The sequence below is a fragment of the Camelina sativa genome, chromosome 12 (assembly GCF_030686135.1).
Source record: "Camelina sativa cultivar CO46 ecotype springtype chromosome 12, ASM3068613v1".
Classification (NCBI taxonomy): Eukaryota; Viridiplantae; Streptophyta; class Magnoliopsida; order Brassicales; family Brassicaceae; genus Camelina; species Camelina sativa.
Window position 1 is genome coordinate 16,647,544 of NC_141891.1, and position 67,684 is coordinate 16,715,227.

General features: G+C 37.9%; 8 protein-coding genes, 1 long non-coding RNA gene and 1 pseudogene across 29 annotated transcripts in view; 6 read left to right on the forward strand and 4 right to left on the reverse strand.

Moving 5' to 3' along the window:
• The first annotated feature begins 13,618 nt into the window (after window positions 1-13,618).
• LOC104731985 (guanine nucleotide exchange factor SPIKE 1) lies at window positions 13,619-26,226 on the forward strand. Of its 5 annotated transcripts, none has more exons than XM_087477522.1 (30): window positions 13,619-14,183; window positions 14,287-14,449; window positions 14,539-14,630; window positions 14,718-14,830; window positions 14,928-14,983; window positions 15,080-15,177; window positions 15,324-15,461; window positions 15,724-16,035; window positions 16,670-16,957; window positions 17,182-17,343; window positions 17,429-17,620; window positions 17,699-17,742; window positions 18,022-18,091; window positions 18,758-18,919; window positions 18,993-19,100; window positions 19,222-19,259; window positions 19,592-19,736; window positions 19,921-20,047; window positions 20,537-20,730; window positions 21,012-21,142; window positions 21,366-21,441; window positions 21,534-21,644; window positions 21,941-22,123; window positions 22,451-22,591; window positions 22,799-22,972; window positions 23,054-23,401; window positions 23,479-23,808; window positions 24,436-24,621; window positions 24,759-25,733; window positions 25,820-26,226. In XM_087477522.1, the coding sequence occupies exons 1-30, from the start codon at window positions 14,106-14,108 to the stop codon at window positions 26,072-26,074; spliced, it is 5,490 nt and encodes a 1,829-aa protein (XP_087333648.1). In that variant the 5' UTR covers window positions 13,619-14,105; the 3' UTR covers window positions 26,075-26,226. The 5 variants fall into 5 exon arrangements, 4 of the variants coding, with proteins under 4 accessions (XP_087333648.1, XP_087333649.1, XP_087333650.1 ...); XM_087477523.1 differs by having other exon boundaries at window positions 13,743-14,183; window positions 19,004-19,100; XR_015573822.1 differs by lacking the exons at window positions 23,479-23,808; window positions 24,436-24,621; window positions 24,759-25,733; window positions 25,820-26,226 and having other exon boundaries at window positions 13,738-14,183; window positions 20,537-20,825.
• Window positions 26,227-26,447: 221 nt separating this feature from the next.
• LOC104733587 (putative F-box/FBD/LRR-repeat protein At3g49480 pseudogene) lies at window positions 26,448-27,566 on the reverse strand (annotated as a pseudogene).
• LOC104731986 (jasmonate-induced oxygenase 4) lies at window positions 27,354-29,165 on the forward strand. The gene is made up of 3 exons (XM_010451506.3): window positions 27,354-28,219; window positions 28,352-28,673; window positions 28,754-29,165. The coding sequence occupies exons 1-3, from the start codon at window positions 27,747-27,749 to the stop codon at window positions 28,982-28,984; spliced, it is 1,026 nt and encodes a 341-aa protein (XP_010449808.2). The 5' UTR covers window positions 27,354-27,746; the 3' UTR covers window positions 28,985-29,165.
• A 247-nt stretch (window positions 29,166-29,412) lies between these two features.
• LOC147930622 (uncharacterized) lies at window positions 29,413-29,754 on the forward strand. The gene has a single exon (XM_087476956.1). The coding sequence runs from the start codon at window positions 29,413-29,415 to the stop codon at window positions 29,752-29,754; it is 342 nt and encodes a 113-aa protein (XP_087333082.1).
• A 649-nt stretch (window positions 29,755-30,403) lies between these two features.
• LOC147930623 (uncharacterized) lies at window positions 30,404-31,211 on the forward strand. The gene is made up of 5 exons (XR_015573679.1): window positions 30,404-30,577; window positions 30,693-30,766; window positions 30,849-30,899; window positions 30,981-31,022; window positions 31,140-31,211. It is a non-coding gene; the product is annotated as an uncharacterized LOC147930623 (long non-coding RNA).
• An 87-nt stretch (window positions 31,212-31,298) lies between these two features.
• Window positions 31,299-34,817, forward strand: LOC104733588 (serine/arginine (SR)-type shuttling mRNA binding protein HRB1-like). The gene is made up of 17 exons (XM_087477538.1): window positions 31,299-31,410; window positions 31,501-31,592; window positions 31,686-31,715; window positions 31,804-31,891; window positions 32,011-32,060; window positions 32,146-32,260; window positions 32,391-32,477; window positions 32,580-32,647; window positions 32,735-32,852; window positions 32,934-33,016; window positions 33,134-33,157; window positions 33,270-33,360; window positions 33,548-33,615; window positions 33,700-33,817; window positions 33,953-34,053; window positions 34,160-34,183; window positions 34,302-34,817. The coding sequence occupies exons 1-17, from the start codon at window positions 31,408-31,410 to the stop codon at window positions 34,414-34,416; spliced, it is 1,275 nt and encodes a 424-aa protein (XP_087333664.1). The 5' UTR covers window positions 31,299-31,407; the 3' UTR covers window positions 34,417-34,817.
• Window positions 34,818-35,178: 361 nt separating this feature from the next.
• Window positions 35,179-43,696, reverse strand: LOC104731987 (lysine-specific histone demethylase 1 homolog 3). 12 transcript variants are annotated; one of them, XM_087477528.1, is made up of 15 exons: window positions 43,587-43,696; window positions 43,299-43,356; window positions 43,124-43,190; window positions 42,796-42,876; window positions 41,205-42,698; window positions 40,772-40,913; window positions 38,419-40,614; window positions 38,198-38,291; window positions 37,711-38,048; window positions 36,866-37,579; window positions 36,677-36,751; window positions 36,071-36,454; window positions 35,868-35,993; window positions 35,653-35,778; window positions 35,179-35,505 (listed from the first exon to the last, which is right to left on the reverse strand). In XM_087477528.1, exons 5-12 carry the CDS (start codon window positions 42,587-42,589, stop codon window positions 36,389-36,391), a joined length of 5,010 nt encoding a protein of 1,669 aa, XP_087333654.1. In that variant the 5' UTR covers window positions 42,590-42,698; window positions 42,796-42,876; window positions 43,124-43,190; window positions 43,299-43,356; window positions 43,587-43,696; the 3' UTR covers window positions 35,179-35,505; window positions 35,653-35,778; window positions 35,868-35,993; window positions 36,071-36,388. The 12 variants fall into 12 exon arrangements, with proteins under 12 accessions (XP_087333654.1, XP_087333659.1, XP_087333657.1 ...); XM_087477533.1 differs by having other exon boundaries at window positions 35,653-35,781; window positions 35,868-36,454; XM_087477531.1 differs by lacking the exon at window positions 43,587-43,696 and having other exon boundaries at window positions 35,653-35,781; window positions 43,299-43,572.
• A 9,793-nt stretch (window positions 43,697-53,489) lies between these two features.
• Window positions 53,490-58,621, reverse strand: LOC104731988 (uncharacterized). 4 transcript variants are annotated; one of them, XM_087477540.1, is made up of 21 exons: window positions 58,482-58,621; window positions 58,033-58,139; window positions 57,800-57,880; window positions 57,344-57,691; window positions 56,759-56,814; window positions 56,555-56,628; window positions 56,420-56,470; window positions 56,292-56,327; window positions 56,122-56,189; window positions 55,926-56,043; window positions 55,740-55,831; window positions 55,619-55,642; window positions 55,446-55,512; window positions 55,218-55,267; window positions 55,023-55,137; window positions 54,763-54,849; window positions 54,514-54,581; window positions 54,318-54,435; window positions 54,156-54,235; window positions 54,019-54,086; window positions 53,490-53,930 (listed from the first exon to the last, which is right to left on the reverse strand). In XM_087477540.1, exons 5-20 carry the CDS (start codon window positions 56,802-56,804, stop codon window positions 54,074-54,076), a joined length of 1,107 nt encoding a protein of 368 aa, XP_087333666.1. In that variant the 5' UTR covers window positions 56,805-56,814; window positions 57,344-57,691; window positions 57,800-57,880; window positions 58,033-58,139; window positions 58,482-58,621; the 3' UTR covers window positions 53,490-53,930; window positions 54,019-54,073. The 4 variants fall into 4 exon arrangements, with proteins under 4 accessions (XP_087333666.1, XP_010449814.2, XP_087333668.1 ...); XM_010451512.2 differs by having other exon boundaries at window positions 56,759-57,641; XM_087477542.1 differs by having other exon boundaries at window positions 56,759-57,641; window positions 57,800-57,910.
• A 63-nt stretch (window positions 58,622-58,684) lies between these two features.
• LOC104731990 (flowering time control protein FCA) lies at window positions 58,685-66,876 on the forward strand. 3 transcript variants are annotated; one of them, XR_015573823.1, is made up of 21 exons: window positions 58,685-59,560; window positions 59,723-59,793; window positions 59,931-60,009; window positions 62,034-62,116; window positions 62,197-62,248; window positions 62,454-62,521; window positions 62,906-62,972; window positions 63,060-63,139; window positions 63,228-63,292; window positions 63,421-63,480; window positions 63,566-63,728; window positions 63,955-64,038; window positions 64,117-64,509; window positions 64,806-64,899; window positions 65,042-65,443; window positions 65,534-65,566; window positions 65,737-65,769; window positions 65,848-65,880; window positions 66,054-66,119; window positions 66,212-66,257; window positions 66,381-66,876. XR_015573823.1 is itself a non-coding variant. In XM_010451513.3 (21 exons), the coding sequence occupies exons 1-20, from the start codon at window positions 59,203-59,205 to the stop codon at window positions 66,254-66,256; spliced, it is 2,484 nt and encodes an 827-aa protein (XP_010449815.2). In that variant the 5' UTR covers window positions 58,685-59,202; the 3' UTR covers window position 66,257; window positions 66,381-66,876. The 3 variants fall into 3 exon arrangements, 2 of the variants coding, with proteins under 2 accessions (XP_010449815.2, XP_087333665.1); XM_010451513.3 differs by having other exon boundaries at window positions 64,117-64,578; window positions 64,720-64,899; XM_087477539.1 differs by having other exon boundaries at window positions 58,821-59,560; window positions 63,408-63,480; window positions 64,117-64,578; window positions 64,720-64,899.
• The window catches only part of LOC104731991 (peroxidase 40), a 1,589-nt gene continuing 708 nt past the window's right edge, over window positions 66,804-67,684 (reverse strand). The window contains exons 2-4 of the mRNA XM_010451514.3: window positions 67,670-67,684; window positions 67,403-67,568; window positions 66,804-67,304 (exon numbers count right to left, since the gene is read on the reverse strand). The exon at window positions 67,670-67,684 is cut by the window's right edge and continues 177 nt beyond it. Of these exons, the coding sequence (XP_010449816.1) occupies window positions 66,901-67,304; window positions 67,403-67,568; window positions 67,670-67,684 (585 nt within the window). The 3' untranslated portion in view covers window positions 66,804-66,900. The remainder of the gene's footprint in view (window positions 67,305-67,402; window positions 67,569-67,669) is intronic.

A 67,684-nucleotide genomic window follows, 5' to 3' on the forward strand; every position in this document is an offset into this window, starting at 1 on the left:
TGTTAACCTAGTTCCTCTTGTAACTCACTATATATATCGTTCACTCACATATGTAAATCATTAAGCATTCAATCATATAAGTAGGTGGTGGTTTGATTCACAGGAAGAGACGAACGAAGCTAAAGGTTCATCGGTGGAGAAGGTGGCTGGTGATAGACGGAGATTTTTGGCTTACTGTCGCCGGAGTTGATCGAGGAGTTTATCTCTGTTTGGTTGTGGACTGTTTTTTTTTCCTCTGAAATCCTTTAAAATTCTACCTCAATAGCTATGATTTTGTGACTCATATTTTTCAACTAAAAAACAAAACAAAGTCTTGTAGAATCATTCAAAATAGCATTTTTTTAAAAAGTTGTGATATTTTGAATAACAGTAGATTTCAAGTGAGTTTTATAAATTATTGATTGAATAACAAGAGATTTTAGAATATTTTAAATGATTTTACATAAATTCTAAGTTGAATAACATAGAATTTTAAAAGATTTTTTAAAATCATCAATTGAATAACAAGTTATTTTAAAAATCCTTTAAAATCTTCTAAGATATAAGTTCAATATCCCCCTCTAAATTGATTTCAAATATTTGCATCATTTTTTAAAACTAATGTAAAATATTTATATCATTTAAAAACTGATGTTAAAATTGATATTATAATAAATAATTTTGTCTGTAGTAATATTTAATTATTTATAACTTTTAATTGTTTTTAATATATTCATTTATTTACAATTAATATTTAAGAGATAAATCTAGGAGTTTTATTTTAGTTTAAGGTGAGGTTGACAAAAAAAAAAAAAAAAAAATCTAACTAAACGGTAACTAGAATCTTTAAAATAAATTAACTTGATAAAAAACTCAATTAATTACCTGATTTTAAGGCTTAATAAATAGAACCAGTTAACTTAAAAATAGGCAAACTAATTTGGAATTTATAGAAGAGATGTTCTCATCACAACTTAAGAAGTATCAGATGTGGGATACCAGAACTTCTTCTTTACAAACAAAAAAATGTTTTTACTTTAGCAATAACTAGCAACTCCACTTTAGTTTCCTTTCTCTCGCATTAATTATCAAATGGATTATTCCAACCAAAATAAATAATACGGCTAATGATAAATTCATCTACAATTTACTTGATGATAATGAATAAAAATATCTTTAATAATCCAAAGAAAATAAAAATACAGCTAGGTTTGCTTTTTTTTTAGCTGATGATCTGCTATAGTTTTTGATCGATCAACTTTTTCAAAATTTATCTTTTAATCACGTTTATTTTTTAAAAATATATGTATATGTAATTTTTAAAAGATATTAATATAATTTATTTAACATCAGTTTTAATTGATGTAAATTTTGTATCGTTTTAAAAAAATGATTTTATACCAAACATGAATAGATACATCAATTATCTAAATGATGTAAATTTACATTTTAAATCGATTTTTCAAAAGTGATACAATATAATAGAAACTGAATCAATTTTATCTAATTGATGTTAAATTAGATAATTATAATATCATTTAAATTAATTGGTGCTAAGTTGTATATATTTACTTCACTTATCAATAAGTAATTTAAAATTGCATTATTTAGTTTTGTGATACAATATAAGTGATACAACACACTCATTTTTTTGTAGTGTGTAAATACAAGCCGACATATAATTTCGATTTAATTGTAAAATCTAAACCCTAACCACTTCATTTGTAAACCCAAACCGACATATAATTTCGTTCTAATTGTAAAATCTAAACCCTAACTATTTTATTTGTAAACTCAAACCGACATATAATTTCGTTCTAATTGTAAAATCTAAACCCTAACCACCTCATTTGTAAACCAAACCGACATATAATTTCGTTTTAATTGTAAAATCTAAACCCTAACCACTTCATTTGTAAACTCAAACCAACAAATAATTTTGTTTTAATTGTAAAATCTAAACTCTAATCACCTTATTTGTAAATCCAAACCGACACATAATTTTGTACAAATTTTAAAAATCTAAACCAAGCCAATATTTAATTTTACTTAATTAAAAGTATACATAATTTGTTTCCTTAATTTATTTTGCATTTTAATTTAATTTTGATTTATTTTTAAATGAAATAATATATAAAAGATTCTCACTAGTTGAAAAAGAAGAGGTTAACATAAAGGTTCATCTTAGGGGTGAACCTAAGTATTTTTCAATGCTTTATATCTTTGTTATATGGTTTATTATACTGGTTGTTCACTTCATAATTGCCTAGTTTCCTCTCACAGTTACAACAAAGAACATATGACTGAATACAAAGAAGCATTTTAGCCTATCCCTTTCAATGAAATTGCTTTTTAATCTAATCACATTAAAATCTAAGTGTGATTATATTTCTCGGACATCTGTTAATGTAGCTCTTCGTTTTACTTGATTTCGCAGGAGATGTAGAGCTCAAAAAATATGCAACCAAAACCAGAAGCACTTAATGCTTTGAAATTACCTGTGAGGGTTTGTACTTTGTATTGAGTAGATATGATTTGAACTAGTCAACTTAACTTAGTATAGAATAAACATAGACTAGTTGGTAACTATGTTTAATGAGATTTGCATGTTCCTTGCTTATTTGATCATCTCATTGTTTACACTTTAATTTACAGGGTACGTAGAATAAGTTAATTCTAGTTGGTCTTCTTGAGATAATGCGTGCCTAGAGTTTTGATGGCCTAAGGTCAAACAATTTTTATATATATATTTTTTTTTGTAATAAACTAAAGATAACTAACACTATGTTTAATTACAATCTATGAAAATAACATTTTGTATAATACTGTATACTATAAATAAATAATATTATACAATTTTCGTAATCTATTTTCCTAGTAATACTTTTTATATATGAAAATAGCAAAATTCAAAACATTATATTGTAAAATGTTGGAGATAAATAACAATATTAGTTAATATCAATGTTTTAAAAACTGGATCGGAAGGTGAACCGGAAGTATTTCGGATCACTGGGTCAACCGGTCGGACCGGTTGAACCACATGTCAATTAGTTTATTGGTTTGTTTATATTTTATAAATATAACATCTGTTTTCTATAAATATATGAACAAAACATACATAATGAAGTACTAAACAACTAAAATTAATCTTTTAAATGATTAGATAAAATAACTAAGTGATTTTACTATAAATAATAACATCTAATTTTAATTTGGTTTGAGTTTGAAGTGTGATAAAAATAAAATACTCCCTCTGTTTCAAAATATAGGATGTTTTAAGTAAAGTACGCAGATTAAGAACTTTTTACTTTTAACAAGTTCAACCAATCAGAAACAATATTGGCATAATATAAAATACTAAACTAATCTAAAAGTTGCATAGAAATTTGAAAACATCCTATATTATGAAACAAAAAACTTCTCTAAAACATCTTATTTTTTGAAACGGAGGGAGTATTTTAATTTGATACTGACACGTTGGTCCGATCCGCCGGTTCAACCACCGGTTCACAGATTTTTAGCGTATTTTCCGGTTTTTATGGGTTTTTAGCTGTCTATTTTTTAGAGATAACTTGGACCGGAATGGGCGAAAGCTTGACGGAGCAATGCTGCGTGGAGGTAGAAGGCCTATGGGTCCTTATAGCTTCCTCTTCGTAGACAAAGCTGATTCGGAATTGTCTTTCATTCCAAGTCATAACTTGTATCCATGCGCTTCATATTCGCATGGAGTTCGCTCCCAGAAATATAGCTACCCATACTCCCTCACGTCAATCCCACGAGCCTCTTATCCATTCTTATTCGATCACAGCGAGGGAGCAAGTCAAAATAGAAAAACTCACATTCGTTGGGTTTAAGGATAATCATAGGGGTGGGCGTTCGGTTTTTCGGTTTGGTGTAGGTTCGGTTTTTTCGGTTTACGGTTTTTTTGGTTTTATAAAAATGGAACCATAAAGAAACCATATATAATTCGGTTTGGTTACGGTTAGGTTTTTTTGGTTTATGGTTTTTTCGGTTTCATAAAAAATGGAACCATATAAAAACCATATGTATCACAGTTCGGTTTGGTTTCGGTTTGGTTCCGGTTTTTAATGGTTATTTTATACTTTTAAAAAATAGATAGTTGATACATAACTAAAAATAAACATAAAAGTAAAACCTAAACATAAATAAATAAATAAATAGAATCCAAATTTAGTTTTGTAATTCGATAGATTACTAAGAGATCAATAACTATAAGCCCAATAAAGAAAAAAAATATTGATATTGTTATACAATTTAAAGTTATAAGTTGGAGAAACTAATTATATCTAATTTATCCTAAATTTGTTTAAAAAACCAAAAAAACCATTCGGTTTTACGGTTTTTAACCAGACCAAACCTAAACCAAATGCTTAACTAAAATGAAAACCAAACGGATTTTTAGACTTAACCATAACCAAACCAAACCTATTATTTCGGTTCGGTTTTTTGGATTTCAGTTTTTTTGCCCACCCCTAGATAATCAGACTCGAACTGATGATTTCCACCACATCAAGGTGACACTCTAGTACCCGTTAGGTAGGGAATGAATAGAACCCATCATTGATTTGAGATATTGATAGGGTGAATACAACAATATGAACACGATACCAAGGCAAACCCATGGAAATACCTCTTTATCAACGAAAAATGTCAACCGGGTCGCGGTTGGACCGGTCCGACCGGCTGGTCAGGTCCTAGTTTAAAAACATTGCTTTTTTTTTTTTTTTTTGCTGTTGTTGGGTTACCTTAAAACTGTGTTTCTCTAGTTTTCAGGTAATGATGAAGAACGAGCTCAGTTTTGATAGCTAAGGTAAAAGATAGCTTAGTTTAATAAATCCCTTGTGTTTGGTTTTATTTACAGATATTGTCATTCGTTTGCCCCCACTTGATCCTCAAGTTTAGTTTTAATAATGTGAGATTAGTTAAATCTCCTTCGTCATTAATCAAGAGAGTATTATTCTCTAAAGGCTCTCTTTTAGTTTAATTAATTAAAACTAATATACTTATTTTTCAAGCTTGTAATTTAAGTAACAACAAGCTTGTAATTTAACTGATGTTGACAAACAAATAAATAAAGGGGCTGAGATTCAAACCAGGCACTTGACATTAAAATTCACACTACTTTTACCATAAGACCAAGAGAACTTTACAAATAAAAAGGCTGATTAATGGATATATTCTCTGACGGCTGCAAGCACCTGCTTGCTCTGCTTGTACTCTTGACCGGCTCTGTCGGCGAGACTGACATTTGCAACTGCAGTCCGCCTTCCAATCAATCTTACAACTCTGACATAACGTCCTTTGGCTCATACGATTTCACGAAGCTCGGGAAAATGCCCATCATAAAGGTTCCTGATTCTTTCGATATAGCAGGTGACCCTCTTTTTAAAGACTTGAACAAGAGAACATGTTGGATGATGTTGGTATCGTCCTGCCAAAATGAAAAAGAGAAAAAGAAATACACAGCTAGTTAATAGATGGACTTACTCACAAAAGCATATGAGATTGATTAGTACGTAAGAAAGGAAAAAATACATGAAAGTTCGTTCGGCCTATAGCAAGGGTACGAGACGAAAAAGGGTTGCGGCAGCGAGTTGTCTATCAGTATATCCCAATGCGGGTGTTAGGCTGGTCCAGTGGCTTCTAATGCATTGTAAGAGCTCTTTTGCAACTTCACCTTCAGCATCGATACAATGAAAATGGCTCAGATGTATGTTTAGCTCCCCATCCCTCAAGTCATGCAGCTGAATGTTAACTCGATCTAGGGTACTGCCATAATGTCTGAAAGCTGTGAACACCACCATCTGTGATGCTCCCTCATAAGAATTAACTGTTGAGCCAAAAACTCGACATCGGCTAGCTTTTCTTCATCTAGAACTCTAAAGAGGAGGAAACCCACTGGTGATTCGAACAGTGCCTTCATCTTCTATGAGTATGCACAAAGAAAAATAAAAAAAAGAACCATCAGAACTGGAAAGATACATATCATAAAAAGCTACAACAAACCATAACGAGAAAGAAAAAAAGAAGAAAATATGAGATTGATTAGTAAGAAAGGAAAAAAATACATGAAAGTTCATTCGGCCTATAGCAAGAGTTGTCCAACAGTATATCCCAACGCGGGTGTGAGGCTGGTCCAATGGCTTCTAATGCCTTGTAAGAGCTCTTTTGCAACTTCACCTTCAGCGTCGATACAATTTAAATACTTAGGTGACATAATTAACAATGAACTAATCTTGCACTAATCTAATCGACCAAGGAGCAGAAGATTTTGATCTCCAAACCAAAGCCAGCATTTTGTTGTTTTGGGTGAACAAGTTCAATTCGATTAGTTACTAACCGATTAAGATAAAAATAATCATACATGCCTGAACATTTTTTTTTTCAACAACTTTAATTAACAAAAAAACCTATAACACATGTTTTCAAGCTAGATTATATATTCTGGAATTCTGTCCATTAATTTAGTTAGTTTTTTTTACGCGTCAACTAAAATATTTGTCTGACATCAATTACTTAACATTTATTTATTCATTAGAATTTTTAGTTTCTCTAGCTAGTGTTTAAAATAATAAAACCTTAAATAAAGACTCTTTGCCTGAATAAGTTCAAAATATTAGATCACTTTACAAGATTTTAGAAAACTAATCAAATTAGCAATCTTAAACAATCTTTTACTTATTTACTTTTAATGATTTTGTTGAACTCTTCAAAAATCTTTATAAATTAGAATCCAATAACACCCATTATGATTTTCTGCCTGATCCAATAACATCTTTTTTTTTGGTTGGGATCTTAACGACCACATTAAACAGTTTAAGCTGCTATGTTAGAGCATCTCCAATGGTCATCTATTTTTGCCTGTAAACTCTATTATAGAGTAATTTTTGCTCTAATGGATCTCTATTTCCACCTCTATAATAGAGATTGCTATTTTTTTTCTTTATATATATTTGTTCCTCTATTAATTGAGGTGAACTGTTTTATTTTCAAAGTAGTCCTCTTAATCTTTAACTTCTTTTACTTATGACCAAAATAAATAAAAGAAATATTTTTAAGAACTAATAATATAAATTTAATAAAATAAGTATTCTTAAGAACTAATAATATAAATTTTAAGTATAAATATTTCTTCTAAAATATTGAGACTACCATTTGGAAAAGATAATTTATATAAATAATAAAATTTATTTTTCATTCATTCCATAATAATTATTTTAATACAACAAAAACTAATAACTTAATAATCTGGTAAATTACTTTGGGATCCACCAATATCGCTAAAATATTTGTCCAAACGAACCAAATGAAGTAGATGGAGGAGGAGCTTGTTGGTTTTGTTGTTGATTATTCCGCTTTTGTATAATCCGTGCTTGTTCAGCCTCAAAATATCTACGAACATTTGGATGTAGAGTATCCAAGTCACAAAATAAAATTTTGTTTTTGTTATAAAACATAACGCAAATATATATAATATTATTATATTACATATGTATATGTGTATGTAATATACACTACTATAATAAAGAGAGAGACGAGAAGTAAGTAAGGAATTCTTCTCTTCTTCTTGTGTTATTACTTCTTGTCTTCATCGACCACATATATATAGTACAGTAACTTGGTGACTAAGCTAAAGTACATACAGCATATATATACAAGTAACTTGGGGACTAAGGTAAATATAGATAAGATTAAAATTACTTAGACTAGAAACTTTGTGATGGATAATCACATGTGTTATTATCCAGTTTATAACACTCCCCCTTGATTATCCGTCACCATTTACTTATTGTGTACTATCTCATTAAAATTCTTACCATAGAAAAACCATATAGGAGAAATACCATGATAAGGGAAAAAGAGTACAATGACATAATCTACCCCTCGAAAAGACGAGTCTTTTTCTTTTCATAGGTTTCGTAGATGGCTCATATCGATCATTCTTTGCTTCGACCAAACAAGTCTACTTTTCTTCATATCTTCCGTAGATGATCTATATCGATCATTCTCTTCATTCTTCTGAAGAGAGATAGACCTTCACCATTGACGTCTTTGAAGTCGATCTTCTGCGTGTTATATGCTGCCTCGTTAAAAACCTTATCATGGAAAAACCCAGTGGGATAAAAACCATAATAAGGGAAAAAGAGTGCAGCCACGCGAATCATCATATTCTCCCCCTCTGCTACATTGTTACTTGAGTTGATGGACGGGCTATCAACTTCTTTATTCTTCTCGAATTCTTGAGTGTAAGAGAGGAATATGTCTTGTTTTGTCGCTCTTGGTGTAGCTTCCTTTTATTTGGGCGACATATGTAACAGAGTCTTCAACAAGCATTAACTAGTTGATGCCGATCGAATCCTCTGTTTGAAGTTCTTCGCCAACATGTTACGAGGCTTCAATCTTACGTAGAGAACTATTGGTTGACGTTCGGGCATCATCCGAGCCATTAGGGATTCTCGATACGGCATATGAAGCACAATTATTTTGGCATGACTTGAACAAGCGACGGCCAAAGTCTATCACTGAAACGTCGCGAAGTCGTTGTTTTGCGATTTATCTTTATATTGATCCGATATAGATCTTCCATCTGCAAAACCAACTAAACCAAACTTGGGGGTTCCAAAATATATTAAGCCCAAGTTAATCATACCTTTGCAATAGAAGATACATTTTAAATTATGCTCAAAATATACTCATAGAGAATGAGTTATATACTGCAAAAAGATTAGTAGAAAATGCTATGCACAATTCCTAAAATATATAAATGCTCGTCAGCATTTATATATGATCTTACATGAGTATATATATATATATATATGACTTCCTTTAGAAGTGATTGGTATAACATCTATTTTGAAAGATGTTTACAAGATTTTTTTATTCCAAATAACTCTTCAAGAGTTTTGATGATGTTCAAAATCATCACTGTTATGAGTTCTCGAGAACATAATTATGATATCATATATCTTTCGGGATAAGCTCTTCAATCATCCCCGAAATGTATTTTAAGTCATCATATAACATCAATTTTGATTGATATATGGTACTTTAACAAAGCATGGTGCGACACACCATTTTGTTATTATCATTATACCCTTTTGATGCTTGGACCACTAGTCCAAAAATTACTCGTTTTCATACGAGTTTATATAGACTTGACTACCTCTTTTATTGGCCAATATATATCTCTATACGCTCACAAAGCAGAGATTTATGATCCTCATTAATCACATTGTGTGATAAAACATTTTTATTGTCGACATTATGTCTTTGGTTCCATATTTCCCGTAATGACATGGTTAATCGAGATCTCTTTAATCATTATATAAATGATTTTATACAGGTACATTATTTCGTTATTAACCATATCAATCGGTTTCTCTACTCCTCTTGAGAAGTATCTTGCTCCTTTTTAGGAGTCTATGTGCTCCTCTTAGGGAGTTTATTAGCTCTTCTTTAAGAGTCTATCTACTCCTCTTTAGGAGTTCATTTGCTCCTCTTTTGAGAGTATAATCCTCTTTTTAATTTGCTCCTTTTTCTTTTCGAGGATTTTATTTATCTTAGGAACCAAAGTAGTCTATCACGTTTCTTGGGTGTCATAGACTTAGTATGTCATCCGTCAGAGACATATTTTGTTGGAGCATTTCTAGCTGGGATGTGAGATTTCTTAGAACTACAAGTTCATATTCATTTAAACGAGGATCAATATGAAATCTCATCCATCAGCTTTTTGCATTTGATTTGCAGTATACATTTTGAATAGTGGTCTTTTCAACTTTTGAACAATCAGGTTCACATTCATTATATTCATTTGTTCAAAGATCCAAACTATTCTATGATTTCCCCATAGTGATGGGATCTTTATCATCCAACATGATGATATGCAAATCTTGCAATAAGCACATCTCTCATAAGATGGCTTTAACATTATTAGAGCGGAGATTCATCTCCCACATATATATATTTCATCCTCTGTGGATGATATTTTTATGCGGTGTGGAGGAGCATTTTAAAATATATATCACACACCCATAAGATTCAAAATGAGAAATATTTGATCTCCAACCATGAATACATAACATGGAAGAAATATTTCTTTATAAAATGTTGGCCTCATATATAATATTGACTACATGCAAAATTGCATGTTCCATGTTTTGACATGGAGATTAAATCACCAAGAACCATTTTGCAATCTCTTGGGGTTGCGCTATGAACGATTCATTATAGCTCATTACAAGAGTGAACATCATGGATGCTCCACTTTATCACATGCAACATATATATGTGATAAACGATAGGATATGACTTCACCAGAGTTATATCGCTCTGGGGTGTCAAATTCACCAAAGTTTATCGACTTATTATCGATGTGGGATTCCTTTAATTCTCCCCCTCGAGATGATAACTCTTGGAGGTCATTCATCTCGTACTGAATCCCACTTTAGGATCAACAACATACCGATTTGGGTCATGTGTATTATCGTAGATCCTTATAAAGATGTGGGACTAGTATTATCCCCTCTAAAGATGATGACTTTTTATGACTATTCATCTTTGACCGAATCTTATTTTTAGATCGATTATATTTGGGGTTTAATTTGGGGATTTATTAAGGAAATCAAACCATCATATATATACAATGAGCTTGTTAATCCAAAGGGATGGTGAATGGGCCAACACTATATGATTCTGGAGGCATAGCCTACTACAGAATTAAGGAGGAGGTATATAACCATCGACTCCATAAACAATAAATAGAAATTTAAATAAACTTAAATAAATTCAACATAAATTAGATGTTACCTGAAATATGAATGAAGTGCAGTGCTTACAACCTCATGAAATGTGAACGGGGACATGAAATACTTTTGAAAGAACTTTTGTTCCTCTCAACATATTCACAATGATTTTTAATATCATTGATTGACCGGGATGGCTTGACCGGTAATGTTATACTTAAAGCATAACAGAATTTCATATTTACTATTATTTTGCCATCTTTCTTTTTGCATGATATAATCATATACATGCGTGTCTCCAATATGGCTGATCTTGCGATACCATATTTATTTATAGTCTCAACATAATAATTTTACTAAGACAAAATGTCTTTGAAACTTCATGAGTTTCTTTGAGACTTCGGAGAATGCTAGACATCGATAATTATGAATCTGATGTCTTTGAAAGTCGAGAGACTAACTCACCTAGACCTTCCAATTATGTTTGCACTGTCTATGATATACTGACATATGCTTCATATATTCTCATAAGAGAAATATATTTTTGATTTTAAAGACATTTCATTGTCTTTAAATCTCATATAACACATACAGTTTTTTTTTTACCAATAAACAAAATTAAATAAACAAACATATAAATTCAGAAAATAAAATAAGAGCTATAGCCTTATATATAAGAATTTAATAGACATAACTTTTCTTTAATCGTACTTTAATCGTAGAGTAGGCAGAGCCTATCATATATAACGATCAATCTAGAAAAGACAAAGCCTTTTATTTGATCATTAATGAGGCAGAACCTCTATTTGTATAACGATCAGTCCGGAAATGACATAGCCTTATATTTGATCGTATAGAAGGCAAAACCAATCTTTCCGGAAAGGACATAGCCTTTTGTTAGATCGTGATGGAGGGGCGAAGCCTACCATATCAAATGATCAATCCAAATATTATATAGCTTTATATATGATCGTAAAGGAGGCAAAGCCTACCATATATTAAACAATTAATTTGGATATAATATAGCTATATATTTGATCGCAAAGGAGATAAAGTCTACCACTTATAACGATCAATCCAAAAATTGACATAGCTTTTATATTTGATCATATAGGAGGCATAGCCTTCCATTTTTTTAACGATCTTTCTGGAAAAGACATAGTCTTTTGTTAGATCTAGAAAGAGGCAAAACCTACCATATATAACGTTCTATATATCCGGAAAAGACATGGCTTTTATTTGATCGTGAAGGAGGCAGAGCCTACCATATATAACGATCTATCTATTCGGAAAAGACATAGCTTTTATTTGACCGTGAAGGAGGCATAGCCTACCATATATCAACGATCTATCCGGATATGATTTAGTTATATTTGATCGTAAAGGAGGCAACGCCTACAACTTATGACGATCAATCCAGAAAAGGTATAATTTCACGATGTCTATAATATTTATGTTCTATAAATATAAATCGAAACAATATAAATTTACTTACCTCGTAAAAACTCCAACGGTAAAAACATCGTGCTGATAACGTGTTATAAAATATAACGCAAATATATATAATATTATTATATTACATATGTATATGTGTATGTAATATACACTACTATAATAAAGAGAGAGACGAGAGGTAAGTAAGGAATTCTTCTCTTCTTCTTGTGTTATTACTTCTTGTCTTCATCGACCACATATATATAGTACAGTAACTTGGTGACTAAGCTAAAGTACATACAGTATATATATACAAGTAACTTGGGGACTAAGGTAAATATAGATAAGAATAAAATTACTTAGAGTAGAAGTTATGTGATGGATAATCATACTTGTTATTATCCAGTTTATAACAGTTTTCTTCTTTTAGTTCTTTCAAAGTATAATTTTTACTTTGAATCTCCAACTGTTATTGTCTTTATCTATGATGTGATGCTTTTTATAATAATAAATGTTTAATTTAAATAAATAATAATTTTATGAAAGTGTTACAAAATTTAAAGTAAAATGTGTTAGTTTGCAATTTTTATAAATAAAATGTGTTAATTGTAAAATAAAAAAGTATTTATTTGGAATATTTTCTTTAGAGGAAAAAAAATAGGGAAAACCATTGGAACAAAACTCATCTCTATTATAGAGGAAAAAATAGGGAAAACCATTGAAGATGATCTTAGCTAACATAATTTTATCCTTCTATTTTCAGTCAATTGGGCTTCCTATTCGATAAGTAAACGAGTCTAAGACAACAACATGATCGGAACAACATCCGATAAAGAAAAATACTCCCCCTGTTTCATAAAGAGTGTCATTTTGACCAATTACACACAAATTAAGAAAAACTTGAATTATACATATATGCTCCTATTTAATGAGTAATTTATCATTGAAATTTAATAGAAAAAGCTTTGGGTTAAAGGTAATTTAGAAAATTTGATGTTAAAAGTTACATTGAAAACACAAAGTGACAGTCTTTGTGAAACAAAGAAAAACTCTCAAAATGACACTCTTTATGAAACAGAGGGAGTATGAATTATCATATTGGAAACTGTCTCATACCCGAAATCAGAAAATTAAGAGACTTTCTAACTAGTCAAAAATCAAGTCGAGATAACAAAAAAACTAAAAATCTAATCCTAATATGCCTGTAGATAAGCTAGAAAAAGTTTTTTTTTTTTTAATTAGAAATTACAACTGAAATTTGAACCTGGTAGGTACACTATAATGACAACCCTGAACCATGGTTAGATTACTGAGATTCACTGTTAATCCCAAAGAATGTAAGTATGTAACATCAATCCTACTTTAAAACACACAGAGTGTGACAATTACATTCTTTTACTGTGTATAATAGCACTCCATTGTCTAGTACAAAACATTTTGTTCGTGTGCGGAAGATATTGTAGTCAGGTTGTTTGGTATTTGTGAGAGAATTGGTGAAATTGGTTACTTACTCCAATTCTATGTTCTTTATAAAGTTGGTTCAGATGAGGGGGGCTTCGTCTTGGTCGTCCCAATGATTGACTCTTAATTTAAAAAACAAAAAAAGGACAGTGGAGTTGGACTCTTGTTGGACTTGACGACTCCAGCTCGACTTGGAGGGCTCCCTCTCTCTTTAGTTGAGTAATCTTCACACTTTTCCCCAACTGCTTCCTCTCTCTCTCTCTCTCTCTCTCTCACGGATCTCTCTCCGTCTGCGTAAAGACAAAGATTCATCCTTTAAGCTCCACACCCCACTCAGATCTACACCACCAAAATGTACTTTTTCTAGGTTTTCACAGTAACCCAAAACCCCCCCAATTTGTTTTCCTCAGATGTTGTAGCGGACATTGTATTTAGATCTCTATCTCTTTGTCTCCGAATTCGGAAATGGAGAACAACAATCTTGGTCTTCGTTTTCGTAAGATACCTCGTCAACCTGTTGCTCTCCCTAAGCTCGATCCTTTGGTAATCCCCTTTTACCTTCCTTAATTGTCTTTTCTCTCTCTCTCTCTCTTCTTTTTCTTTTGTTAACCTGATTGATGTGTGTTTCTCTTTTTTTTTTGTTTAGCTTGATGAGAATCTGGAACAATGGCCGCATTTGAACCAATTGGTTCAATGCTATGGCACTGAATGGGTTAAAGATGTTAATAAATATGGACACTATGAAAACACTCGACCTGATACTTTCCAGAGTCAGATTTTTGAAGGACCTGACACTGATACTGAGACTGGTAAGAGTTGCATTGTTTTTTTTTTTGCCTTTTGTCAAGTTTTGTGCTTCAGTCGTCAAGTATTGTTATTTACTTTCTTGCTTCTTCAGAAATTCGTCTTGCTAGTGCTAGGAGTGCAACCATTGAAGAGGATGTAGCTAGCATTTCTGGGAGGCCTTTTTCTGATTCTGGATCCTCCAAGGTGTCTTCTTCTTCTCAATTTCATTGCTCTATTCTATTTATTTCTTCTCGTTTGGTTCTTACATTGAATTGCATGGGATTTTTGCAGCACTTTGGGCAACCTCCCCTCCCTGCTTATGAACCAGCTTTTGACTGGGAAAATGAAAGAGCTATGATATTTGGCCAGAGAACTCCTGAATCACCTGCAGCTAGCTATTCCAGGTTTTTTTGCATGTCATTTTACCTGATCTTTTTTTATGTTTGAAATCTTACTATCTTTGTCTGATTTATCCTTCTGTTCCCTCTATTACCTACACAGTGGATTGAAGATCTCGGTTAGAGTTTTGTCTCTAGCTTTTCAGTCTGGCTTAGTTGGTGAGAACACTAACTGTTTGGGGGAATGGTGTCCATGTAATTTTATTTTAGTTAGTCTAACATCTTTAAGTTCCCTTTTTCCGCCCTTCCCTGCAGAACCATTTTTTGGCTCAATTGCATTGTACAATCAAGAGAGGAAGGAGAAACTCTCTGAGGATTTTTATTTCCATATTTTGCCGACGGAAATGCAGGATGTAAGTCACTGAACAGAGCACTGGCTTAAGTTTTATCTCACTTCATTTTCGGCTTTGTCCTTCTTATGGTTATACAAAAGTTGGTTTAAGTTTTATCTCACTTTATTTTTGCTAACTTGCGCCGCCCCTTGTACGTTATCTTGCAGGCTAGACTTTCTTCTGAAAATCGTGGAGTATTTTATCTAGATGCCCCATCAGCTTCTGTTTGCCTGCTTATTCAATTAGAAAAAACAGCAACAGAGGAGGGAGGCGTTACAACATCTGTCTATTCCCGTAAAGAGCCTGTAATTTCCAAAATCCTGAATTTTCCCTTACTGTCTCTAGAATCTCTTGCTCATGCCTTGGTCTTAGTGATTGTTGCTTTCAAAATTGATTTCGAGTAATTTGGAGATAGCCTGTTACTTATATTATCAGCTGTCTTTACTGCGTGTTTTGATTATATATTTTAGAGTAGTCATGGGATAGCTGGATCTTTAATATCACAATTAGTAAGTACCCTGTTATTAGTAAGTTAGTAACTAAGTTCTCTGGCCATTTGTGAATCAGGTGCACTTAACTGAGAGGGAAAAGCAAAAGTTGCAGGTCTGGTCTCGCATTATGCCTTACCGAGAGTCTTTTGCTTGGGCAGTTGTTCCACTTTTTGATAATAATATCACCACAAACACTGGTGAATCTGCTTCCCCTAGCAGTCCTCTTGCTCCCAGTATGACTGCGTCAAGTTCTCATGATGGTGCTTTTGAACCCATTGCAAAGATCACATCAGATGGAAAGCAAGGTTATTCAGGTGGAAGTTCTGTCGTAGTTGAAATATCTAATTTAAACAAAGTTAAAGAGAGCTACTCTGAAGAGTCAATTCAGGTAGGATGTTTAATTTTCGAATCTCACACAGTTTTTTATCATGTTCTTTATTTACATTTCTTTGAACTTGAGATGGTGTGGAATAGTTTTCATATACTTTGTTCAATTTGGAAATCCTATTGCGTCTGTTACTTGCTAGGTACACTATGGTTGGTTGACATGTATGTAAGCAAGTAGAGTTGCATGCACAGTCGATTGATTACATGCTTTGGTAATTTAATAGATGATATTCTTTTTGTTTCCTATTTGAATGAATTAATTTTGGTAGCATTTGACAATCAGTTCATGGGGTTTAATTCATTAATTTTGAGAAAGAGAAGTTCCTCATTTTTTCCCCCTTTCTGAAGTGTAGTTAGTAACAGGTATATTTACTAAATACATCACAAGGAAACAAAATTCGCGAGCTGTCTCTTCTTTTACTCACATGAAAAGAATTCAAATACTAATTGTTTTGGTAACTTCATCAGTCATATAACAGGAATGCTTTTTATTGATATAACAACATACTGCATATTGTTGCTTTCATCTGGAGGAAACGCATATCTAAAATCCCTATAATTCGTCTTGATCAGTTGGACTTATGACATGTCCTAATTTGCTAATTATCTAATAAATTATTATTTGATTTGTACAGGACCCCAAACGAAAGGTTCACAAACCTGTTAAAGGGGTTCTAAGACTGGAAATTGAGAAACATCGGAATGGACATGGAGACTTTGAAGATCTATCTGAAAATGGAAGTATCATTAATGACTCCCTTGATCCGACTGACCGCCTCAGTGACCTGACACTTACGAAGTGTCCCAGTTCTGGTTCTGGCGGACCCCGTAGTGGCTGTTCGAAGTGGAATTCAGAGGACGCAAAGGATGTTTCGAGAAACCTAACTAGTTCAAGTGGGACTGCTGACTTAAATTGTTATCATGTAAGCACATCAGCTTTATCATTCTTTCTACCAATTCCTTGATTTACTGCTTATAGTTTTACTTCGTCTTTAGCTCCCATCTCTTTTCATCAGCCTGTTTTCTCAATAGAGGATAAAAGTACAATAGAGATTTTCTTTGTTTCTAACTCTAGTTAGAAGCTGGAAATCTGTGTATAGTCTTTGGTATAATTTACTCGCAAATTGATATGTTTATCGTCTTCCAGGCTTTTGATTTCTGCTCTACGACAAGAAACGAGCCTTTTCAACATCTCTTCCATTGCCTTTATGTGTATCCTGTAGCTGTTACTTTAAGTCGGAAGAGGAATCCCTTTATTCGTGTAGAATTGAGAAAGGATGACACAGATGTCCGAAAACAACCACTCGAGGTAATTATTTTGATTATCACCAGTCCTGTAAACGATCTGACCTTTTTCTTGAGTCTTAATTGTTTCTTACTATTGATTTGGCTAGGCAATTTATCCAAGAGAACCTGGTGTTTCACTTCAGAAGTGGGTTCATACACAGGTTGCTGTTGGTGCTAGGGCTGCTAGCTACCATGATGAAATTAAGGTGTCTCTTCCTGCCACATGGACGCCATCACATCATCTGTTGTTCACTTTTTTTCATGTTGATCTCCAGACAAAGCTAGAAGCTCCAAGACCAGTAAGATTTACACAGAGTTGTATGCTTGTTTCTCTCTGATGAACCTAGTCCCAGTGACTAACTATCTTTTCTTTTCAGGTAGTTGTTGGATATGCATCACTTCCATTATCTACCTATATTCAGTATGTATATGATATTCCCCATTTGGTCTCTGGAATCTTTATGTACTGCTGAAGGCTTCTCTTTTAGATTTCCTTATCACTAATTGTTAAGTGATGCGTTTTTTCATCTGTATGAGCGAAAATGCTAGTATACAAACAAAATTGAAATTTTGAAGATGCAGTATATCACTGATGTCAAACTTATCTGAACAACTAGATTGCTTAATAAGCTGGGAGAGTGTATGCCTTGATTTATTCATTTTTTTCTTGTTGCTGACAGTTTGTTGATTACTAATGCAGCTCACGGTCTGATATTTCTCTACCAGTAATGAGAGAACTGGTTCCCCACTATCTTCAGGAAACCACCAAGGTATGTTGTCATAATATGAAAGCATCAGCTTTAGATATATTTTTTGCATGTTAAGCTAGTATAACGGTTCAAATCCGCATGAATGTTTGAAATTCAAAAGTTGGGAAAGGGACTTTATGAAAAAATTTCATACATGAAAGGAAGATAAAGAACAATAGGCTAGACTGTTAAGAAGGTTCTGTAGCTGATGACTAATTAAGGGGTTGTCACCTGCAAGCATAGCAAACGTTTAAGAAATCAACAGAACTGACTAACAGGTTTTGGCGTTGTATTAATCTAGGCTGTAGCTTCTGACATTACAATAAGGATTTAACTTAGGTAGCTCTAAACTTTCCATCCTCAGAAAATTACCATTGTGCATATCCTTCAAGAGGTCGACGAAGAATGCAAGGGTGGTTGTAGATCATCTCACTGTGGCATCTATTGCTGGAAATGTACATAATTACTGCATAGTGCTGGAGAACTGTGTATAATTTGGTATTATATCCTAGTAATGTTGGTTGGTGCACATGATAATTAGTTCTAGTTCTCAACTTTGGTATAACTAGTGAGATAATTCTATATTAGGTACTCAAGCTAGGAATTGTGTAATAATATTCTTATATATTGATCAAAGCAACATTACTTCAAACATTATTTTACAATTATACTCTTTGACAATTACAGGAGAGGTTGGATTATTTGGAAGATGGCAAGACTATTTTTAAGTTGCGACTGAGACTTTGTTCATCTCTTTATCCAACCAATGAACGTGTCAGGGATTTCTGTCTAGAGTATGATAGACATACCCTCCGGACAAACCCTCCCTGGGGTTCAGAACTGTTGCAGGTATCCACAGGAACTCTGTCTCATTTGATTTATTTTCTCCACTGGTATTTTAACATGTTCTTTTTCTCTTAAGGCAATAAACAGTTTGAAGCACGTTGATTCTACTGCCTTGCTTCAGTTTCTTTACCCAATTCTTAACATGCTCCTTCATCTTATTGGCAATGGTGGAGAAACTCTTCAGGTTTGTTTGAAATCTTCTAGTTCCTTTATCATGATTTTTTTACCATTCTTGACTCGTATTTCTGTCCATGTGACTATTTCGCACATCATTTAACAATCAAGTTTTTTTCAACTTGCTTCAGGTTGCAGCATTCAGAGCCATGGTGGATATTTTAACTCGGTATGCATTTCTTAGTGTTAAGCTTAGCTAGGTTTAATCTAGAACAAATAGTAAATTTGTAAAGGGCTTGTCTAGTAGGATATATAATCGGCTCCAAATGAAAATTTAACCCAAAGGATTAGGGGAACTATTATTAGAACATTTATATAACAAGGGTTAGAGTTTAGCTAAATGACCAAAGAATGTTATGTCACAATGTCATTGGTCTTGAACTTTGGATGGTCTATTATCAGAATATCATTAGAGTTGCAAATAATGTGTCTAACTGGACGCTGGTAAATGTATTACAAGCACACGAACCCTTGTTCTTACTAGATCTTTCAATTTGGTAGGGTGCAGCAGGTGTCGTTTGATGATGCTGACCGAAATCGGTTTCTGGTCACCTATGTTGATTATTCTTTTGATGATTTTGGAGGCAATCAACCTCCAGTTTATCCTGGATTAGCAACTGTATGGGGAAGTTTAGCTAGAAGCAAGGTACAAATCGCCCATGTTGTCTGGATGAAATTACTAGCTTATCTTTGTTCTAATGTGATATACATTTTCATTATACTTTTCACCAAAGTTGAGCAATCTCCATGTTACCTATTCGTTCTGCTATCTGCTGCGAAATTTCTTAGTTATTTCGCTTTTGGTTGATGAACACTTACTGACCTTACAGGCTAAAGGTTACCGGGTTGGACCTGTATATGACGACGTATTATCGATGGCGTGGTTTTTCCTTGAGTTGATTGTTAAATCAATGGCATTGGAGCAGGCACGTCTCTATGATCACAATCTACCTTCAGGTATTATTGGGATATCCAGTTTCCATTTTCCCAAAAAATTTTCATTGTCAAGTGGACATGCAATATTGTTTTAGGTATTGGTCTCTCCCCATCACAATAAAAAATTGGATGATTAAATTTAACGAAGAACCTGATGACCTGTAATATGAGTGTTGTTTTGAACTTAATGGCCACGAACTCAAGTAATTATTTGAACTTAAATGACGCATATGTTGACATAAAAGAAAAAATCGTTAGAGTTGCCCTCTGTTTTATATTCTCAACAAATTATAAATGTATATAACTCGAATACAAGTTCCAATAATAATCACTTATCATGCCACAATGTAGTATGCTTATTTAGTGATTATAATTACAAAATACATTGTGGCCTTAGATTAATCATGGTCTATCTATTGCCCTACCCTTGTGCGTTAACTAGTTTCAGTGTGTAATTCAGGTATTATACGGTTACCAAGTAATGTGCTCAATTTTTCTTCTCTATCATAGGCGAGGATGTTCCACCCATGCAGCTCAAAGAAAGTGTATTCCGATGTATCATGCAATTGTTTGATTGCCTTTTAACTGAAGTACATGAACGTTGTAAAAAGGGCTTAAGCTTGGCAAAACGTCTGAACAGCAGTTTGGCCTTCTTCTGTTATGATCTTTTATATATCATTGAGCCCTGCCAAGTCTATGAACTGGTATGTTTTTGTTTTGTATCTTTCAGATTATCATTCGTGGCAGCAACGGTTTGCATTACTAATTGGTTGATCATGTGCATCTGTATGGTTTTCAGGTGTGGAAATTGTATGCTAATATTGTTCATGAAAAAATTCTTTAATTCAAAAACGTTTATTATCTTTCTACTGATTTTGGGACATATTTTGCCATCGGTAGTCAGTAGTTTAGAACATGGGAATAATTTATCCTTCATATAGTTTTGATAGTGATAACTGTTACACGTCCTTCTCGCTCTCAACAGGTATCATTATACATGGACAAGTTTTCTGGTGTTTGTCAATCCGTTCTACACGAATGCAAGCTCACGTTTTTGCAAATTATCTCCGACCATGATCTTTTTGTAGAAATGCCTGGCAGAGACCCATCAGACAGGTACTCCCCCCTAGATACCCGTTAAACAGTTTTGCATTGTCAAACATTTGTATTTTTTTTAGCACACTTGAGAACATGAAATAAAACATAAAGAGGCTACTTCTGCAGTAAGCATATGAAGTCTTGAAAAGATGCAGTAAACTGAACTACAGTCTTCCATCTTCTTTTTTGTGTGTTGCATCATGATTTTTTTTACTCAGCTAACTCTATTTGTATGTTCTAGGAATTATTTATCATCCATATTAATACAAGAGTTATTTCTCTCCCTGGATCATGATGAGCTGCCTCTGCGGGCGAAGGTACTTCTGATTCTAAATGTCTGTACGTATAAGATACATATCATGTAAGAATTTTACATTGTGAATCGTTTCCTTTTTTGGTATCCTTTCAGGGAGCAAGAATTTTAGTGATCCTCTTGTGCAAACATGAGTTTGATGCGCGGTACCAGAAAGCCGAAGATAAGCTGTACATTGCACAACTATATTTTCCTTTCGTCGGGCAGGTATGTTACAGTGGCTTAATAAAAAAAATGCATAAATTCTTTCATCCACTTCTGCTTTGAAAAGTTTTGTGGTCAATGGTTATTTTCCAAGGCTAAAAAGCAGCCCAAAAGCTTGTGTAATTCCCTCAATAATCGTGTCATAAGCATCCATTATTACAGGAACATTAGAAATGTGTTAGGAGTTAAATGGTGTGGCAACCTTTTGATTGATTGCTTTGTTTATAGTTTATACAATTATAGTTAAGGTCAGCGGAGAAATTTTTCTGACATTTAATGTTGTTTTCTTCCTTTTGCAGATTTTAGATGAAATGCCTGTATTTTATAACCTAAATGCTACTGAAAAGCGTGAGGTTTTAATTGGTGTGCTGCAAATTGTTCGTAATCTGGATGACACATCACTTGTCAAGGCATGGCAGCAGAGCATCGCTCGTACTAGATTGTATTTCAAACTCATGGAAGAATGCCTCATACTTTTCGAGGTTCCTTTCCACAACCATTTCTTAAAATTTGGGAAAAGGCTCAACTATTTTATGAAGCCAAAGGAAATTTTCTATCCATAGAAATATGGATACTGGTGGTCGGTTATTATATAACTTATCTACCATTCTCCTTTTTTCCTTTTTTGGGAGAAAATTTGATTTCAGCTAGTTGTGCGGATGTGATAGAATGATTTGGGGACTGCTACAGCCTAGTAGAACTTAGATTTGATGTATTACCCAAAAACATTTGTATTTGTAGTCCACTTACTGTTCGAGTCCTAACGTCCTATGGTGATTTGATAATGTTGAATTAAAATAAAATTTCAGCACAAGAAGGCTGACAGCATCCTCGGAGGCAACAATTCTCGTGGGCCTATTAGTGAAGGAGCTGGATCACCAAAGTACTCCGAGCGACTTTCTCCTGCTATCAACAATTATCTGTCAGAAGCTTCTCGCCAAGAAGTCAGGGTGAGTTGCTAAATTTATCCTGTATGTTTGTTCCTCTCTTCTACTTTTTGGTATAAAGTATAAACCTACAAGTTCACCTAGAGTTCCATAACATTGTTGCTTTCTTTTGGTGGGCTTCTCAAAACTAAGTTAGAAAGTCCGGCACTTTTTACTTATTTTATTTTAAACCTAAGGACTGCTCAAATGCCTTCTGAATGTTTACTGCAGCTAGAGGGAACACCTGATAATGGGTACCTGTGGCAGAGAGTTAATTCTCAGTTGGCCTCCCCTAGCCAACCTTATTCTCTAAGAGAAGCTTTAGCGCAAGCACAATCGTCGCGGATTGGAGCTTCAGCCCAGGCACTAAGAGAATCGTTGCACCCTATTTTGAGGCAAAAACTGGTATAGTTTATGTTCCCTTCATACCTCCTGAATGTTACTCATAATACTTGCTCGCATACTAACTGCATTCACTCTCACCAGGAACTTTGGGAAGAGAATGTAAGTGCCACAGTTAGCCTCCAGGTTTTGGAGATCACTGAGAAATTTTCATCAATGGCAGCCTCTCACAATATTGCGACGGACTATGGCAAATTGGACTGCGTTACTACAATATTGACGAGTTTCTTCTCTCGAAACCAGTCACTAGCCTTCTGGAAAGCCTTCTTTCCAATTTTCAACAGAATCTTTGATCTTCATGGGGCTACACTAATGGCCAGGGAAAATGATCGCTTCTTAAAACAGATAGCCTTCCATCTTCTCCGGCTTGCTGTTTACCGCAATGACAGTGTCAGGAAAAGGGCTGTTATTGGTCTTCAAATATTAGTTAAGGTGAGACATCTAGATTCCTGTAAAGACTTATCTGTTTCTTGCGAGCTGGTATGATATCAATTGCTTTGTTCTTGCAGAGCTCGCTATACTTTATGCAGACTGCTAGGCTCAGGGCTTTGCTGACAATTACACTGTCAGAACTCATGTCGGATGTCCAAGTGACTCATATGAAAACAGATAATACATTAGAAGAGAGTGGAGAGGCACGGCGGCTTCAACAGTCATTAAGCGAAATGGCTGATGAAGCTAAGAGTGTCAATTTGTTGAGGGAGTGTGGTCTTCCTGATGATACACTGTTGATAATTCCCGAGAAATTTACTGAGAACCGCTGGTCATGGGATGAAGTGAAACATCTTTCTGACAGCCTTGTTCTTGCTCTTGATGCCAGCCTCGGGCATGCCCTTTTGGTATGGTTTATAATCGACTTGGTATTTCGTAAAGATATTTTTTCTGGTGTCAGTGAGGGAAGATATGTCTTCTGCTCGTCTGTCTTGATTGCTAAATTGATCCTTGCCTTTTTATGTGGTGGAAGTGTCATGTTTTTTACTCCTCGTCAACACCTATTTTTAGTATTTTCATCGAATTGCTAGGTATATAAGATAACACAGGATCTAATTTCTATGTGGAAGTTGGAGATTGACACTGATGAAAGTGTGTCCGAGTACATCTGTATTTTCCTGTCATGATTGTGTGCTCTCATCACATATAGGGAGATACTTTTACGCTTATAGAGAGTTGATTCATGTCCCTCCCTTCTCTTTCCTGATATTTCCTGAACTTTTAACTTGGAAAGTTTAGGTGAGTACAAATATTACTGTGAATGACTGTTTTGCCATCACTGGTCTAAATTATCACAGACCGGCTTGCCAAACTTACACAAGTTTGCTAATCCTGTTTTGTGGCATCACTTCCATGTTTGCACCATTTCCTATTTCGTTTCTTCTTTGTTCCTTTCGTGATGAAGAAAAACTATTAGACTCAACCAGTCTGTAAGTCATTCTGTACTTTTCCAATTGAAAATTCTGTTATTACAGGGATCTGTGATGGCTATGGATCGATATGCTGCGGCTGAGAGCTTCTACAAACTTGGAATGGCATTTGCTCCTGTTCCTGATCTTCACATAATGTGGTTGCTGCATTTATGTGATGCCCACCAGGAAATGCAGTCTTGGGCTGAAGCTGCACAGTGTGCTGTCGCGGTTGCAGGTGTTATAATGCAGGTAATAATAATATATAAATCTAGTATGTGATTTAGATGTGCAGTGGATCATCTCTGCAGTATGGTTCATTCTAGTCTTCCCGTCCACTAAATACTACTTCCAGAACTTATGTGCATGTTTTGGTTTTCGCCTTGTAGGCCTTGGTGGCTAGAAATGATGGTGTGTGGAGCAAGGATCATGTGTCTTCCTTGCGTAAGATTTGCCCTATGGTAAGTGGCGAGTTTACAACAGAGGCATCTGCTGCTGAAGTCGAGGGTTATGGTGCTTCAAAGCTAACAGTTGACTCCGCCGTCAAGTATCTACAGCTTGCTAATAAGCTTTTCTCTCAAGCTGAGCTCTACCATTTTTGTGCCAGCATTTTGGAACTTGTTATTCCAGTTTACAAGAGCAGGAAGGCTTATGGGCAGTTGGCTAAGTGTCACACTTTACTTACCAATATATACGAGTCCATTCTTGACCAAGAATCAAACCCAATCCCATTTATCGATGCTACATATTACCGGGTGGGATTTTACGGCGAAAAGTTTGGGAAGTTGGACAGGAAAGAATATGTATATCGAGAACCACGAGATGTGCGGCTAGGGGATATAATGGAAAAGCTGAGCCATATTTATGAATCAAGAATGGACAGCAACCATATTCTGCACATTATACCAGATTCGAGACAAGTGAAGGCAGAAGAATTGCAGGCAGGAGCGTGCTACCTGCAAATTACGGCTGTTGATGCAGTGATGGAAGATGAGGATCTTGGGAGCAGAAGAGAGAGGATATTTTCTCTCTCGACTGGAAGTGTTCGCGCACGAGTGTTTGATCGCTTCTTGTTTGACACACCATTTACAAAAAATGGTAAGACACAAGGAGGATTAGAAGATCAATGGAAGAGAAGAACAGTGCTGCAGACGGAGGGTTCATTCCCTGCCCTTGTGAATAGGCTGTTGGTTACCAAGTCTGAATCCCTTGAATTCTCGCCAGTGGAGAATGCGATCGGAATGATTGAAACGCGGACCACTGCTCTGAGAAATGAGCTAGAGGAGCCTCGTAGCTCAGATGGGGATCACCTACCACGGCTTCAAAGTCTGCAGAGGATTCTCCAAGGAAGTGTTGCAGTACAGGTGGGTTTTGTCCCATAATATCTGTAATAGATTGTGTTGTAAAACGTAGAAATGTTTATCATACGTCTTTCTATGAAAATATGCAGGTGAACAGTGGGGTGTTGAGCGTGTGCACAGCTTTCTTATCAGGAGAGCCCGCAACTAGACTGCGTTCGCAGGAACTGCAGCAACTGATAGCGGCACTGCTTGAATTCATGGCAGTATGTAAGCGAGCCATTAGGGTTCACTTTAGATTAATTGGGGAAGAAGATCAGGAATTCCATACGCAGCTTGTCAATGGATTTCAGTCTCTCACCGCAGAACTCTCACATTACATTCCTGCTATCTTGTCCGAACTTTAGATTCTTTGTCAGGCTTTTTTTTTTTTTTTTGCTATGAGTTTTGTGCTTTTTCTTCCACTATTTGGTTTGGCTATATGTTTGTCATTTTCTTATTTCTTTCTTTGAGAGAGTGATAAACAAAGAAAAAAAAAAAAAAGAGTCAATTCGGTAAATGACAGCGAATGAAAGAAAAACTAGAAAGGTAACAAATGGTTGACGTCAAATTCAGAAACATTTAAGAAAAGAAGAGACACATAAGAGACGTTGAAACACTAGGCATAGCTTGTAACTCGTCAATCATCTTCTGTTTCTCTTCAGGATTGCAGGTTGAATTCATCGTAATTTCCACCCTTTTTAGACACACGGAGTTTTCCAGAATGTATATCATGAGTTGTTATTCAACTTCTGTTCCTTCGTATGCTTTCCATTTAAAGATCATGAGATGAGACGACAAGCATTTGGGAACAGAACCCGGTTGGAACGCATACGAAGGAAAAAACTTATATTTGGAGTCGACCATTAAAACCTCTAGTTTAGGACAATTAGAGAGCAAAACCACAAGTGATTCACACAAGTCCGGGTGAAATCGACTTATGATACACTCTTTAAGTAGAGTGTAAATAACGGCGTTGCACCATGGAACGATTGTATGATCTTCACCAGGAGATAGCTCAAGATACTCGATCGATGAAAGAGATGTCAGAAAATTGTCATCAGGGTAAAAATCAACATCAATAAGTGCTCTCATAAGGCGAGGCATATGGTTAATCGAGCAAGAGGAGTTTTCCAATCCGTCAATAATGTCGAGATATACTAAATCTGGGGTGTCTATAACCAATGACACATCGCTATCATCATCATCGTCTTCCTGAAAGAACAAACTCATATAAGTTAATCTCAGTAGAGAAGGCACTTTCACAGTGAACTTTCTCACATTATCATCCACATTATCAGGTCGAGTCACATCCAGATCCTTGAGAACGGGGCAACTTGATAAAAGCCTGACATGAGAATCTTCGTCTTTGAATACAACATTGTTAAGAACAAGCTTGTAAAGTGATGGGAGATCAGCCTCACAAGGAACATCCACAAGAATCTTACCCATGAGGATCAATTCCGTAAGCGTTTTGCACGTGTAAAGACTCTTCGGCATTGTGATCCGCTCGCTAAACCAGTCGAGGTAGAAGTATAGCTTACGCAAACAGCGATCAACTGCTTTTGCAACACACGTTGCAACATCAGCATCAACGGGACATTGTACACCGAGATTAATACGCAAATTTTCTACTGAAGGTGCATTGTGAAATCCCATTGACTCGTCAAGAAACCACCAGACGCTCTTGCTACTACTGTTTCCCGTTTCTTTGTAGTCAAGTCTAGGCAACTTTCTCCAGACAAACCGCCATCGTTTTGACAAAAACGTTGTGGCCACTGCTTCTTTTGTCGGAAGAAACAATAATATCTCTACGAGTAGATCGTCCGACAACTCACTGATTCTGTCTTCACCGCCCATCACAATCTCTTCAACTTTGTTGGAGAACGTTCAGCTTCCTTCCGCCAGACTTAATATCTTTTTACAAAAACCCTAATTAGAGAATTTGCTTCGTCTCATATTATAATTAGAGTGCCACGTCAGCACCATTTTATAATTATAATCTCCGCCGCTCGATTTCAGATCAGATCAGATTCAGCTATGGAAACAGCGGCGGCGTCGTCTAGAGTAGAATTGATTGTGAAAGGCAACTTACCGGAGGTTCCTTGTCAGTACATTCAACCACCGGAAGCTCGACCTAATCTCCATAACTCCGTCGATGGAGCTTCGATCCCAACCGTCGATCTCTCGAGCTCCGATTCGGCGAGAGAAGCCATCGGTGACGCTTGTCGCAACTGGGGAGCCTTCCATGTGATCAACCATGGCGTTCCTATCAATCTCCTTGATCGGATGAGGTCTTTAGGTCTCTCTTTCTTCCGAGACTCTCCCATGGATGATAAGCTCCGCTACGCCTGCGATTCCACCTCCGCCGCGTCCGAAGGCTACGGCAGCCGTATGTTGCTGGGAGCTAAAGACGACGTCGTTTTGGACTGGAGAGACTACTTTGATCACCACACGTTCCCTCTCTCTCGCCGTAACCCTTCTCGTTGGCCGATTCATCCTCCTGACTACAGGTACGGTTCATCTCTTCACTAAAGTTCTCATCTTCATTTAGATTCTCTGAGGTTAAAGGTTTCATCTTTGTTTGAATTCTGAGGTTAAAGGTTTCATCTTTCTCTAAATTGATTGATCCTTGGGTTTGGTAGACAAGTAGTTGGAGAATATGGTGATGAGATGAAGAAACTAGCTCAGATGCTTTTAGGGATGATCTCAGAGAGTTTGGGGCTTCCTTGTTCGTCTATAGAAGAAGCTGTTGGAGAAATCTATCAGAACATCACTGTGAGCTATTACCCTCCTTGTCCACAGCCAGAGCTCACTCTTGGTCTCCAGTCACATTCCGATATGGGTGCTATTACTCTCTTGTTTCAAGATGATGTTGGAGGTCTTCAGCTTTACAAGGATGACCAATGGCTCACTGTTCCTCCTATCTCTGATGCTATTCTCGTCCTTGTAGCTGATCAAACCGAGGTAGTATCTATTCTATTTGATTGAGGTCACAGAACAGATTAAGCTAGAAAAGTCTCTGACTATGTCTATCCTTTGTGCAGATCATAACCAATGGGATTTACAAAAGTGCTCAACATAGAGCTGTAACTAATGCGAATCGGGCGAGGTTATCAGTCGCAACCTTTCATGATCCTTCCAAGACTGCAAGGATAGCACCAGTTTCTCAACTCTCACCACCGTCTTACAAGGAAGTTGTGTATGGTCAATATGTTTCTTCCTGGTACTCTAAAGGTCCTGAGGGTAAACGAAACCTCGATGCTCTCCTCTGCTGATCTTATCTCTGTTTCACTGGCCATCTTTTATTGTTCTTAAGTTTATGCTAGTGAGTGTGTGGATTTCAGTTGCCACGACTTCACAATGTTTGTGTTATGACATTGTTTACAACACAAGCAAGGGACACATTGGCTGTAAAAACTCAGATGATAAATAAATAAACTGAATGAATTCTGATCACAGTGTTTTCAGTAACGACGACTTTGTTTTGCTTTGCACAAAAATAAAAGAAAATATTTGAGATAATAGACGATAAAGGTTAAGAAAATATCATCATTGACTACATTTGCAAGTACCAAACCTGACGATCTTTGATGATATGAATTATGAATCCATCATAAATTTGATCCTTGATCAATGATCATATGTAATTAGTTTTGCGGGTCACCGATGGTTTTGCACGTCATCTTTAGGTTCTGCTCCTACTATGGGCGCTGCCAATCTTCGCCGCAGTCTCTCTCCTCTTCATGCTGAGGTTGAAGCTCTTATATGGGCGATGCGTTGTATGATTGGGGCTGACAATCAATCTGTAGTTTTTCTTACCGACTGCTCTGACTTAGTGAAGATGGTGTCTTCACCTTCCGAGTGGCCAGCTTTTACGCCTTATTTGGAGGATATACAGGCGGATAGAGAGGAGTTTGTCTCGTTTTCTTTAGTCTACGTCCCTCGCTCTCAGAATGGTAAAGCGGACAATTTGGCGCGACGAGTTCGTACAGTTCCGCACTTAGTTACCTATGTAAACAATGTTCCTTCGTATTGGCTTGTTTGAGTCAATTTGTATGCTGTTGTCAAAAAAAAAAAAAAAATGATCATATGTAAATGCAATGATCATATTGTACATGTAAGCATATATGTACCTCCCGTCAACAAGCAGAGTGATTCTTGAACCAAGGTATCTATATCTCAAGTCTTAACAGCTTCGATTACAAAGATTCCAGCTCTCAGCAACATGGGTCAAATTGTATTCAGCCAAGTCTTACGTTTCCTCTCCTGCTAAAGCCATCATCAAACTCTGCACAAGCGAATAGCAGCAGTCAAAGCTTTCTCACTCTACCAAGACCCTCCAATGTTAGTAGCACGTAGCGAAGCGACATCACATCCTCAAAAAGCCTTACTAGCACCTCCACACGCAATATATGGTCAATCACATAATTACCGTCGAGTCTTAATTAACTGAAAAGCTTTCAAAATCACTTAAATTTAATCTTCCACTTAGCTGACGAAAGAGATCAATGCAATGGGTAGTACGTAGCAAACCAAAGGCATCAGCAAACGTGAATATCTGAGTAATTATTGCTTTCATCTTTTCTGAATTGGTAAATTATGGTAAACTACTTTTCATATAGTTTTTTTTTCTTTTTCTTTGTTTCCTGTATCAATCACGGTTAACTTCAATTATGGGTAGGTTTCTACAAAATACACATTATTCGTTTCAAAGACAGATGAGATCTCTAGGGTTTATTCTTTATATAACATATATTTTTGGCGGCTGCTCTCAACCCTTCCCGGAAAATAAACGACCGTCGCTGTTTTCTTTTCATCCATGGGCGCCTTTTCTAGCAAGGAATCGGCTGCCAAAGCTAATTTATTAGGTTTGTATTAGGTAGCTCTCTCTTATCTGTTTAATTAAACGCACCTACTTGGCTGTTGATTTTAACTCTAGTTTTTGTTTTTGTTTTTGTTTTTCCTGCTCTTCCTTTCATGTAGGTAAGCGAAACCTTGAGGATGATTTGGAGAACAAACCGATTCTGAAGAGACATAAGGAAACATCCGAGGAGAAGGTAACCTAACTAATAAAATGGTCGGATTTCTCTTCTGAATTTTCTTGACACTGTTCTAATGGCTACTCTATGTATGCAACAGGATGAGACAACGACTGATAGTCTTGACCAGGCTAATTTAATCTCAGTTAACGTATAACTTAAACTGTTGTACTGTTTGTTAGATATTATATTGTACTACAAGTTTATGTTCAATGTCTATTCAATTCAACAGGAGACAGTGGAGGGACTTGATGGTTGCATTCCCATTCCCGAGGTACCTTGTTCTTAAAATCTGAGTCTTTCAGATAAGGCAACTCTTTGTTATTATTGCAATTTAAGTCCTTTCAGTCGGTTGTCGTGTTAACACATACTACTTGTCTGTTAAATTCAGGCAGTTTCCGTAACAAATAATACGCTCTTGCTTCGCCGTCTCTCTCGCGAAGCAAAATTACCAGATATGTAAGTATAGGTGCTAATGGCTTTAATTTCCACTTTCCTTCTCAGAGCATGACTGATGACTTATACTCCTCCGCTTTTACTACAGCATCTCTTTCTTCAGTGATGTTGGAGACGTTGTTTATGTTCGACTTATAGTAGGCCACGGGGGCAAGAAAAGGAGCTATGCCTTTGTTGAGCTTGCTTCTGCTAACGAAGTAAAGATGGTGAGACTTGTTTTGTAGTAACGATGAGAAAAGTATTTAGTTGTCACTTTAAAACAAGTACGTTTGCTCATTGAATCTTTTATACTCCAGGCGCTGGAAAAGAAGCATGGTGAATATTTGAACGGTCGTCAGATTTCACTTTATATGGCTGATTTCAACAAAGCTGCATACCTTCTGCCCAAGTACGTTCATTTATGTAACTCTGGTTGTACCTTATCTGCTAGATTTTTTGATGCCATTACAGAAGACTAACGCTGTTGTTTTTTGTTACGTAGGTATTGCAAAGAATACGACTCTCACTCTCAGTAAGGGTTTCTAATTTATGCCTCTTGGGATTGAGTTTGTTACTATTTTTTTGGTATACGATCACTAGCTAGTGTTTTTGATATTCAGTTTTGAACACTACCTTCGACGAGAAAGCCTCCTGATAGAAGAAGATGATGCATACGGAGGATTTGATGACATTTCCGATTCTGCTGAGGTACTTTTCTCACAAAGTCTAAAGATGACTCTCTAGATGAGGCTACTTTATTGTCTGTATGCAATTTAAATCCTTTTCTCCTTAGGGTCGTGTTAACACACTTGGCCTTTTCATTTCAGAAAGTACTCGCTGTCGCCAATCTCTCTCCCTACACTAAAATATCAGATATGTAAGTAACACTTAAAAAATTTCCATGCTTTCCTTAGATAGGAGCTAGTTTTCCGTGACTCATATTTTATCCTCCACTTTTGCAGCAAAGGTTTATTTACAAATATGGGAGTTATTAGTGTTCGACTTATTGTGAACAACCAGGGCAAGCATTTGGGCTATGCCTTTGTTGAGTTTTCTTGTGCTTACGACGCAAACAAGGTGAGAGCTGTTTTGTAGTAATGATGGAAAAAACCATTAAATAAAAAGTATATAAATAGTCATTTGACAATTAGTGTACGCTTATGACAAGTGGTTATTTAAAAGCACTAAAGAATCTTTTATACTGTAGGCTCTCAAAGAGAAGAATGGTGAATATTTGCACGATCATAAGATTTTTTTGATGAGAGAACATGATGAAACTCCTGATTATGTTGAGGTACGTACCTGCTCTTATTAACTTTTTTTCTTTTTGTTTCTATACAATTGAAGTCCTTTTCTCCTTGGAGTCGTGCTAATTTAACTTGGCTGTTAAATTCAGGCAGTTGCCGTACAGAAAAAGACGATCTTTGTCTCCCATGTCTCTCCCCAAACTGAAATATCACATATGTAAGTAGCACCTTTAAATTTCCTCTTTCGCTCTTGGAGCAAGTACTTTTTCATTCATGACTAATATTTTACCCTCCATTTTTACAGCATCAGTTTCTTCAAAGATGTTGGAGAAGTTGTTCATGTTCGACTTATTGCAGACAACGAGGGCAGGCATTTGGGTTATGGCTTTGTTGAGTTTTCTTCTGATAACGAAGCAGAGAAGGTGAGACTAGTTTTATAGTAATGATGAAATATAGACAAGTTGAAAGTAGGATTGCTGATTAGATGTTTTAATACTCTTTAGGCGCTGGAAAAGAAGAACGGTGAATATTTGCATGATAGCAAGATTGTTCTTGAAGTGGCTGAGGCTCCATACGATCCACCCAAGTAAATATTGGTCTTCCATGTTATGGAGATTTGTTTATGTAACAGTACTGGTTGTAACTTATTGTTGGAGTTTTGATGCCATTACACAAGACTAACGCTATTGTTTTTGTTACTTAGGTATTGCATAGATTACAATGTTTGGTAAGGGTTATTAACAATTTGCCTCTTGAGTTTCTTTTTTTTTTACCAAGAGCATATTGGGTGAAGTTTTTGGGTGTACATGGAGAGATCACTAGGGTTTTTGATGTTCCAGGTACGAAGACTACCTTAGCCAAGAAAGCCTTCTGATGGGAGAAAACGACGAGGTAGTGAAAGGACTTGATGAAACTCCCGATTTTGTTGAGGTAACTTGTTCTTATTATATATCTGTCATATAATTACTACAGAACTATTGCCATAAAGTCAAAAGATGATTTATTCTGGGGATAAATCAGAATCTTCACATGAGTCTACTTTTTGTTGTTATGCACTTTAAGTCCTTTTCTACTTTGTGTTGTACGTGCTAACACACTTGGCGGTTAAATTATTCAGCCATTTGCTGTAACAAATAAGACGCTCTTTGTTTCCGGTCTCGCTTTCCATACTAATTTTTCAGATATGTAAGTAGCACCTTAAATTTCCACTTTTGTTTGCGGAGCATTTTTTTTCGTGACAGATATAATATTATCTTTCTATGTTTACAGTGTCAGTTTCTTCGAAGATGTTGGAGAAGTTGTTCGTGTTCGAATTGTTATAGACCACAGGGGTAATCATGTGGGCTGTGGGTTTATTGAGTTTGCTTCTACTGAGGAAGCAGAGGAGGTGAGAGTAGTTTAATATATAATGATGAAAATAGATGAAAATAGTCATTTGAAAAGTAGTGTATACCTTTGATGAAAATAATACAAGATAGTTATTTGAAAGTACGATTTCTGATTTAACCTTTTGTTGCTGCAGGCTGTTGAAAAGAAGAATGGTGTATCTTTGTACTACAGCCGCTACTTTAAGATTTCTCTTCAATTGGCAGAGATAGCAGCTCCTTACCCTCTCCCACCCAAGTAAATTGATTTTTCCATAAGGACATTTGTTTGTCTTAAGTTATTGCTATATATAGTTTTGATGTCATTACAGAAGATTAAAGCTATTTATTTATTTGTTAATTAGGTACGACCTTGTGGAGAGGCTTTGGTAAGGGATTTAACTATTTTCATTTTGAGTTTTTGTTATCAAGAGCACATTGGTGAAGTTTTTGGTATACATGGAGAGATCACAAGAGTCTTTTTATATATATATATATATATTCCAGGTATGAAGACAAACTTCGAGGAGGAAGCCTTGATGTGGCGACCAAACCTAATCTGAAGAAACCGGAGGTAGCTGAATTCTGCGGTAAGAAGATTATCTTCTCTTACGACGACTGATGGTAAAAGGGCTTTGGTCTTTTCTAAGAAGAAAGAAGGTTGGAGAGGTAGATGGAGAGGAATCATTGAGATAGCGTAGATAACTAAACTATGGATGATAAGCTCCACTACGCCTGCTATTCCACCTCCGTCCGCGTCAGAGGATTGCACCAGTTTCTCAACTCTCACCACCGTCTTACAAGGAAGTTGTGTATGGTCAATACGTTTCTTCCTGGTACTCCAAAGGTCCTGAGGGTAAACGAAACCTCGATGCTCTCCTCTGCTAATCTTATATCTGTTTCACTTGCCATCTCTTGTTCTTAAGTTTATGCTAGTGAGTGTGTGGATTTCAGTTTCCATGACACAGTTGTTTCACAGATGTTTCAGCTGTTATGATTATTCTTTACAACACAAGAAAGAAACACATTGGCAGTAAAATTCAGATGACAAATAAATAAATTGAATGAATTGTAATCACAGTGTATTCAGTAGTAGACTTTTGCTTAATTTGCACAAAAATAAAAGAACAGATTTGAGGTAATAGACAGTAAAGGTTAAAGATTGCTCAGACGACAGTCGGATATGAAGGAAAAGTGGAGGTCTTTGCAAAGCTGAATGCTCATCTATTTAAAATTGGCAATATAATGGAATGAACAATGGCATGAAATCATCAGAGACTACATTTGCAAATATCAAACCTGACGATCAAACTGAATTTTGATGATATGAATCCATCATAAATTTGATCCTTGATCAATGATCATATGTAAATGCAACTGAAAATTTATAAAAAAAAATATGGTAAGCATATATGTACCTCCCATCAACATGAATAAGTTCACCATAAAACACTAAATCATTACAGAAGGAATCCTACAAATGGAAACGAAAGACAAAGCATGAAAATCTACAGTACAAGAACCTGACAAAGAGTGGATACTCTAGTAGGCTATATTACAAGCAAAGTACTCTCTTTCATGTGCGAAAATTTGTGATTTGATAGACATCAATTTTCTGAATTTTCACAGGTATTCGAGAGAGAGGAAACCGCGGATCCTTAGCCGTGATAACACTTCTGCAGCTTCCGAGTTTATTGGCAACACGCCGTTTCTGCGATTAGATAGCAAATGCAGTATTGAGGCTAGTTTGCTTGACAGTACCATTTTATGCATAACCATCATAAATTTCGTCCTTTATCAATGATCATATGTAAATGCAATTGAACATTTATAAAACAGTGGTAAAGCATATATCTACCTCCCATCAACAAGCAGAGTGATTCTTGAACCAAGGTTTCTACACCTTAACAGCTTCGATCACAATGATTCTAGCTCTCACCAACATGGGTCAAACTGTATTCAGCCAAGTCTTAAGTTTGCTCACCTGCTAAAGCCAGCATCAGACTTTCAGCTACATTGCGGACAAAGGCATCATTAAGAAAATGCTGAAGAAACACACACAAAGCAAAGAACCTGCATTGTTGCAGTTCCTGTTCCACAAGCTGCTTGTAAGTCTAAGGCACCGAAGAACATTAATCCCGAAATTCCTGGGAGCTGAACCAATCGTTACTTTCCAATTTTTGATGATCCATCTTTTACCTGCAAGAGTAAAAGTGATACACCTGCAGCAGTGGTATCTCAGACTTATCCTTTAGAAAGATAGGGAATGAACTTACCAACGGAAGTATGGCTGCTGCTAGTATAGGCAAATAAGAACATAAGATCATATTGGCATCTCTGACTCAATCCATATTATCACTGACATTTATAAAGTGAAAAAATTCTCTTGGGTTCAGAAAATGTCATATGAATCTCAAGAAATGAATTCAAATACCTAAAAGTGGAATTTGTCTAATGGGGGTTAACACTAAATCTTGAGCTCTATACAATTACTAAAAACAACCAGCGTAAGTTGGTTTCTGCAAAGGGGCTTTGCCATCCCATCGGATACCAACTCAACTACCATTGGACATTACTGTAGATCCCAACGGTCATCAAGGTTTTGGAACTTGAGCTATCGCCATATACTTGTCAACTTGTTTGTCCACAAAGTCACGAATCTGTATACACATCAATCAAATGAAGTGACAATTAATCAGAAACTGTTCTAACGTAGATGTAACAATTTGGTGATATTAACTATGAGAACCTGTGACCAAGATTATTCATCACAAGTAAAAAATCGATATTTCGCCTACACCAGAGAGATGGATAAACTAGAAACTTAAGAGGCCATAACTGTGGCAAAATAAAAATCTGAAATTTTTGAAGCTTTTACAAACCTTGTTTTTCCGCTTTGAGTCGAGGAATTGCTGAACAGCCATGGCTTTCTCCACATCTGTTGTATGTTGCATAACCTGATAAATGTCCAAGAGTTTCAGAAGACTCCTTTTATAAATTCAGGAAGAAATAAGAAGCGCAATATACTGGTTAAAGAATTTTGAGAAAAAGAAAACCACAAATTTACAAACCTTTGTTGCGGTCTTCTTCATTATTGACTTGTATACATCTCTATCAATTTTCTTTGCTTTATAAGGGGCCATAAGCAACGATGCAACAAAATCTACAACCCCCTGTTTCAAACGATCTGCACTCCGGATATGAGTTTTATGTGACTCTTTATTCACTGTAACCTGTGACACAGAGCATTCATTCGCTTGTTGGTCATTCTTCCAACTCGGAGGGCCTGTTGAACATGCAATCGAATCTTCATCATCCTTAATATGCAAAGTACGATTGAAGAATTCAGGATCAGCAGCAGCAGCTTGAGATTGCCATCTATCGATAGCCTGAGAATCCTTGAAACCATCACTACTACCACCAGTATCAACCCATGCCCCAGTTAAAAAACTGGTATCCGCAGCCCCACTTTCTCCAGAACATTCTCTGAACTTGGAATGAGATACAAGCTCATTCGAATGGCTACGCTGTGAATAGTTATCGACTGGAATCCTTGAATTGTCAAGGTCAAGACACGAGGCAGGAAAATCATACCAGTCCCGAACTTTGCAGTTCCTCGAGTCTATCTCTGACATACAATCTTGTCTTCCTAAGACATTGCCAGGAAACTTTTTCCTGAAATCAGATTCGTCCATCTTTGCATACTGCTCTCGCCTGGCAAACTTATGAAATGAGGGAATCTTAGGAAGCTGCAATGAAGTATTATGATAGGCCTCAGAAAATGCCTGCAAGATAAGAACATATAAATTATTTGTTAACAAACAAATAGAAAAAGAGTTGACTGAATAGGAAAGCACGTTAACAATCAGCAAGCATCGATCACTGCTTTCACTAATTTGAAGATTACAACACTTACCTTTGCAGCTGCTTCTGCTGCTGCACGAGCTGCCTCAGCTTCAGCAAACACAGCCTTCTCTTCCTCTGACATAGGTAGCTGGTTGTCTTCAAGCTCTCCATCTGTTTTCCCATCGTTGCCATTGCTCAGCTTTCCCTTACTGTCTGTGTCAACACTATTCAGTTTTCTTCTTATTCTAGAGGTATTTGTAGTATTCGCTTGTCTCGATGATTTCTTTCCACTATTAGCTTTTTCTTTCCGGTATAGTTCCAGCCACACATTAACGAGCTGACTTGCAATGGCGCGGATATCACGGCTCGTGTGTGCACAAACCTTTTCTTTCACAGTCTTTCCAATGCCTGCATCAGAATGTGGAAAGTAAACAACTTAAAGAAAATTAAACAGGGCTAAAATCATGAAACAGATAACACATAATATCGAGTCTTAAGACAGAACTGATTGCATGTAATTTGAGACAGAAAGTGAACTTGGAAGAAATAACCAATACCTGAGAGCCTCACGGCAAAGAGATCACTCGTAACTCGAACAAGAATATGTACACAGTGACGTAAAAGTTGGGTTCCATTCTTCCCCATCGAATCCTAATAGAAAGATTTAAATAAGCAAGATTATGTAAAAAGAGCCAATCGAAATTCGTGAAACAAACATATAAGCCAAGGAAAGTTGTACTATGTGCTTTGGGTAAAGAAACCATCTCACTGAGCTTACCAGGATCCAAGAGTTCAGCACTGCAAGCCCCTCTTTTGTACCTGCAAAGGATTTCAAGGCTTCACCAGGTAGATTAAGCAACTCCTTGGCTAAATGCAAACGCCCAACAGTTGTTTTAGCAGAGAAGAACATGTTCCGTAGCAATGATTGCCTGGCCAGCACATTAGACAGCTCAACAACTTCAAGTCTCTTTATTAGGTCTTTGACTTCATCCCTTACAGGTACAGATTTCCTCTGCGCTTTTTCTAGTGTTTCTATTTCTGCTGTGTAATCGTTTCCACTAGAAAGTATATCAATTATACGCACAGCTTCCCGGACTCCAGTCATCATTGCACCACCAACAGTGTCAGGATGCTCTTTGCATGTTGCCTCACCAGCAAAAAACAAACAATTCTGAACAGGCCTTCCCAATACATCATAATCTTCACCAGAAGCACCAATAGCAACATATGAGTAGGCACCATAACTGTAAGGATCAGTGCCCCAGTCAGTAACAACCGAGGCAACAGGATCCGGAACCAGATCCCCACCAAAAAGCTTACGAAGTACCATCATTGCATGGTTCACGTGCTCAGACTTACTCTTGTTTGTATATTCAAAAGCAGCCTTCCCAACCACCAAAGCTATCAGGACAGGAGCACCAACAGTTTTTTTGACATTCCAAAACATAAAGCACTCACCTCTTAGATCTGTTTCCTCAGCCGTTGCCCCAAAATAATCAACACTATCATCCCAAAATACCTTTGGGAACTCCAACACAACTTTATTTAGAACTCCAAAACCAAGTTGTTTGATCGATGAATATTTCCAATCCGGCAAGGATGGTGAAAACTTAATAGTTTCTGCTTTCAAGCATCCAAGAGGAACAGTAACCAGAACAGCATCTCCAAAATACTCACAGCCATTTGATGTACTAACTCGGACTTTATGCTTGCTGTTATGCACGGCAGATACATCAGAAGCGTAAGATACCTCAGAAACTATTTTGTTCAAATGAATGTCAAGTCCTTCTGCAAGCGACTCAACAACTCGGCTATAGCCACCCTTAATCATAGCATGTGGCCCTCCAAATCCGCCATAAAACTCATCTTGATTCCAGTGAGGAAGCGAAACTTCCTTGAGAACAGCAGCGCAACCATATTCTGTGTGAGCAAAATGCCAATTCATAACTCTTCGCTCCAAAGGATTCAAAATATCATCTTTCAAACAGGCATCAGTTTTTGAGCAGGAAGAATCAGTTGAATTGACAAGCCCAATTTTTTCAATGTTCACCTTGTCATGTGGCATTCTCAGCCGTTGAAGGCCAAATTCTAAACCATCCTCGAGGGACAATTTATCTGCTCTTTCCTTGCCTATTTCCTCAACAAGCAAATCCACATCATCAATTAGACTGTTGAACTCTGCTTGTAGAGCATCATCTAATTCTGCAGGAACCTTTTCCCCTGTTACAGTATCATAAAGAGGACAGAATCCATGCAACACGCTCAACTCCAGACCTAACTGGTTACAGACCAATACCGAAGGATCTGGCATTCTCTCCGATGGCACATCAGCCTCAATACCTGTAATTATACTAGCCCCAAGATCCACAGGAACTGAAAGAGATGACCGGTCTGTATATACACGACCACCTACTCTACTCCTTGCCTCAAGAACGGTGACAGAAAACCCCTGGCGCTGTAAATGACGTGCTGCTGTTAATCCAGCAGGACCAGCCCCAATTACTATAATTTTCTTCTCATCTCTAACCTCACATTGAACCCAGTCCCTTCCTCTCGTTTGATTACTGTTTGCAGACGAGAGTGTGCTAGACAAAGCAGGTTTCGCTACTGAAAGTGTTTCAGGATGCTTTTCAACCTTAGATGCAGTACCATCCTGTAAAGCATTTATGCTCACAGAATGTTTGCAATCATCAACTATGTCTTCCTCGCATGTTTTGCTGGTAGATCCCAACATTTCCGAGGTCGCACATCCTACCAGGTCCCTTTCATCATTTTGGAGAGCACATTTCTTATCCTCACTAGTCGATTCAACGGCTTTGACCTGACCAAGGATAAAAGCAACTCCCTCTTCAGAGTCTGCCACAGAAGCCATATAATTTTCTTCACGCTTTTTCCCTTGGAGGAGATCATAGTCATGATTTGTCGAAGATCCCTCTTTCCCCTTCACAGATGAAATTCCCGCATTTATATAACCCTGTCAAAAAAATACCATTTCACATGTGGTCTATCAGAAACCAGCACTTTACAATTATGCTTACAAATTGAAAAGAAAGTAAAGAAAAAAGTTAAGCATCACGAATTAATAGGAGACAGGATAGAACAACATAAATAAAGCAACATCACAGACTTACTCTCTGATCAAGAAACTTATAGACTTCTCTGATAAGGGAAGCTGATGGCAATTCACTCTCAGGAGGGCCACCAGTAACACCACACTCAGTGACAGGTAAGATTCGAGTGACATTTTTACTCCATAGGCCTAAGATATAATTCCTGTATAACAACATATATCAGTTCTAATAAATCAAAGTAAGGGGGGTTAAGGTCTTTAAGAGGATGAATGAAAAATAAAATAGAATAACTTTAAAAAATTCTTGAATTTCATTGCAACAATACAGTAAAGTAAGTATTCAAGATTTCCAACAAATAAAGAAAGTGAAAACGGGATTGACATCTTAAGGTACACTCTTCTTATGAGATCATAAGAAAAATACAATCTAAACAAAATATGAAACACTGAAACCATGTATTTGAATACATACAGCTACGAAAAAGGAAACTAACCTGCAAACTAGGTACTCCTGATGGCTACCTTTGCGCTTCAACACCTCTTTAAGTATAATTTTCTCAATTGGACTTACTGACTGGGCTTTAAGTCCAGCTGTCACCGCAGCTGCTATACCAATTTCAGTTTCCTTGGGAATAGATGGAACAAAATCACACTTGTCGCTTCCTTTAAAGGACCTGTCACTTTGAGAATCAAGAAAGCCTTGCTCATTCTCCCAATTCATGACTCCTTCATACACCATGTTTCCAAGCTTACGCTTCCTAGCAATACGCTCTGGGCGTTGCAAGGTAGATTGCTTCCCAGAATTAGGTAAAGAAACTGCATCACCGCCGAAATTTTCATCTTCACAGGGAGTTACAGAAATCGGAGAAGCTTCAGCAGTTCCATCTTCTAGAGTATTAAGTTGAATACCACTTCCATTAGGAGCATTATGGTGTGAAGAATACTTGCACTTATGACAAAGAGTAACCTGAGTATTAGACTCAAAGGAATGATCCTCAAAATTAACTTGGATGCCACAATCACACATAACTAAATTTTTCTCTCGCGAATAACCAGACTCTGAAGCTGGCTCTCTCAAGTGTCTGTGCTGATCAGGAGCAATAACTGCAACTTCTTTTCTATCAGTAGGAGAATAAACTTCGCCATGGACATCTGTCATGGGAACAGACACCCTGGATAGCTCCACAGCCTTCTCCGACAATGGCCTTTCGGATTCCTCATCTGTAATATGATGAACGACATTTGCTTCCTTATTGCTGGATACTGTCATAGGTATGTCTACTTTTTCATGATCAGGAGAGGCTGCCTCATCCTTACCATAAATTTTATGCAGGAGGGTTCCAGTTTCTGAAGCACACTTTTGAATAGAACTAGAAGCACCGTTTTCCGAGATGCAATCCACTCTTTTATTACTCGTGCCGGAATCTAAGAGAGTCCTATGAGTGTGACATTCTACTGTTGAATCAACCATCTTCTTGACAGATATGTTATTCAAACCTTCCCCAAGTAACACACTCTGCACCTCATTTGTGTTGCCTTCCTCAATCAGGTTCAAATCCGCATTTGTTACAGTATCAATAGGAGGAACCCGGGTTCCTGATCCAACACCTTTCTTGGTGCCCTTCAATCTCTTCCTAAAACTGGCTAAGGTGTCATTCATATCTTCAGAAACCTTGTCCAAAGCACTCAGTTTCTTCTCCACAGCCTGTTTATGCCTCCGTTTACCAGTACTTTCTGTCTCAACCTTATTCTTCTTGGAAGTTTTATGCTTCATAACCTCTAAAAGAGATCCGATAGGTTCATCATCATCAGCATCATCCTCAAACTGAAAAATCTTGGATCCTCTCTTGGAAGCAGATTTCCTCCCTTTACCATCCATATCTATCTTCTTATTGCTTACACCCCAATCTCAACTCCAATGTAACACTTATCTAAAAGACTCAAAATTTGAACGCGGAATTAACAAAAGCTACCTCTAAGCTTCTCACCTGAAAAATCAACCCCCCGTATATCACAAATTCCTCCAAATCAACCTAGAAAAATGTGCGCCACTAAAAAAGACGAGCGCCAATTTAACAAACGTACCTTGATACTCTGATTTCAAATTCGCCAGGGGAAGTTTAAAACATCAAATTTTAGGGTTTTCTAGCAGAGTGAGCTCGAAACCTAAAAACCAGAGTAAAACGAAATGAGCAAACGGCAGAGACGGATTGGGGGCAATCACAAACAAGAAACAGAAATGATAACGAAGAGATGAAGACACTGATGCAGAACGCTAGAATCAGTGGATAGAGAGAAGGGAGCTACTTGTGAAATGAGAGAGAGACGGGTTCAAAAAAACTGGATTTTAGGGTTTACAAAACTCCCATTCCCATAGGAGATTGATGGGATATAAATCGAGAAATTGAAATACCTGCCAGTAGCCGAAGAGTTTTTTTTTTTTTAATCTTCGCCGGAGATCTCAGAAGCTAAGAGCCACGCTTCAATGTTCAAAACAAAAACAAAAAAAAAAAAACCCAAAGGAACATGGTGAAAGAACTAAATTAGGAAATCAACTGATTAAAAGAGAAAAGAGTATTGCGTCGTACCCCAAATCAAGAAACGCTTCTAAACGCCGCGTTTAGTTTCGTATCGTATCGCCTGCGGCTGAATAATAAAAGTTTAAAGAGAGACGAGGCTTACGTTAGCATTGGCCTTGTTTATATGTTTACCACCGTACGGCGACGGAACAGCAATGGTTACAACATGTGTCAACCTTATTACAGTTTTAGGGACTAAACCCAAGTCATACCTTTTGAAAGATTTATTTTACATACAAAAATCATCGGAAAAAATATTTAAATCAAAGAGAAAGAGATTCACAAAGATAAACCAACCATTTCGCTCAAATTCAAATAGCCTTATGAATTGAGCGTCGTAAGAATTGAGAAAAACATCATAGAAATGTCTCAAGTGACCACCTACGCATGTTTATTTTTCTCTCGAACTCTCAAGGATCTGAAGAAGCAACCATTTGATGGTTATATACTTAAAATCTTGTATAAACAATAATATTTAATATGTATCTAACAAAAGTATTCAACTTTTTTACTTTTAGTGAGTTATTGGATTACCTTAATTAATACTAATAGTCACAATATATATATATATATATATATATTAAAGATCTTTTTAGTTGAGTGACCTTTTAAATTTAATTTTCATTTATACATACTCTTAGTCTTACCAATCTTTTACGTATGTGGAGTTTTTAAATGGGTTTTCTATTAGGGAAAATTAGAAGTAAAGGATACAAATGGTTTTTTTAAATAACCTTTTTTATTTAGATTTTTTAAAAATACAATTACTGTTCTCTCACATGTACTTTAGAGATGTTAATTTACATTAGTACAAGATTAAGATTAGGATCCGCGGTACACCGCGGGGCAAAATTATCTATAAATAAAATATTTAAATTATAAGTTGTATTTGTTGGTTAAATATGTTATAATTATATAATAATTGTTAAATAAACAATATAATACCGCAACATAATTTATTTTTTAGATAATATTTATTTAATCAATTTAATTAGATATGTCTATTTTCTGATACTGACAATGTTAACAAAATAATGAAATGATGTTTACCCGTATAACACCGAATTAATGATATTTTTTAATTTTTATAAATATCGATAAAATCCGTCCCACTATATAACCCCGTCCCGAGATATTTTAACTCACATTATATCATCTTAATTTTTAATATCTATTGTATATATACGGTATAATATTTATCATATTTAACTTTTTAAAAGTTTTAAATATTTTTCATATTTAACCTTTTAAAAATCTTTAAAATAAAGAACTGGAATAAGCCAAATAAAAGTTTTTAAAGTTTGAATGCCTGATAAATCAAGGTTTCTACTCATTTGTATTCAGAATTATTTTGGTCTCTTTTATAGTATAACTCTAAACCATTGTCCAATTTTTTTAGAGGATGTTGGATTTTGTACCTGTATTTTTTATTCATCTATTAAGTAATATATGTTCGTTTTTAAAATTTTGTATTACATCATTTGCAGAAAAAATCACAATTTTTATTAACTAAATATATTATAGAATAATTCAAGATAATTTAAATATAAATTCAAATAAAAATGAAAGAGAATCATATATTTATGTTTGAATGAGGTAGAAAGATTTCCTTATTTTTAAAAATCTTACCTATAATTAATTTTGAGGTTTTGGTAACTAATATTAAAGTCAATGCATTAAATGTAAAGCAAAATTATTTATAACTAAAATATTTAAATTATAAGTTGTATTTGTTGGTTAAATATGTTATAATTTTATAATAATTGTTAGTTTTATGGTTTAAACCATATAATACCGCAATATAGTTTATTTTTACATAATATTTATTTAATCAATTTAATTAGATATGTCTATTCTCTGATACCGACAATGTTAACAAAATAATGAAATGATGTTTTATCCGTGTAACACCGAATTAATGATATTTTTTAATTTATATAAATATCGATAAAACTCGTCCTGCTATATAAACCTGTCTCGAGATATTTTAACTCAAACTATATCATCTTATTTTTTAATATTTATTGTGTATCTATGGTATAATATTTATCATATTTAACTTTTTAAAAGTTTTAAATATTTATCATATTTAACTTTTTAAAAGTTTTAAACATTTATCATATTTAACCTTTTAAAAATATTTAAAATAAAGAACCAGAATAAACCAAATAAAAATTTTTAAAGTTTGAATGCATGATAAATCAAGCTTTATACTCATTTGTATTCGGAATCATTTTGGTCTCTTTTATAGTATGACTCTGAACCATTGTCCAATTTTTTAGACGATGTGGGATATTGTACTCGTATGTTTTAATTCATCTATTGAGTAATATATGTCCGTTTTAAAAATTTTATATACGTCATATGCAGGAAACAATCACAATTTTTATTAACTAAATGTATTATAGAATAATTCAAGATAATTTAAATATCAATTCAAATAAAAATAAAAGGAAATCATATATTTATGTTTGAATGAGGTAGAAAGATTTTTTTATTTTTTTAAATCTTATCTATAATTAATTTTGAATTTTTTGGTAACTAATATTAAAGTTAATGCATTGAATGCTAATTGTTTCCAAAATGATTTTTTTTTGTCAAAAGTTGCTACAAAAATACTAGTATAGATAAAAGAATTTACATAATTTAATATCAGACAAGTTAGAAAACACGCGCTTCTACCATCAGTCGTAAGAGAAGATAATCTTCCTACCGCAGAACTCAGCTACCTCCGGTTTCTTCAGTTTAGGTTTGGTCGCCAAATCAAGGCTTCCTCCTCGAAGTTTGTCTTCATACCTGTATATCAAAGACTCTTGTGATCTCTCCATGTATACCAAAAACTTCACCCAATGTGCTCTTGATAATAAAACTCAAAAATGAAAATAGTTAAATCCCTTACCAAAGCTTCTCTACAAGGTCGTACCTAATTAACAAAAATAAATAGCTTTAATTATTCTGTAATGACATCAAAACTATAGCAATAATTAACTTAGACAAACAAATCTCCTTGTGGGAAATCAATTTACTTGGGTGGGAGAGGGTATGGAGCTGCTATCTCTGCCAGTTGAAGAGAAATCTTCAAGTAGCGCAAAGGTACACCCTTCTTCTTTTCAACAGCCTGCGGTAATAAAAGGTTAAATCAGAAACCGTACTTTCAAATAACTACTTGTATAATTTTCATCATAGGTATAATGACTTTTTTTCATCATTATATTAAACTACTCTCACATTCTCTGCTTCCTCAGCAGAAGCAAACTCAATAAACCCACAGCCCACATGCTCACCCATGTGGTCTACAAGAAGTCGAACACTGTTCGTACCGGGGATTGCACAACACTAAGTAAATAAAGATTTTTGGGGAAAGAGTGAAGCTGGTTCTTTTATTAACGATAAAATCGTGAGGTCGTCACTAACAAGAATCAAGATTGAGCTCGTCAGTTCACAGGAGAACTAACAAGCCAATAATGACGAGCTCAGAAGCTAGAAGGAATTATACAGAAGACAATAACGGTTTTCACGCAAAGTATTGCTCTCTGTCTCTTGTCCTGGGGTGAGGATGGTGATCCTAATAAGTGATGCTTCCTTTTATAGGCGATTGTTGACCGAGGGTTTTCTAGGGTTTCCATCGTGAATTCCCGAGAGTGCCCCTTTACGAATTATTAATGACTTGCATCCAATTTCGTCGGGCCGAAATCTTAATTAGCTTGTTTTGTTGGGCCGAGTGGCATATTGGGCGTAGCCCATGTCCAACAATAGTCCCCCCCTTAGTCCGGAGAGCGTCAGTTTTTCTGCGATCAGCGGGCGTGCTTGAATTCTGTTAATATGCCTGCTCGGCACAGATCGTCTCGGGTTGCTTGTGAGATTGCTGATGATCGGTGATCGGCGAGACTCCACAGTTGGAGATCGGCACGGCGCTGATGATGTGGAATCGGACAGGGGTCGCCGTGATAACTTGACTTTGAGCGGGTTCGATCGATCTTGCTGGGCGTCATCGAGGATCGCCGCACGAGAGAGTGATCTAGGTGAGATCGACAGATTTAATGATTCCAAGGGATCGAAGATCGGCCGATTGAGATAGGTTTTGAGAGAAACCGAGATGAGTTGAGCGGCGGTAATGAGTTAAGCAGTAGTAATGAGCTCGGCGGTGAGCTTGGCGAGATGAGCGGAGGTAATGAGCTCGGCGGTGAGCTCGGAGAGATGAGCGAAGGTAATGAGCTCGGCGGTGAGCTCGGCGGTGAGCTCGGCAAGATGAGCGGAGGTAATGAGCTCGGCGGTGAGCTCGGCGAGAGTGAGATTTAGGTCTCGGCGGTGAGCTCGGCGAGATGAGTGAAGGTAATGAGCTCGGCGGTGAGCTCGGCGAGAGTGAGATTTAGATCAGCGAGATTGAGAATGAGGTCGCCACCGAGATTGAGGTCGGCGAGCGAGAAAGTGAGATTGAGGTCGCCACCGAGAGTGAGACTGAGGTCGGCGAGATTGAGATTGAGAATGAGGTCGGTGAGTAAGTTTGAGGTCGCCACCGAGAGTGAGTTTGAGGTTGGCGAATGAGATCGGCGGATGAGATCGGCATATGAGATCGTCGGATGAGATCGGCGAATTGAGTTTGGATCTCACGCGATCGAGAATGATTCGGAGGTTGGTTCTACGTGCAAGGAAGGAGATCGGCAAGAAAATGTTGATCTTGCGAGTGAGGAGAGATCAGCGAACGAAGATCGGCAATTGTGCGCTAGATAGAAATTGTCAGATCGACGAGATGAGATTGGTGTTCATGTTGTGCGCTTGCGTCCCACGTCTTCTCATGGGAGCGACAAGGAGAGATTTGATCGTCAACTTGAGGATGGCACTTAAGAGAGCGCGGGAGAAGGTTGTGTGTCAGCGCCAAGCTGGAGAGTGGAGATCGACATCAAACTTGAGAATGCAGGTCGGCACCAGGTAGAAGAGTGAATGTCGCCATCGAAAGTTGAGGTCTCCACCGAGAATGAGTGGAGGTCTCCACCGAGAATAAGAGAGTAGGTCTCCACTGAAGACAAGAGTAGAGTCGCCACCATGAATGGAAGTGGAAAATGAGATGGAAGGAAAGCGCAAGAGCGACGAACGTGAGTGCGACGAGCGTGAGGGCGTCTAACGTGAGAGCGGCAAGCGTGAGGTAGGCGAGCGCGAGGGCGTTGAACACGAGGGCGTTGAACGCGAGGGCGTTGACGCAAGGTCTTCAAACTTTAGGGCGTTTAGGGCGAGAGCATTCGTTGAGCACGAGAGTATTGAGCATGAGAGAGTCGTCGAGCGTGAGCGTTGAGAGAAGGCATTGAACGCAAGGGTGTTGATTGCAAGGGCGTCAAACGCGAGGGCGTTGAGCGAGAGAGCGTCGTCGAGCATGAGAGCGTCGTCGAGCGTGAGCGTTGAGCGAAGGTGTTGAACGCAAGGGAGTTGAGTGCGAGAGCATCGAACGCGAGGGCGTTGAGCGAGAGAGAGTCTTCGAGCGTGAGAGCGTCAGCAAGCATGAAGGCGTCAAACGTGAGGGCGTTGAACGAGAGCGCGTCGTCGAGTGTGAGAGCGTCGTCGAGCATGATAGCGTCGTCGAGCATGATAGCGTTGTCGAGCATGAGGGCGTCAAACGCGAGTGCGTTGAGCGAGAGCGTTGAGCGCGATGACGTTGCCGTGAGAGAGCGAGCTTATGTTTCATATGCAACTCGGTTTTATGATCTACCAAAGTAAAGTGGTAGGCGAGACAGACTCGCCGTACCTTTAGGTGCGGCTTTTCTGTCCGGCTTATCCTGTGGGTGTTTAGGGTTGGCAAGAACTTGCAAGCCGGAGCTTGGCTTATTAGTTCAGACGCCCTTAAGCTAGTGCGAGACTTGCTCGGCTTTTTGCTTGGTTTCGAGATGTATTCTACGGGGCGAGACGTCTCTCGGCTTACCCTGTTACGTGTTTCGAATACCAAGTTTTAGGTTGGTAGTTGAGATGAGCTCGTCATACCTTTTAGGTGCGGCCCTGGTGTCCGGCTTACCCTGTGGGTGCCACGAGGTCGGCAAGAGTGTGCAAGTAAGAACTTGGCATATTCAAACTTGACCGCCTGCTAGCTGAATGCGAGACTGGGCTCGGATTTTTTTGTGCGGATTATTTCACCGCTGCATCCATGTGGAACGCGTTTTAAATCGTACACCTGGCCAGGGTGACGATGTAGAAGCTGGACACTCGTTAAGACGGACTCGTTCGAGAGAGCTTATTTGACTAAGTGTACTCTTGCGAGTGTAACTTTTTGTTGTTGCAAATATCTTATTTTGAAGAATAGATGAGCTCGGTATGTCGAGCGTTCTTTTTTTTTTTTTTTTTTTTTCTTTTTTAGCTAATGATATTATGATGTTTAACTCACCGTTGATCTTCGATGCTGAGCTGCGAGTTGGTCGTCGATTTCGAGGTGAACCCGACTCCTACGTGGGTTGTTTGTCGTTGGATTGATGATCGGCTTGCAGGTAGTAGAGACAAGTTTCGAAATTTAGCGCCAGTGACGAGTTCGATAGTAGAGACGAGCTTGGTAGGTCGATAACATAGATAAGTTTGAAAGGTCAATTGTTTGCCAGGTCGCCAAGTATGAATGTTAGGAAGATCAGAGCTACTGAGGTCGTTTCTCGCGATATTGGAGATATCACAGGGTAGCATAGTGGTTTGGGCGAGGTCGCCGTTGAGAAGGATCAAGAAATGATGGGTTTGCGTGCAACTGGTAGTGTCGCCGCTATTGAAAGAGACTTGTTGAGAGGTCGGCAGGCTGGGTTTAGTTGCCGCGAGCTTGGCTAGACTTCCCACGAAGTCGTCCATGCTGGTGTTAGACGAGCTGGAGGGCGGCGTGACCGAGACTTCGCAGATTTGGGTCTTGTTAATCTACGTGAAGGCGGCGAGGGGGAGGGAGGCGCTAACAAGGGTGTCGCCATCACATGTAGTCGGATCGGAGGCGATGCACATATGGTCGGTAAATCATTTGTTGAGGTCGGCGAATCGCCTATTCTCGATCGATACATGTCCGGTACATGGTTGTGTGGCGATGACAAAAATGCAGATCGGCTGGCGATTGAGGTCGACACCTCTAGGGTTGGAGGGCGGTGCGAGTTGGAGTCTCGCGTGATCAGGATTGAGATCGGTCCTTTGAGCAAGGAGGGGGGATTGACTGGTGAAGGTCAGCGTTTGTGCGTCAGAGTTGGCGAAATCAGAACTATGGGTGAGGGGGTCGGCCAATGGAGGTTGGCGGGACGTGGTACGGTGTCCTAGATGTCGTCCTTGTGTGGGCGGCATATCTCCAATCTATGTCGGCACTTGTTTAACCATTTGGGTGAACTCCGAGGTCAGCTCATAATTGGAGGTGGCGAGGTTGGCTATATATTGGAGGTATATTGGGCGATATGAACGAGAGAGGTCAGAGGTTCGACCCCTCTCTTTATTACTTTTACTTTTGTGTTTGTGCTTCTCTCTTTTTTTTTGTTTAGTCTCAAAAGAACAAAATCTAGCTGTCGCTCCTTGCTTCTTTGCTGATAGACGGTCGGTAGGAGATTCTGTTGACCGTCAATCGAGATGACCTGATGGTGGTCAGCGGTCGTCCTGGTTCAGGCCGCGCGCGCATAGACTTTGAGGTCGGCATCATAAGAAACAAATTCGAGGTCGGCATAGGGCGACGAGGGCGGAGAGAACTCTACAGCGGGGGTCAGCGCGGCCTGCACGCGGATCTTCCTTGGAACGAGATCGAGAGATTGAGGTTGGCGAGGATGGCCAATGAGATGGAAGAGATTGAGGTTTCCTTCCATCTCATTATCCACCCTCACGCTCGTAACACTCATTTTCCACTTCACGCTCGTCGCCATCATGAGGTCGGCGCCAATTTCGGCTCAGGCGGTGACCGCTCTCGAGGTTGGTCTCGAGGTTCGATGGGTGGAGATGGCTCATAGGAGCGAGAGTAGAGATCGGTATAATGAGTGTGATTCTCGCTTTGTTGAGAGCGAGATAAAGGTCGGCTTTGGGACCAGGAGGTGAGATAGGCAAAGGGATGGTGAGGTCGAGAGTGAAAGCATGAACGCTGGTTTTAGTCATCGCGAGATCGGCACCTCTTGTGAGATTGGTATCTCTTGCGAGGCCGCCCGTGGTGATGCTTTGATTTCTCGGAGGGTTCCTCTTCGTATGAGATCGGAATTTCTCATCTTGATGAGCGGCGTGATGGTTTGAGTTGGAGTGGATTCGATCGAGAGCGATTCAGATCAGGTCAGTAGATCTGATGCTTTTCGTATTGGACCTGGTCTCGGAGGTTGTAGAGCGGCCAGATCTGCTGAGATTGGCATTGTGACCGAGAGGAGAGATCCGGGTGAGAACGACGGTTTTAGAGTTTAACCGTGAGATCGGTAGTGGCGACGCGTGGCAATTTGGAGGTCGGCACCTTGGTCCCGAGGTCGTCCCTCGTGAGTTAGCATTGGAGGTTAGGAGAATGACGACGATTTCGATAAGGAAGCACTGGTTTTGAGCGGGTTTGCGCTGCGTTGGCAAGCTCAGCAGTTATCAAAGTTCTCAGCTGGCTGGAGGTCGGCGAGATTGAGAGAGATCAGCGGAGGGATGCCCACGAGGTCGGCGCTGGCTGCCTTGAGTTCAGCGCTGACTGCCTGGAGGTCAGCACTTCCCACGAGATCGACGCTGATTCTGGTGGAGATGTTAATCTCATGATGGGAGGTCGGCACGATCGCGAGTCTCTAGGCCGCATTGCTGATCCTTATGAGATCGGTACGTTTGAGAAGAATTGTCGGATGTCTCCTGTTATGAGCGGGACGGAGCTCGGCGGCTCCCTGCTGAGAGCGCCCGGATCTGATGGGAATAACCTCAAAGTGCGGCGTGACGATCTTGAGAAAGGACCTCGTCATATGCGCAATGCCGGACTCGAGGTAGGAGGTCGCGAGGTTGGTTCAAGCGGAAGAGAGGAGCTTGCTGATCGCCAATTTGAGATCGATTTTTCGGATATGGGTGGAGTGTGCTCTCAACTCTGGGATCAGCATTGTAGCGAGGTTGAACGATGTGACCGAATTTATATTCGAGTGTGGTTCAGCGAATGAGGATGCGGGTCGGCGAGCTGGAATTGATGCGAACAGGAATTTGCGTGATGGGACTGAGATCGGCGAAGACGCAATCGAGGTCGGCGGGCAGCTCGGCCGAGAGTTTGCCGATTCTGATGATAGCGATGCCGACCTCATGATGGGAGGACGCAGCGAGGCACGACATGGGAGAGCAGCCGAGATCGGCGTTGGATGGCGGCGTGATTTCTTTGTTTCTGAGGGTGGCGCCATTGAGGTGGATAACATCAAGGTCGGCGAAGAGATGACCGAAGGCGTGTTTATTATGGAATTGAGAGAGACTGCAAACGAGAGAGGTCGACAAGACGAAGATGAGGTTGGTGGTCGGCCATGTAGTGCTCCAGGGGTCGGCTCGTTTTCTACCGGGTGGAGCGACCGAGAATCTGCCGATCTGGATCCGGCTAGCTTTGAGACCGATCGAGGGGATGTGGAGCTGAGCGTTGATGTCGAGTTTGGTTGTCGCAAGCTTGGCGACACCTGTCATGAGGTCGGAACTTCTCACGGTGATGCTTTCGACGGTATCGATAGATATTTGGGAAGAGTGGAGATTTTGGTTTCACCATCGAGGGTTTGACCGACGATCGTGATTTTGACGACATTCTTGAGTTTGGTGAAAAGTGGTGGTAAGCTTTTTATGTTGTAGTGAGTGTGTCAAGTCACTCGGTTGTTCGCCTGTCCTGGCTAACGAGTATGTCCATGATAGTCTCGTTATGGATCGTCGAGGTTGTTTCTGTGTCCAGCAAGCAAGGGAGCTGGGAGGGCGGCACCATCAGTGAAAACTAGAGCCACGGTTTGGAGATGTTGGGCATGTGTGGCAACAAGAGGTTCTGATGGCGTATCGGGCGCTGATGTAGAGGTTGTGCTCGGCAGGGAGCCTTCGGTTGTGCTCGGCAGGGAGCTCGGCAGGGGGACAATTCGTGTTCTCGTTCGCCCCCATCGCTGCTCCGTTGCTTCGTTGAGGTCTTCGCTGGGGTTCGTCATGAGTCTTGAAACTTCGAGGAAGTGAGGACCGTCGGTCTTGATTCGTCAAAAGAAGCGCTCTACTCTTGCCCCACGGTGGGCGCCAATTGTTCGTACCGGAGATTGCACAACACTAAGTAAATAAAGATTTTTGGGGAAAGAGTGAAGCTGGTTCTTTTATTAACGATAAAATCGTGAGGTCGTCACTAACAAGAATCAAGATTGAGCTCGTCAGTTCACAGGAGAACTAACAAGCCAATAATGACGAGCTCAGAAGCTAGAAGGAATTATACAGAAGACAATAACGGTTTTCACGCAAAGTATTGCTCTCTGTCTCTTGTCCTGGGGTGAGGATGGTGATCCTAATAAGTGATGTTTCCTTTTATAGGCGACTGTTGACCGAGGGTTTTCTAGGGTTTCCATCGTGAATTCCCGAGAGTGCCCCTTTACGAATTATTAATGACTTGCATCCAATTTCGTCGGGCCGAAATCTTAATTATCTTGTTTTGTTGGGCCGAGTGGCATATTGGACGTAGCCCATGTCCAACAAACACGAACAACTTCTCCAACATCTTCGAAGAAACTGATGCTGTAAAAATAGAAGATATATTACTCACATATCAGACTATTAAAAAAATGCTCCGCAAACAAAAGTGGAAATTTAAGGTGCTACTTACATATCTGATAACTTAGTCTGGCGAGAGAGACCGAAAGCAAAGAGCGTCTTCTTTGTTACGGCAAATGGCTGAATTTAACCGCCAAGTGTGTTAGCACAACTCAAAAGTAGAAAAGGACATGCAAATATTCAATTTACTTGGGTGGATGGTTTGGAGCATGTAACACTTGAAGAACAATCTTGCGATCATGCAAATATTCACCGTTCTTTTCCAGCGCCTACAGCATAAAACATCTAATCAGCAATACTTTCAAATAACTACTTGTCTATATTTCTTCATTACTATAAAACTAGTCTTACCTTCTCTGCTTCGTTATCAGAAGAAAACTCAACAAAGCCATAACCCACATGCCTGCCATTGTTGTCTGCAATAAGTCGAACATGAACAACTTCTCCAACATCTTTGAAGAAACTGATGCTGCAAAAATGGAGGATATTAGTCAGTCATGAAAAACTTGCTCCAAGAGCGAAAGAGGAAATTAAAGGTGTTACTTACATATGTGATATATCAGTTTGGGGAGAGAAATGGGAGATAAAGATCGTCTTTTTTTCTACAGCAACTGCCTGAATTTAACAGCCAAGTTAAATTAGCAAGACTCCAAGGAGAAAAGGACTTGAATTGTATAGAAACAAAAAGTAGCCTCATCAGTAGCAGAATAAGTCATATCTTTCGACTTTGTGGCAACAGTTGGTTGCGTTAGTAAACGCTAAGCTGACATGTTTTGAAGATAATAAGAGCAGGTACCTCAACATAATCAGGAATTTCATCATGTTCTCTCATCAGAAAAATCTTATGACCGTGCAAATATTCACCATTCTTCTTTTTCAGAGCCTACAGTAAAAATGATTTAATCAGCTATAGTGCTTTCAAATAACCACTTGTCATAAGCGTACACTAATTTTCTTTTTTTTTTGTCGGCAAGCGTACACTAATTTTCAAATGACTACTTATATACTTTTCATTTTTATGTTTTTTTCTCATCATTAATACAAAACAGCTCTCACCTTGTTTGCAAGGTAAGCAGAAATAAACTCAACAAATGCATAGCCCAAATGCTTGCCCTGGTTGTTCACAATAAGTCGAACACTAACAACTCCCATATATTTGAATAAACGTTTGCTGCAAAAGTGGAGGATAAAATATGAGCCACGAAAAACTTGCTCCAAAAAGGAAAGTGGAAATTTTAAAGTGTTACTTACATATCTGGTAATTTAGTGTTGGGAGAGAGATTGGCGACAGCGAGTACTTTCTGAAATTAAAAGGCCAAGTGTGTTAGCACGACCATAAGGATAAGAGGATTTAAATTGCATACAGAAGAAAAAGAAAAAAAAAAAGTAGCATCATCTAAAGATTCATCCCCAGAATAAATCATCTTTGGAATTTTGTGGGAAGACTTGTGTTGTTTTGAAGATAATAAGAACATGTACCTCAACGTCATCAAATCCTACGTCTTCTTCTGTAAGAAGGCTTTCTCCTCGAATGTAGTTTCCAAACCTGGAATATCAAAAACATGACTAGCTAGTGATCACTCCATGTATACCAACAAAATCGACCCAATGATAACAAACTCATCAAGAGGCAAATAGTTAAAAACCCTTACCAAGAGTCGTATTCTATGCAATACCTACGTAACAAAAATAACAGAGTTAGTCTTACTGTAGTGGCATCAAAAACTCTAGCAGATAAGTGACAACCAGAGTTACAATAATAAATCAATTTACTTGGGCAGGAGGTATGTAGATCTCTTGAAATCAGCCATATAAAGTAAAATCTTATGACCTAGCAGATATTCATCACACTTCTTTTCCAGCGCCTAGAATATAAAAGATTTTTATCAGTAAGCTTACTTGTTTTAAAATGACAACTTAAAAATACATTTCTAATCATTACTACAAAACTAATCTCACCATCTTTACTTCGTTAGCAGAAGCAAGCTCGACAAAGGCATAGCCACAATGCTTGCCTTGGTGGCCTACTATAAGTCGAACATGAACAACGTCTCCAACATCACTGAAGAAAGAGATGCTGTAGTAAAGGCGGAGGAGTATAAGTCACGCTCTCAGAAGGACAGTGGAAATTAAAGCCAATAGCACCTATACTTACATATCTGGTATTTGTGCTTTGCGAGAGAGACGGCGAAGCAAGAGCGTATTATTTGTTACGCAAACTGCCTGAATTTATCAGACAAGTTGTCTTTGTTAACACGACAACCGACTGAAAGGACTTAAAAATTGCAATAATAACAATAAGTTGCCTTCATCTGAACAAGGTACCTCGGGAATGAGAATGCCATCATCCACTGTCGTCTCCTGTTGAATTGAGTAGACATTGAACATAAACTTTGTAGTACAACATAATATCTAACAAACAGTTTTAAAAAAAAAAACTTCAAAAGTTATACCTTAACTGAGATTAAATTAGCTTGCTCAAGACTATCAGCCGTTGTCTCATCCTGTTACATATACATAGAGTAGCCATTAGAGCAGCTAGTGTAAAGAAAATTCAGAAGGGAAATCCGACCATCTTAGCTGGTTACCTTCTCGTCGGATGTTTCCTTATGTCTCTTCAGAGTCGGTTTGTTCTCCAAATCATCTTCAAGGTTTCGCTTACCTAAATGAAAGGAAGAGCAGGAAAAAAGAAAACAAAAACAAAAACTAGAGTTAAAATCAAAGTACAGGCAAGTATGTAGGTGGGTGGGTTTAGTAAATAAACAGATAAGAGAGAGCCACAGAAAACAAACCAAATAAATTAGCTTTCGCGGCCGATTTCTTGCTAGAACTGGCCATGGATGGATGACTATGAAAACAGCGACGGTCGTTTCCCGGAAAGGGTTCAGAGCAGAGCAAGCGCCAAAAATAAGTTACGTAAATAATAAACCCTGCTTAGAGATCTCATGTGTCTTTGAGATTAATAATCTATATTAACATTTTTGAAAAAACGATTTAATATACCTAATAATATATACAAAAATGAAAAAATCAGTTAGATTCCTAAAATATATTTACTAATTTGGTTTATAATTACCTAAAACTATTTTTATAATTAGAAAATCTTTACATTTAACATCATATTCAAAAAATATCTATACAATATCTTTTTTAGTTTCCTTTAAAAACACTTTAATCTCAAAGTTTCACTGGGTTTATAGTTTATATGAATTATAATCCTTTGGATCTTCGGATTATTTGAGAGCTTTGGGTTTACGAAATATTTAAAATATGTATAATTCATTGATATAATATATACGTTTATTTTATGCAACAAACTTTTATAAAACCATAAAAAATTATACATAATATTTCGACAAAAAGAACATAAGAAATACCGAAACTTGTATCATGCACACAAGTTAGAAAACATCAAAGCGCTTCTACCATCGGTCGTCGCAAGAGTTGCGTCTGCCGCAGCCAACAAGCCTGCGTCTTCTTACCCTTTTAACAAAATCACGTTTTTCATACTGTACTAGTGCAATTGTGCAAATGCTCATAGTATGCATCAATAGTTTTGTTATCTACGCAGATTCCTAAAAACTCTCGTATTCATCTCCCTCTCCAACCTTCTCCCTACATAAGCTCTGTAGTGAAGCCCTTTAACTACGCCATAGTCTCCCGCATCAAACCTAGCTGCAAGAATGCACTTCGCAGCTAAGGACCGGGAGATCCATTTCATGAGTCTTTTTTTGGATGGGCAAAAAAAAAACAGTTCCTTTTATTTTATCATCCCCAATATTTTAAATAAGGCTTAAGAGAAAGAATCCAGTTCATCAACGTGATCGCAATACCTGTCTTCAAAGAGAAACTTTCTGCTCGCTTAACCTAGTCAACAAAGCTTCACATGCCGCCTCACCTGCTCTTTTGTATATCTGTTCATTTAAGACCATGAACTCTAGTAACTAGTTCGAATGTTCACAAAGATAAACCAAGCAAAATCAATGATCATGGTTTAGAGTAAAAGCACCAGATTTTAAAATGTGAGCCAATGAAATTTTAAAAAGGTGAGATTAGACTAACTAACCAGCCATCCTGAGCCTTGCACCTTCAGCACTCATCTTTCACTAAACCTTCTAGCTAGGGAGCCAAAGTGAGTGTCAATAGCGCTGCCAAGAGATCCCTTCATCCTCTCTAGCACAGAACAGAATCAAAAACTTATTTCCCCATAGCTTATCAAACCAAACCAATCCAACCCAAAGTACCTCTAAGCCAGCTAGTGTTTGATTGACTCTGATACAAAACCTTCATCCCAATTTCAGACTCTATTCATCAAAACTAATTATGATCAGCTTCATAACTCAAAAACCAATTTCTCCTCTAAATCAACTGATTAAATTCCTAATTCCTTACGCTCGAGGCCGTAACATGCAACTTATTCTAAATTTCAACAAACAATAACCCCATCCAAACACGATCCAACACAAGCAAATCCATCAAAATCGAGATCGGAACAAAAAAGTCAAACACACACACCTCCGCCGTTGAATTTGATAGCGCTCTTCAACTTAACAACAGCAGAAGCATCACCCTTGTTCACAGCCTTCGTCGTCGAACCAATCGCCAAATACAGAAAGGGAGAGAGAGACGCGACAAGGCAACGAAGAGTAACAAAAAAGAATCCTCAGCCAATCATCTGTTGACACGCATGTGGTCTCTCAAGAAACTTGAGCTGCTCAATAAAATCAACCGGTTCAAATAACTACTATACCGCTTTTACTCCTTTCTTTTATTTTTACTTAAACCGGTCAGAGTACGTTTGTTAGTTTCTTCACACTTGACCATAAAAATCAAAAAATTTGATTTTGTGATTCTAAGCTTCGATATTCTTCTTTTTATTTCATTCAGATCCCAAATTCTAGGGCTCCAAAAGTCCTTCAATTGATTCGCCTGGATTTGCCATTTTTTCCTGAATTCCCCTAAATTCTTCAAGCTGGATAGGCACCGAAGGGATCGCCACGAGGGTGGCGGCTACGATGATTCCTACCATAACCACCGATCTCATCCCAGAGGTCCGCCTCGTCCACCAGATTCACGCTTCGAAGAGGATGATGATGACTTTAGTCGACGTCGTCGTCGTCGTGGAAGCAGCCCTAGCAATTATCGAATTGGAACCGTGGGTAGAGGTGGAGGTCGACGCTGGGAAGGTGACAGCCCTACGGATTTTGATGACCCCGGAGATGGAGGTTTCCGTCAGATGAATGGTCCTTCTGATAGAGTAGATTTTAAGCAGCCCATGGGTCCTCCTCCTCGCCATGGTGGTGGTAGTTTCCGGCCTATGGGTTTTGGTGGTTTTCGTCCCATGGGTCCTAACGGTCGCGTAGAAGGAGAGGGGACGCGGTCAGTTGTTGGAGCTGGTGTTGGCAGAGGTGGATTTCGGTCTAGTGGGCCTGTGAAGTTTCCGCCTTCAAAGAGTCCTGACGGAAGGAGATTTATAGGTAAAGCAATGGATTCTGATTATTCTGTTAGACCGACTACACCGCCGGTTCAACAACCTCTTTCGGGTCAGAAAAGAGGGTATCCTAACTCAGAGCATGGCAGCTTTACTGGAACTGGTAAGAATGAGTTCACTCTTCTTTCTTCTGTATGTCTTTATTCTTGTAGTCTTTTAAGGTTCCCGAGGATCTCTTGATTTTGCGGGAATCAATGATTAGATCATTGTAGATTTTGTGGAAATCAACTGTATGTATCCTTAGCTCGGTAATTTTGATTTGCAGACGTTTCTGATCGTAGCAGTGTAGTCAAGCTTTTTGTTGGCTCCGTACCAAGGACAGCTATAGAAGAAGAAGTGAGTCACTCTGGGATATACTTATTTAATTTGCTATCTTTATATGCACATTGCTGAGATATTTTACACCTGACTCTTTTCGTACCTAGATATTTTACCTTTTCTCATATCTATCTGTTGGTTTTTTTACATTCCAGGTCCGTCCCTATTTCGAAGAACATGGAGATGTTCTGGAGGTTGCTCTGATCAGGGACAAGAAAACAGGACAGCAGCAAGGTATGTTACTCTCAATTTTACTAGGAAATAGTCGTGATTTATACTTTTTTAAATTTCAGGTCTCCCTGAAAAGACTGATGGGAAGCAACCCCAGTCTCATCAATGGCCTCCATTTGTTTGCAACCATTTTCGGGATTATTGCATATGCTTACGAGCGTCTTCTCTTATCTGTGTTCGATTCTGTCACAGAAGAAGGCAACCTGTGTAGTTTGTTACGAAAGGGTTTATGTACTGACCTTGGGCAAATAGTTTGTGCTCCTTGTGTCTATTCTAGAACTTTAGATGTGTTTGAAAAGTGTAGCAGACTTTATTGAGGGTGTTTTAGAGTTGGAATTAATGTACAGAAAACTGAAAAGAGGTTTTGCTGTTGCCTTTATAGTGGGTGTTGGTTAAAAGAACAACGCTATTTTCCTCTCCTATTGAATGCATATATCTTTACTCTTCCCTTACATGATTTGAAATGTCGTGTATGGTCTTGACAGAATGAATGTATTCTTAGGCTGGTAGTTCAAAAGATGGTTTACCTTATTTGCTACCCATACGGGTCAAGATTTGGCCGATTCTTATTAATTATATTATGTTGGATGTTTGGCGTCTTCGTTTATTTTTATCCATTTTTGGATGTGCTGTCTATTGGTTAATGATGGAGTTCCTTCTACCTTTTTGGATGCTTGATGCCAGAATGAATGCTTTCTTTTCCTTTTCCTGTGTTGATGACCTGAGGAACTATAATGAATGTTTTTCTTTCCCCTCTCTCTGAATGGTCTGAGATATCATTTTTATGTATGGTCTTCCCTCTCTCTATTTTGTGGATGGTTGTGATATGATATACCACATCTCGTCTAGATGAATGAATGTTTTGTTGGGTCGCTCTTATCTTTCTGTATGTTCCTTGCACTACTGATCTTTATTTATGTGCAAGAGATGTTTGATGGTATATTTTTTTTGTATGCTCCCTTTTTGCCAACCAAGCCTTTCTGCTTGCTGCAACTATTCTTTTTATATTGAATTTCCTCTTGTACAATTACATTTGGTTCTGTCTTTATTTTATCAGAGTGCAGAATTACTAGATGATGAATGGGCCAAATGGCGTGATTGTATGTGTTGCATAGTTATTTATTAATTCTTGACTTTCCAAGAAGTTATTGTATCTCTAACTGCTACACTTTTGTGGGTGCCATAACAAATGCATCTGATTGTGGGTGACATAAAATTTTGATCTCAGTTTGAATGTAGTAGATTCCATACAACTCTTTCTTCAGTCATGTGGAATGTTTGGTGGTGCGAACACATGGAAGGAAATTGATTGTTTTAGTTTCTCAGAATAGTTTTTCAGAATGATATCTTGACTTTCACTTGTTCTCCCTGGATCGAGCATCAGATAGGAGTCTAATTATGTATCACATGAAGCATGCATATTCTTTTCTGAATTGCAATTATTTTCAGTGAACACTGATAAATTGTGGTTATTTTGCTCATAACTGTAGTTTATTTTTTGAAGTCTTCGAACGCTTGATGTATGGTGACGAAAATGTGATATATGTTCTTGTTTTAATTATCTGTTACTTATCAGTGGTTGTGATTCTACATGGTGAATCACCTTGGGCATGTAGTCAAATTATATGTTGGTATTAACTTGTACATCTCTCTAGATTTTTTTCCCAATGTATGGATCTTGTTTGTACAAAATCAGCCACCCTTTGTCTGAAAGTCCCTCTTGTAGATACGTTATTTGTAGATACCGATTGTGCTATTTACAAAATATTTTATTGCCATACGCACCATTAAAAGACATTAATTTATTATCTCCAACAACCTTACCAATGATCTAAGTGGAGGCCGTCAGGGCATGTCTTATGACTTTGCTACGGAACTTATGTGCTTTGAACAGTGCCAGTTATTTCTTCAAGATTGTGGTTGTGTGGCTTGTACATTTATAATGCAGTTTTTTATTAGTACCACTTGATGTTGATAGGGGGAAAAGTTGAACAAAACAGACAGCTTAAGTATCATATTTAATGCAGGCTGTTGTTTTGTAAAATATGCAACGTCTAAAGATGCGGATAGAGCCATTAGAGCACTGCACAATCAGATCACTCTTCCGGGGGTAATTACAAATGAGGCTTTCTCTTATCAAGAACAGGAAAATATAGGTTGTTTCACCTTTTATAATTTGTTGATTTTCAGGGAACTGGTCCTGTTCAAGTTCGATATGCTGATGGGGAGAAAGAACGCGTTGGTAATCAACTTCCGCACATATTATATCTATGTGGCTGTCATTTTCTGGTGTTTATAGTGATGACCATACGCTGTTTAATTTCAGCTTACAAGAATTGAGATTATGTGGAAATGCTATGATTTTTAAGGAAGCGGATCTTTGTTTTTTTTTTGTTGTCTTTGCCTCATTCTCAAGTCTCAACTGATTTAGTTCTCTTCTTCTGAAGGTGCGCTAGAGTTTAAGCTTTTCGTTGGTTCACTAAACAAGCAAGCTACTGAAAAAGAAGTTGAGGAGGTATGTCTCATATTCCTACCTTTTGAAGTTGTTACTTACTTATGGCAGATTAACCGAACATGGAAGAGTTTTAAATTTCGATATTATTATGTCCCTTGTTGCAATGCTGATAATTCTAATTTGATGATGCTTTAATTCTTAATGATTTTATGATAATTCTAAAGGGTAAGTGGCTGGAAAAATTATGTCAATAATGCAAGCGCTTACCCATTTTACTAACTGAGTAATCTCTTCCTTCAGTTGGATCCAACTGTTTGACTGTCAGGATTCTTTTCTTACTAAATAAAATTAATAAAGATGTGAACGGCTACTCAATTCAACTCATTCGTATCAGTTCTTCCTATACTTTTTTGACAAACCATTGAATTGTTTTTTCGTTAACAGATCTTCTTACAATTTGGTCGCGTTGAAGATGTCTATCTCATGCGTGATGAATATAGACAGAGTCGTGGTATGTCTTGTCACTGCTAATAGATTCTATAACTTTGATGATGCATGCTGGTTGCGAAGATGGTCATACTGTTTTTCACTCATGTAGGTTGTGGGTTTGTTAAATATTTAAGCAAAGAGACGGCGATGGCAGCTATTGATGGTCTCAATGGAATTTACACCATGAGAGTAAGCTGTGAAACACATAAGTATTTAACTTTTTCGCATTATAACCCTTTGGACCTGTTTTCTTTACTGGCCTCTATCCCTTCCCCAGGGTTGCAATCAGCCACTAATTGTTCGGTTTGCTGATCCAAAGAGGCCTAAACCTGGCGAGTCAAGGTATTGCCTTGAAGACTATGTTTTGATTAATAATAATTCTCTTATCAGGAAAATTATAATATACCTTTATTCTTTGTTCTGTCCGAGTTACATTTCTATACGTATCCACAAGTAGTTTCTATTTCCAGGGACATGGCACCTCCTGTTGGACTTAGTTCAGGGCCTCGATTTCAAGCTTCAGGACCAAGGTAATTGTGAAAAGAGATCATAATTATGCTCATCAAGTAATTATATATTTTGACTAACTCTGGTCTCCTCACCTCTATTTGTTAGGCCTACCTCTAACCTTGGTGACCTTAGTGGGGACGTAAGCCACACAAATCCTTGGCATCCGCCGAATTCACCAAAGATAGTCCCTCGTAGTAACACTGGGATCCGTGGTATCGGAAGTGACTTTTCCCCTAGACCATGTCAAGCATCGTTGCCTTCAAATCAGGTGAGAACAGCTTGGTGATCATATATATCATCATCTTAAATCTACAGACTCATACAAGTAACCACTTGCGTGGTTGTTCATATAATGCAACAACCATGATATGTGTTGCAGTCAAATGATATTATTGCCTTGGTTTGCAGTTTGTCAGTTACTGAGGCAATTTTTTGTTTTCAATAATTTGACCTTCTGATGTGTGATTTGTTATATGTGACATTTATAATGATAGGGTGGTCCATTGGGTGGTTACGGTGTTCCTCCCCTTAATCCTCTTCCAGTCTCTGGAGTTTCATCTTCTGCCACATTGCAACAGGTAATTTAGCTAAACTTTTCCAGTTACGCAAATCTGAAAATGTTGTGATGATTAACTTGGAGTTCCAACTGTTTCTAGCAAAAACGGGCAGCTGGCCAGCAAATATCAACATTACAAAAACCTCTTCACGCTCCACAGGATCTCCCCCTCCGTCCACAAACGAATTTCCGTGGGGGCCAGGCACCCTTGCAGAATCCTTATGGTTTTAGCAACCAGTTGCCTACATCTCAGCTGCCGCCACAGCAAAATGTCACTCGTGCAACTGGTCCTCAAACTCCATTGAACATTAATCTACGACCAACAGCTTTGTCTTCTGCAACTGCTCAATTTCCCCCTCGTTCCCAGCAGCAACCGCTACAAAAGATGCAAAATTCTCCTTCTGAGCTAGCTCAGCTCTTGTCACAGCAAACTCAGAGCCTACAAGCAACATTCCAATCATCTCAGCAAGCAATTTCTCAGCTGCAGCAGCAGGTGCAGTCCATGCAGCAACCAAACCAAAATTTACCACTCTCACAGAATGGCCAAGCTGGTAAACAGGAGGTACGTATATAATCTCTCAGTTTCGTCTGCCCTGCCGGGTTTTTCAGCTGCTGTAGTGTTGATAGACATCAGTTTTTTATCCTTCTTGTGTATAGTATTCTCTCCCGTTTGTAATATTCCTCCGTACTACTTCTTTATCAGTGGGCTGGATCTGCAATTCCAACAGTTGTTAGTACCACTGCTTCGACACCAGTTAGCTATGTGCAAACAGCTGCACCTGCAGCAAGTCAGAGCGTGGTTTCTGTCAAATGTAACTGGACCGAGCATACCTCGCCTGATGGATTTAAATATTATTACAACGGTGTAACGGGTGAAAGCAAGGTGAGAACTGAGAAACGTGGTTCCTTTTTAAGTATATTTCCTTGTGTTTGTTGTGCTATTTATAATCCTTAAACAGGCAATACATGTATATATGAAGTTCGACAATATGTGCCATAACATGTGTATAATTTGACTTTTTCAGTGGGAAAAACCTGAGGAAATGGTAGTGTTCGAACGAGAGCAACAAGAACAGCAACAGCATCAACCGAAGCCAACTATACAGCAGCCCCAGACCCAACTACAGCCGATGCAGCAACAACCACAACAAGTTCACCAACATTACCAGGGTCAGCAGCAAGAACAGCGACAGCATCAACAGAAGCCACCTATACAGCAGCTCCAGACCCAATTACAGCCGATGCAGCAACAACCACAACAAGTTCACCAACAGTATGAGGGCCAGCAACAACAACAGCAACAGCATCAACAGAAGCCAACTATGCAGCAGGCCCAGACCCAATTACAGCCGATGCAGCAACAACCACAACAAGTTCACCAACAATATCAAGGCCAGCAATTACAGCAGCCGTTTTATTCTTCACTGGTTGGTTTCGTTTTCATGCTGGTTACATACATATAGTTGTCTCACATGGTCTCTAACATGCATATTTACTCTTTCCAATTGGAGTTGCAGTATCCAACTCCAGGGGCCAACCATACTGCTCAGGTGTCTATCTCTTTAATATGTTTGCTTATTTTCTGTTTGGATGGCTAATCTTGTGGTAGAAGGAGATTGACCACCTTATGTACAATGCGATAAGCCATAGTTTTACCAACTTGTTCAAATACAGATAACAATCTCTAACATAAATGTCTGTTTTCCATTGTAAAATGCAGTATCCATCATTGCCAGTTGGTCAAAATAGCCAGGTACATATCTGAATCTGTGAACTTATTTTCACATTGAACTGATTGATGGAAAATCATTTTTTCTTTTCTGGGATGCAGTTTCCTATGTCAGCAATTGGTAAAAATACTCAGGTATATATCTTATTATGTATAGCAATCTCTCAGATCTTCTGATTACCTTTAAAATTAATCAAAGAACATACATGAATTTAATGACATTTCGAAAAGAAACATAATTGATATGAGTTCCTTGGTTGGAAATGGTAAGGGCAGAGATTATTTTCTAATCCGTTTGGATTGTCTAGGAATATGGTCGGACACATATACCCATGGGAGCTGCTTCAGTGAATGATCTGTCAAGAACTCAACAGGTGTTTATAATTTTGTCTTCCTTTGGTATTCAGATGTTCTTTTTTGTTGAAACCTTTTTCTTATTCTCTTACAATCATATCTCTGTTTCCAGAACCGTCAATCTCCCCAAGAAATCATGTGGAAAAATAAAGCTTGAGGTTCATATCTTCCGTTTCTCTCCTGTCTTGTATCATTTTTCGTACCGAAACACAATCCACCGGTATGATGTTTTTCTAGTTTGAAGTTGCATCTATATCCCTGTGTTGATCAATACTGTGCAGGTACATGAAACGAGGAGCTAAAATATCTCAGTAACTAGATAGAAGAACTTCTGGAACTAATTAGTCAAGCAGAGGAAAACAGCAATGACAGTGGTCTTAGTATATGTATTTCTAAGTTAACCCCTTCAGGTATTATAGATAGGTGATTCGACGACCATCTGCATTCTATCTTTTCTCTAATCAGAAATTTTCTTCTTTTTCATTTCAAGAGTTGCCAAACAATGGCTGTTGTAACATAGCTATCGCAAGTCAAGTCTCATGTTGTGGTAGTATTAGTAACTTAGCTGGGTATACCAAACTTTGATCCAGTTAGGAGTCATATATAATTATATAATTATAAATACGTACATTCATTAACTGATAACAGCCCTGTTTTAGAGTTCGAACTTGATTGTTCATCCATGTGTTCGTTCCTTCCATAAATTTTGTAAAACCAGAGTCCTATGTAATCTTCATTAAATTTTTATATAGATATCAATAAGTCTGGACTTGGATATACATTGGTTCAATCCATTTATTTTTAGTTAATCATTCTACAATTCCTCCTAATCTCGCTATTACTACCACCAGTAATCCCTCCCATTTTAACCATAGCATTCTTAAAATCCTCAAAGAAAACCGACTGATCCGCTGCGTAAGTTTCAACTATTGCCCTCGTTCCTGGGTCCTGAACCGCCAAAGCTTGGTCTGATGGAAGCAACCCCTCACCTGAGAGGAGGTTAACATAGTACTGGTTGTCAAATGTTGATGGCGTCACCAAGTCAAGCTGAGTGATAGCTACAGAGGGGTCAACGGTTGAGCACAACTGTTGTAGTGACTCGAGGAAGTCAAGGTTATCTCCGTGGTTAGCCGGCACTCCAGTTTGTAGCGGCAGCAATCGAGCTGTAAACGAAGTGCAACGTGCCTTTCCCAATGTATGTCCACCTGGTTTACATTATGCATGGTAAAGTCTCATTACCTTGGGTTTCTTCCAAAACGGTTGGTCTAGGTTAAGAGAAAGAAGAGTATTGAAGAATGTATACCGGAAAGAGCAACCATGTCGGTTTGCGAAAGGCCGAGCTTTTGGAAGACAGAGATGAGAGTTGGTACGGTTGAGTTTGGTGAGGGTAAGCCAGTTGTTGCTGCCTGTTTGCTCGCTGTTCTACTGTCTTTTCTTCCTACTTCCACCTCCCAGCTTGGTCCACCCGACTTCAAAATCCCAATTTAAAAGTCATCAACCAAGACGATTTTAATGGAGTTCAACGATCCGGTTTATAAGAGTATGATTAGTAAAGGCTGAAGATGGGTACCACAACGACTGAATC

Coding starts and splice junctions, on each gene's coding strand:
- LOC104731988 (XM_010451512.2), bottom strand. CDS start 56,804: ATGGCCAGTTCTAGCAAGAAATCGGCCGCGAAAGCTAATTTATTTG. Junction 54,436..54,513: donor CAAACTGATATATCACATAT/GTAAGTAACACC, acceptor CCATTTTTGCAG/CATCAGTTTCTTCAAAGATG. Junction 54,236..54,317: donor CTGATAACGAAGCAGAGAAG/GTAAGACTAGTT, acceptor TTTATGCTGTAG/GCGCTGGAAAAGAACGGTGA.
- LOC104731987 (XM_087477528.1), bottom strand. CDS start 42,589: ATGGATGGTAAAGGGAGGAAATCTGCTTCCAAGAGAGGATCCAAGATT. Junction 40,615..40,771: donor ATAAGTTTCTTGATCAGAGA/GTAAGTCTGTGA, acceptor TTTTTTTGACAG/GGTTATATAAATGCGGGAAT. Junction 36,455..36,676: donor ACTCAAAGCGGAAAAACAAG/GTTTGTAAAAGC, acceptor ATGTGTATACAG/ATTCGTGACTTTGTGGACAA.
- LOC147930622 (XM_087476956.1), top strand. CDS start 29,413: ATGGGCGCTGCCAATCTTCGCCGCAGTCTCTCTCCTCTTCATGCTGAG.
- LOC104731986 (XM_010451506.3), top strand. CDS start 27,747: ATGGAAACAGCGGCGGCGTCGTCTAGAGTAGAATTGATTGTGAAAGGC. Junction 28,220..28,351: donor ATTCATCCTCCTGACTACAG/GTACGGTTCATC, acceptor TGGGTTTGGTAG/ACAAGTAGTTGGAGAATATG. Junction 28,674..28,753: donor TTGTAGCTGATCAAACCGAG/GTAGTATCTATT, acceptor TCCTTTGTGCAG/ATCATAACCAATGGGATTTA.
- LOC104733588 (XM_087477538.1), top strand. Junction 32,261..32,390: donor GTGCTTACGACGCAAACAAG/GTGAGAGCTGTT, acceptor TTTATACTGTAG/GCTCTCAAAGAGAAGAATGG. Junction 33,158..33,269: donor TGCATAGATTACAATGTTTG/GTAAGGGTTATT, acceptor TTGATGTTCCAG/GTACGAAGACTACCTTAGCC.
- LOC104731990 (XM_010451513.3), top strand. CDS start 59,203: ATGAATGGTCCTTCTGATAGAGTAGATTTTAAGCAGCCCATGGGTCCT. Junction 59,561..59,722: donor TGGCAGCTTTACTGGAACTG/GTAAGAATGAGT, acceptor TTTGATTTGCAG/ACGTTTCTGATCGTAGCAGT. Junction 62,973..63,059: donor TGAATATAGACAGAGTCGTG/GTATGTCTTGTC, acceptor TCACTCATGTAG/GTTGTGGGTTTGTTAAATAT.
- LOC104731985 (XM_087477522.1), top strand. CDS start 14,106: ATGGAGAACAACAATCTTGGTCTTCGTTTTCGTAAGATACCTCGTCAA. Junction 15,178..15,323: donor TGCCGACGGAAATGCAGGAT/GTAAGTCACTGA, acceptor GTTATCTTGCAG/GCTAGACTTTCTTCTGAAAA. Junction 16,036..16,669: donor ACTCTGAAGAGTCAATTCAG/GTAGGATGTTTA, acceptor TGATTTGTACAG/GACCCCAAACGAAAGGTTCA.